Source organism: Nyctereutes procyonoides, unplaced genomic scaffold (assembly GCF_905146905.1).
Source record: "Nyctereutes procyonoides isolate TBG_1078 unplaced genomic scaffold, NYPRO_anot_genome, whole genome shotgun sequence".
In the NCBI taxonomy this organism is placed as follows: Eukaryota; Metazoa; Chordata; class Mammalia; order Carnivora; family Canidae; genus Nyctereutes; species Nyctereutes procyonoides.
In genome coordinates, this window is record NW_026575126.1 from 71,410,354 (window position 1) to 71,464,942 (window position 54,589).

General features: G+C 46.4%; 1 protein-coding gene across 1 annotated transcript; it reads left to right on the forward strand.

Annotated features, from left to right (window-relative positions):
* Positions 1 to 4,351: 4,351 nt before the first annotated feature.
* On the forward strand, positions 4,352 to 37,316 carry FKBP6 (FKBP prolyl isomerase family member 6 (inactive)). The gene is made up of 9 exons (XM_055340916.1): positions 4,352 to 4,408; positions 4,501 to 4,618; positions 5,052 to 5,141; positions 5,879 to 6,081; positions 7,493 to 7,612; positions 17,198 to 17,392; positions 17,517 to 17,626; positions 19,548 to 19,640; positions 37,049 to 37,316. Exons 1-8 carry the CDS (start codon positions 4,352 to 4,354, stop codon positions 19,636 to 19,638), a joined length of 984 nt encoding a protein of 327 aa, XP_055196891.1. The 3' UTR covers positions 19,639 to 19,640; positions 37,049 to 37,316.
* Positions 37,317 to 54,589: the final 17,273 nt, after the last annotated feature.

Consider the following 54,589-nt stretch of genomic DNA (forward strand, 5'->3'; position numbering starts at 1 on the left):
CATGTGGAAAGCTAACTGATTTGTTAATTTAACAAATATTTGTTGAGCACCTGCACATATGGAGCACCTGCTATGTATCAAGCAGTAAGCTGAGCATTAGGGAGACATCAAAGAACAAAACCTATGAGGTTTCCATCCCTTCAGAATTTGTAATATAATAGGAGTAGGTGTGGGGTAGGATCTAAACAAGACAACATCATGATATTAAATGCTTGGTAGGGGCAGCCCGGGTGGCTCAGCGTTTTAGCGCCGCCTTCAGCCCAGGGCCTGATCCTGGAGACCCGGGATCGAGTCCCATGTCGGGCTCCCTGCATGGAGCCTGCTTCTCCCTCTGCCTGTGTCTCTGATTCTCTCTGTGTCTCTCATCAATCAATAAATAAAATCTTAAAAAAAATAAAATCCTTGCCAGGAAGTAATGATATGAAGAACAAAAAGGGCAAGAGGTAATGAGTTGTTTGAGGAACATGTCACAAAGGGGCAGGGCAGAGTCTCTGAGGATGAATGGTTGAGCTGAGGTTTGAAGGACACAAAGACGCCAGCCACCTAAAATACTATAGGAGGGCAGACCAGGCAATGCGCAGCAAAGACTCCAAGGCTAGAAAGAGCTCAGTATTTATGAGATACACTAGAGGAGACCTGAGTAGCTGGAGCATAGTGAGAAGAAACACCAGGAGGAGGTCAGAGGAGTTAGCAGAGAGGGCCTTGCAGAGGAGGGCAAAGGTTTAGATTTAATTTCAAAGGCAGGGGCGCCTGGATGGTTCTGTCAGTTAAGCATCTGACTCTTGATCTCAGGTCTTGATCTTAGGGTCTTCAGTTAGAGCCTACGTTGGGGCCCAGCATGCAGCCTACTTAAAATAACAATTTCTAGGGCAATAGGAGCTATTGGAGGGTTTTAAGGCAAGGGAACAGAGTCTGACTTGTATTTTGAAAAGACCACTCTGGCCACTGTGTAGATAATGGATCATAGTAGCTTCAGCATCTCAGTGGATAGTGAAGCCTGATATAGAAAATATCAAGGTGAAAAAAAAAATTTCAAGGTGAAATGGTAGGTGGGGGAATCTAGAGGCAGACAGCCTGAGGACACCCAGGTGGAGCAATTGAGTAGCAGTGGTCTGCAAGCTTCAGCAAACAGAATCACCTGAGGTGCTTGTGAAAACACAAATTTCTGGGTTCTGGCCTGAGTTTCTGGTTCAGGAGCTCAGGGTCGGGCTCAAGAAATTCTAGACAACACTGCTGCTGGTCTGGTAACTACACTTTGAGAGCCACTGAAAAAGGCAATTGGGTACAGCAAGCTGGAGCTGTGGCGCTCAGGGGAGGCTCTAGGCTCATCAGGAATATACCACGTGTTTAAGTACATCATATATTTAAATTGTGGGAATAGCTGGAATCTCTCTGGGATGAACAGAGAAGGGCAAGAGTCCAAGGACAGAGTCCTGAGATTGCTACTGTGTAGAGATCAGGAAGAGGAAAATGACTGAAAAGAGACAGCAAGTAAGGTAGGAGGAAAATCAGGAGAGCACGGTGACCAGGAAGCAGATCGATACGACCCCTTACCAGTAGAGAACTTTTCCAGGCACCTGGGTGGCTTAGTCGGTTAAGCATCCAACTCCTGATTTCAGCTCAGGTCATGATCTCAGGGCATTGAGATCAACCCCTGCATTGGGCTCCACACTCAGTGGAGAGCCTGCTTGAGGATTCTCTCCCTCTGTGCACACACTCATTCTCCAAGGATAAATATCTTAGATATCTTTTTAAATATTTTTAGATATTGTATAAAAATATTTTTAAATAAAGTTAAAAAGAAACAATAAAGAACTTTTCCAGACAAGAATCAGGAAGACATGCAGAAAAAGAGGCAAGAGGATTCAAAGCCTGAGAAGATTCAGCACGCTGTTGCTAATACTGATGTACGGGGAGCTCATGAGCAAGGGCCGGAGAGAGGCCACTAAGAGCTAAGTGAGGCCCCTGGATGATAGGTGGCAAGGACATGGGGACCTCCAGTATATTGCTGCAAGGATATGGACTTACCAACATGAATGGGCTTCAGGTTCTTCCCCAGAGCCTCTATTAAGGCTAAGGCCTTGACTTTAATCCAGCGAAACTAGCGTCAGATTTCTAACCTCCAAGACTGATGACAAATAGCTGAGATCATATATACCTGTTGCTCTTAACAGCTAATTTTCTGGTAATTGATTATGACAACAGTAGGAAACAAATACAAAAGAGAAAAATGTTAAGGAGAGGTCAGCTTCATCAGACGCTGACAAGACTGCAGTAATCTGAGGACAGAGGTGTCTTGCGGATTGCGGCATTCAGAGCACTGTTGGTGACACTGAGCAGGAACAAGTGGTGTTGAAGAGAAAATGGAGGGGATCCCTGGGTGGCGCAGCGGTTTGGCGCCTGCCTTTGGCCCAGGGCGCGATCCTGGAGACCCGGGATCGAATCCCACGTCGGGCTCCCGGTGCATGGAGCCTGCTTCTCCCTCTGTGTCTCTGCCTCTCTCTCTCTCTGTGTGTGACTATCATAAATAAATAAAAATTAAAAAAAAAAGAAAATGGAGTTGGGTACAAAATAATTGAGAAAGCCTGCGAAACAACTCTTGTGAAAAGTTTTCCAGGGATCCCTGGGTGGCTCAGCGGTTTGGCGCCTGCCTTTGGCCCAGGGCGCGATCCTGGAGACCCGGGATCAAATCCCACATCGGGCTCCCGGTGCATGGAGCCTGCTTCTCCCTCTGCCTGTGTCTCTGCCTCTCTCTCTCTCTATGTCTATCGTGAATACATGAAAAAAAATAAAAATAAAAAAATCTTATTTAAAAAAAAAAAAAAGAAAAGTTTTCCTGTGAAGAGTAGGAAAGGGAGCCACCTGTGAGACGGGGGACAAGGGGGGCTGGGGACTTGTTTACGGCGAGGCCTTCTAGGACACATCTAAACTGCAGAGGGATCCCTGGGTGGCTCAGCGGTTTGGCGCCTGCCTTTGGCCCGGGGCGCGATCCTGGAGACCCGGGATCGAATCCCACGTCGGGTTCCCGGTGCATGGAGCCTGCTTCTCCCTCTGCCTGTGTCTCTGCCTCTCTCTCTCTGCGACTATCATAAATAAATAAATAAATAAATTTAAAAAATAAATAAATAAATAAGTAAATAAACTGCAGAAAGGACCCAGTAGTCAACGCAAGGTCTACTTGCAGAAGAGGGGAGACCTCTCAGTCCTGGAGCAGGCAGGCAACGAAGGATCCGGGGAACCAGCCGCAGGGCCGCGGTCGGGGTCATCCGTGCTTTGCACGTCCTCAGGGGTAACGTACAGATTCCGTAGATTTAGTGGCGGGAAATGTGAGCGACGTGGTCTTATTTTCTCATGAACTGGGCATTTTGGCTTTAAAGGCCTGTCTGTGCCTAAACGTCTCCGGCGCAAAAAGGAAGATGAGGAAAAATGGAAAAGGGAGATACCCCACTTGTGCGAAGCCTGACGCTTTTGGCAGCAGCAGACCGTTTCTGGAAGTGCGTCCTCCCCAGCGTGCTCCCGCCACAGCCTCTGCCCCAGTCCCCAGGCCAGCCCACGCGTCCTGGCCAGGTGCCCGCGATCACCCAGCACCCCATCCAGCGCCCCCTCCACATCCCAGCCACATGCCCCTTCTCATTCCCCGCATTCCGCTCACGAGCCCCATCTTGCCACATGCGAACCCTTCACGTTCCCCATCGCGCCTCACGAGCCCCCCCCCCCCCCCCGCCCCCGACCCCACCTCCTTAGGATCCATGCATCCGCCGCCAGGCGCTCCAGCTCGCCCGGCAGCCTCCGCGAGTCACCGCCCAATCTCCCACTATGCTCCGCGCCCCATCTCGCTCAGTGTGTCACGTGCCCCATCAGGATCTGTGCTTCCCCTCCACATGCCGGTCACACACACACTCGCCGCCGCGCGTGTCCCCTTCATGTGCCTCATCACGCTCAGCATGTCCCCACAGCGTGCTCCATCTCGCACGGTGGGTCCCCAAGCCGTGCCCCATCACGCCCTGCGTGACTCTTCCACAAGCTCCCTCACGCTCCCCGCCTTCCCAGCGCGAGCCCCATCATGCCCCAGCCTCCTACTCACGTGTCCCATCATGCTCCGCGCCTCTCCATCACGTGCCCTGCCACGTGTTTGAGTCCCCGCCGCGTGCTCAGGCGCGCTGCCTTAGGCCCCCCGGGCAGGGCGGTTGGCGGCGGTTGGCCCTGAGCGCTGAGCGCGGGGCTCCTGAGCTGAGCCGCCTTCGGGAGCGGGAGCGGGAGCGGGAGCGCGCCGGCTATAAAGGGGTGGCTGGGCCACTGCTGGGAAGGCGAGGGGGTTGAGGGCTCGCGCTGCGGCCCCGGCCGCGTGGGGATGGGGGGGAGCACGCGGAGCCCAAGGGTCCTGCAAGGGGACAACGCTTCCGGCCAGGTGAGAGGCTGCGCGCCGTGGAGTCTTGGGCGCGGGGCTCGGGAGTCGGGGTGCAAGCCGGCGCTCTGAGGTCTTGTGTCTCTCCCTGCCAGTCACCGTATGAGAGGTTAAGTCGGAGGATGCTGGACATTTCGGGGGACCGGGGCGTGCTGAAGGACGTCATCCGAGAGGGTGCTGGAGAGCTGGTGACCCCGGATGCTTCCGTGCTAGGTACCACCTGCCTCCTAGCTGACAGTGGCAAAGTGCTGGGCCTTAATGGTTTTCTGTGCCTTACCTTGGGAGGTGGGGAGGGGAAAGCTGTGTTTAAAAAATAATAATAATAATAAAAACAAAAAGGGTGGAACTCGCTCATTTTGTTACAATTCGGGCTTTTAAGGGAAAGCGAAGGAACCCATCTGTCCTTTGCATGAGGCCACCGTGAACAAGGGACGTTGAGGCCCACCAGCCAAGCTCTTGAATCAGCCAAAGGGCAGGCGTCCAAACGTTGAGCAAAGATTTTTTTCTATCAGGGTGGCAGGCAAAGCACATTGAATTTCATCCTTTTTGTTGTTGTTGTTATTGTTCTTGTTGTTCTTGGTAACAGTTGATATGGAGGTGTGCACATTCCTGGTTTATTTTCCTTGTACTGTTTCTTCTGTCCTAGTGAAATATTCTGGATATCTGGAGCACATGGATAAGCCTTTTGATTCTAATTGCTATAGGAAAACCCCCCGGCTGATGAAACTCGGAGAGGGTAAGTTGAGCTGAGCAGCTGGAAAATAAGGAAATATTTGAGGGAATTCTTCAAGGCATGAAAGACTTTGAGTTGGTATTTCTGAGGCGGGTTTTTGCTAAACCATGCCCTTCTTGTCCATGCCCTTGTCTTGTTTCCCCTTGAGGCCTAGACACTCGGGTGATGGTTTACCTGGCAACGTTACCTTTGCATCCTGAGAACTATGGTGCACGTTCATTTGTTAACTGAACATTTATTGAGGGTTTAGCATCTCTCATGCAGGGTGAAAAGAGAAGATGTACTTCTCAGATGATTAGAACTAGTGGGCTAGTGTGGTGGAGGAGATTGAGCACATTCACAGAATCCAGTGAGGTCCTGGGGGCATAAGTAGTGTTTTGGGAGTGCTTAATGAAGGCCTAGTTGATTTCAGCTGGGAAGATCAGGACAGGCTTCAGGAACGGGGCATTTGAAACGAGCCTTGAAGTTTGAGTAAGATTTCAATCAGGATAAAAGCTAGGCCGGAGGAACTTCCTCGCAGGAGGAAGGAGCTTCATGAACAGTGGTAGGCCAGATTGTTGCAGAGCCCACAGAAGTTGAAGTTTGGGAGTGGTAGTGGGAAACCAACTGAAAAGTGAGTTGGGACCATAGTGCAGAAGGCTTGGCGTATGTGGAAGGATTTGAATTTCCAGGGGGGAAGAAATTGATGACGTTGGATCAGGATGCTCAGCAAACTTCAAGTTCTTTGTCCCTTCTTCCAGATATTACCCTCTGGGGCATGGAGTTGGGCCTTCTAAGCATGCGGAGAGGAGAGCTGGCCAGGTTTCTGTTCAAACCAACCTATGCCTATGGAACACTGGGCTGCCCTCCCTTGATCCCCCCAAACACCACTGTCCTATTCGAGATTGAGCTGCTTGACTTCCTGGACTCTGCTGAGTCAGACAAGTTTTGTGCCCTTTCAGCTGTAAGTTCTGGAGTACCGACATCGTATTTTATAGAGAGAATGGGTTTGCAGTTTTGGTAATTACCCTACCCTGAAGGTGATCCTCTGCCCCACATTCCACCCTGAGGCTCCTGTGTGGTGGTGGAGTTCTCCTGCTTCTTGGTACGTGTTCATCTTAGCTGTGCTTCTTGTGTGGGCAGATGTTCTAAGCCAAGCCCTGACCTTGGGTTCTAGACCAACAGAGGTGAGCTTTTAGTCACTCTCTGCCTAGTTCTTCGTATAAGACGTGACCATTTGCTTCTCAACATTGTTTGGTTTCCAGCAAGTCAAACATTGGTGGGGGTTGACTAAGGTGAACATAGATTTTATTGTCCAATCTAAAATACTTGAGAACAGAAAAGATTCTTTTTTTGTTGTTGTTGTTATGATAGTCACACACAGAGAGAGAGAGAGAGGCAGAGACACAGGCAGAGGAAGAAGCAGGCTCCATGCACCGGGAGCCCGACATGGGATTCGATCCCGGGTCTCCAGGATCACGCCCTAGGCCAAAGGCAGGCGCCAAACCGCTGCGCCACCCAGGGATCCCCAGAAAAGATTCTTAACTGGATACCAGGACACCAGGTGTAGACTAGGAAAGTCCCAGGCAAATGGGGACACATGGCCTCTGCCCTCATAACTTAAATGTTACCTTTTCATTGTAGCCTTTCACCTAACCCATCACGTGAACTAGGGCTTGTAATCTCTTCGGCAGCCTTACATGTTCACAGTCATGCTGTCCCACACGGTCTGGTCTGTATGTGTGCCCTTGGAGGTCCACCTAGATTTGTATCTGGCTATGACGTCTCCCCAGCTAAATTGTCACCTCCTCAAGTGAGGGCCCTTACCTTTTTCTCACTTTTCCACAAAACAGATTCTTACAAATACCTGGGGCCCACCTATGGTGTACTGATTGAGAATCTCTGGGCAGGGACAAGGCTAGGACATCTGTGTTTCAAAAGAGGGTCTGTGGGTGATTGACGTGTACCCAGCATTGTGGCCATGAAGACCAGTAGGATGCCCAGGCAGACTAAAGACCCATTAAATGCTTGTTGGATAAGTGGTGGTTGTGAGACCTATTTTCCATGCTTGGCAAGTTCCAGCAGTTTCTGGAATTCTACGTGACCATGTTTCTTGAGGGAGCATCTCTGGGAGGACTAAAGGAGTAGACCACCTTTTTGCTCTTGTGCATAAAACGAGAGCATGTAATACCAGTCTCCCTTAGCTTCTGCCGGGAGCCACAGGGATGACCTCTGCAGGAGCACGAAGCCCAGTACATGGCACACAGCAGTAAACAAAAATCTGAAAGAGAAAAACTCACATTTGTAATAACGTTTGCATCATGGTAGTGTGGCTTTCAGCTTCCTTGCTGGGTGTCCTTGTCTTTGGTCCTCAGGAGCAACAAGATCAATTTCCACTTCAGAAGGTCCTAAAAGTGGCAGCTACTGAACGGGAGTTTGGCAACTACCTTTTCCGCCAAAATCGTTTCTATGATGCCAAAGTGAGATACAAACGGGTAAGGATGCTTTAGGAGTATAAACTTCAACCCTAACAACATTTTTTGAAGTTCTTGTTTTTCCCTATTATTTACATGCAGTCATTAAGAAAAAACTCATTAAAAAATCTTCATGCCAGGGGAGAACGACCGGGAGAGGGGACATGGGATTTGGGAAGCCCAGTAACGTTCTGTGTTTGTGTCTGGATGTGGTTACATGGGTATGTTCAGGTTGTGAAAGTTTGTTGAACTGTTGACTTGTTTTTGTAATTATGTGTATTTCAGTAAAAAGTCTTTAAAAGCTTTCATTCCAGAGTTAGGTCTTCTGTCAACTGACTTTCCATCCCATTTGCCATCTTCATTTTCTGTCTCTCTGATAGCAGAGATTTCTCTAGCTCTGAGGTGTCTCCATTCCCATCAGACTTTGGATTGTGGTTTGGCTTCTAGCGTAGGTTGTACTGACGGGAATTCACTGTTTGCTTTGTAACTCATTCAACAAATATGAATATTTTCTGTATCCCAAACTCTGCCCTAGGTTCTAGAGGCAAACAGGACCAAGTTTAGAGCCTAAGGAGCATTCTGATTTTGTCTCATTTGTGAAGAGAACTAAATCATTCAGGATCTGCATTCAGCTGCAAGCAACAGAATCTTGAAAAAGTGTACTTTAACGAGATTTAGGGGCATGGGGTGGCTCAGTCGATTAAGCATCCCACTCCTGATTTTTGGCTCAGGTCATGAGATCGTGCCCTGCATCAGGCTGTGTGCAGCCTGCTTAGGATTCACTCCCTCTCTCTCAGCTCCTCCCCTCCTCACAAGCTCGTGTGCTCACTCTAAAGTAGTAATTAATTAATGAAAAATAAACCATAATATAAATTTTCTTCAAATGAGAGGGAAAGCAATCCAAGGTGGTAAGTCAGTTCCATGAAGCCATCAGGGATCCACATTCCGTCTTTCTGCTCCACTACCCTTAAATGCATCCTTGTCTTTTTGATCCCCAGATGGTCCTCCAACCTGTAGCATCACATGATCACCCAGGCAGGAAGAAGGGAGGGGAAGAGAATCTGGTGTACTTACGTTAAGAGCTTTCTGGAAGTACCGCCTGACCCAGTGACTTCCTTTTCTATGTCATTAGCCAAACCCATATTCAGTGGACCCCAGTAATTGTGTAGGACGGTGGGAAATGCAATTTAATTTGTATACTGCTGCTTTGAATGAAATAGAGGCTATGCTAGAGGAGGAGAGAGATGGATTTTGGGTAGGTGGCTAATGGTATCTGCCACAAATTTGGTTTCTCTGTGTGTGCTTAAGACAGACAGACAGAGTACATGAGTGTGTTGTCCTTTGGAATGCTGACAGAATCAAGGTACAGGCTTGGGCTCACAGTTGGCCCGAATCACAGATGTTGTAAAGTTTCTTGATACAGAACCTGCTCACATGGGGGCAAAATCTTCCCAGTGAAGAAAGATCAGTTCAGTCCTTTCATCATTAGTTCTCTTGCCCAGGTCTGGTCCCCAGAGTTGGTCCCTCTAAGTCTGTGTGCAGCTTTTTCTGGCATTTGAGTTGATACTGGACATGCTTTAGTCGCTGTTTTTAACATCTTTTTTCTTTCAGAAGGTGAATCTCTAGTTCTCACTAGCGTTTTCGCTCTATGCTCCAGTGCTCTGGTTCAGAGTACTTGTCCTGGGCTTTCCTGTGATTCTGTTTATGGACTGTTTTGCTTTTTTCTGCTTACCCCTTGTGTTAAGTATTATCCTTGCATTTCCAAAAACATTCTTGTACTTACCTCACACTTGGGAGTTGGCATAACTGAGTATAGAATTCTAGGAATTTTAGCATCCAGTTACCATTCCTCAGGTTTAGAAGATTATTGTTTGATTCCAGCTTTTATAATTGCTGTCAAGAAGTCTGATATCAGGCAGCCCAGTGGCTCAGCGGTTTAGCGCTGCCTTCAGCCCAGGGCGTAATCCTGGAGACCCGGGATCGAGTCCCACGTCGGGCTCCCTGTGTGAAGCCTATTCCTCCCTCTGCCTGTGTCTCTGCCTCTCTCTCTCTCTCCCCATGTCTTTCATGAATAAATAAAATCTTTTTTAAAAAGTCTGATATCAAAAAATAAAATAAAAAATAAAAAGTCTGATATCATTTAGGTTCCTGTTTCTTTCTGTGTGACCTTTTCTCTCTGTAAAGATTAAGGATCTTTTTTCCTTTGGTGTTATTAAATTTTACAGTCATGGGTGTATGTTCTAAATTTTGTTTTGAGCTCTGGGTATATCCTTTCATTCAGGAAACTTGTCCTCTATTTTGGAAATTTTTCTTGAGCTATTTCTTTGATAATTTGCCCTTGTTTGTGTTTTCTTTTTGTGTGTGGGGGGGGCTCTGTTAATTGTTGGACTTCCTGGATTGAGCTTCTACTCCCCCCCCCTTTTTTTTTCAGTGTTATCTTGTTGTTTCATTGTCTGGGAGCTATCTTTGATTTTCTTTGCCATCTATCCCTTTTTTTTTTTTAGGATTTGTTTTAAAGATTTTATTTAAAGAGAGAGAGGGAGAGAGAGGCAGAAACATAGGCAGAGGGCGAAGCAGGCTCCCCACTGGAAACCCAATGCAAGATTTGATCCCAGGATCATACCCTGAGCTGAAGATAGATGCTCAACCACTAAGCAACCCAGGTGTCCCTATTTATTTTATTTTTTAAAAATACTAAAGAGTATGAGCCTGTGGACATGCACAAGTGGAGGGAGGGGGACAGAGGGAGAGGGAGTAGCAGACTCCCCATTGAGCAGGGAGCCCAATGTGGGGCTCGATCCCAGCACTCTGGAATCATGACCTGAGCCAAAGGCAGATGCTTAACCAACTGAGCCACCCAGGTGACACAAGATTTGTTTATTCATTTTGGAGGGAGAGAGGAAGAGTCTCAAGCAGACTCCATGCTGAGCACAGACCTAACGAAGGGCTCAATCTCATGAACCTGGGATCACAACCTGAGCTGAAATCAAGAGTCAGGTGTTTTTGTTGTTGTTGTTTTAAAGATTTTATTTATTCACGAGAGACAGAGAAAGGTAGAAGCAGGCTCCCCACAGGGAGCCAGATGCAGGACTCCATCCCAGGATCCCGGGACCACAACCTGAACCAAAGGCAGATGCTCAATCACTGAGCCACCCAGGCATCCCCAAGAGTGGGGTGTTGAACTGACTGTATCCTATTTGCATCCCTATTTGCCATGTTTCCTAATTTGTGGTTCATTTCTTTAACTTTCCCCAGCAAGAACTTTTTGTTCTTGTTTCATGCATATGTCACCTTCTCTTACGTTTTCAGACTGTTGGTTATAATTAAGTTTCTCTCTGCTTTTCAGGTTTAAAAAATATCTCAATTCTTGGGTGTTTTTTTTTTTCTTGTCTGTAGGAAACTGTCCACTTACATCAGGTTTGGTGGTAGGTCTTTTTTTTTTTTTTTTTTTTTTTTTTTGGTGGTAGGTCTTAGACTCATTAGCTATCACTAGGGCACTGTTACTGTTTCTTACTCATGTGAAAGGCTTGAGGTGACAAACAGGAGCTGGTTGGTAGCTGTGAATCCACAATGTTTTCAGATACCTAGCACTCTCCCACTTCCCTGTATTCCCATTTGTAGGGGAGAGTTCTGGGCCTTGTGATTTAGGATGGTAGCCTCTAAATTACAACCAGCTGGAGGGAAGAGGGCTAAGGGTATGCGCCTGTGAACCTTGTACTGTGGTATGTTTTCCATTCCCTGTTCTTCTGGCTATAACCAGTTGCAAGGAAGGCTAGCAAATACTTCTGTTCTGATTGTATACGTGCCTAGCAAAAAAATCCTGTTACTGTAGAAGATGGGAGGACAGCCAGTCTGAGATGGGAGGCTGTCTTTCCCCACAGAAGCTTTCCCCCAATGTCTTGCGATCTTTGGCTGCCCATTAGGACTTGGGAGAGACATCAAAAGCTGATGAGAAACTCCCAAGCGCTTGGTAGGCCACACTGCAGTGTGATCTTTTGGGCTCTCACATCTCTCTGTCCTGTGGTTTTCTCAGGAGCCACTCCACTCCATCGTCTGCCTGTGTAAATACCTATCTACCAGCGTCCTGGGAGCCGAGCAAGGCGACAGGACAGAGGGTTTCTCTAGCTGTTGTTGGAACTGTCCTTTAATGCCCATTGCCGGTTTACCTCCTTCCTATCACCTGCTGTCCCAGAATCCAGAGCTCCTTTGATTCAATTTCTCCAGAAAATAGACTGATTCCAGAGGTGGTGGGGAGGCGTGGCCACCTCGATGCATAGGGCCAGGGAGTGAGAGGGAACTGGAGTTCCTCCTCTTTTTTTTTTTTTTTTAATTTTTATTTATTTATGATAGACGAGAGAGAGAGAGGCAGAGACACAGGCAGAGGGAGAAGCAGGCTCCATGCACCGGGAGCCCGACGTGGGATTCGATCCGGGATCTCCATGATCGCACCCTGGGACAAAGTCAGGCGCTAAACCGCTGCACCACCCAGGGATCCCTGAAGTTCCTCCTCTCATATTCAACGCCACTTGTGTGCCAGCCTGATTGCTGTTCTGTCAGTTCCCAGGACCCTGAGCCGCAGGCCAGCCCCTCATATATTAGCACTTTTTCTGCCACGTCCGACCCGACTCTGCCATCCATTCTGACATACAGGGTTTGCTACCAAGCCTCTTATTCTTCGCTCTTGTTGGAGTCTGCTTTTCTAATCCTAAGGGCAGGAGAGCCTAAAGGAAGTGTGTGAAGTCTGTCTTGCTCAGCCAGAAGTTTTGCTACATGTTCATGTTAGAAATGTCCTCATTCTTTAAAGCAGCAGATTGGCATTGATTTGCGTGCCACTGTTTCCAGCCTTTTGCTCAGCCTTGTGTGGACATGCAGAAAGACTTCTGCACAAGGCAGAAGGCAAGGTCCTTGCTCTTGAAAAATTTTAATGTAGTTAGAAAGATAAAATGTATTCCCAGCAACTAAGAAATACCTGTAGTATCTAGTACTGTAGGTTTTCAGAGGAGGAAGATTTTTGTGGGCTAGAATATCTGGCAGTGGCTTCTTAGAGGAAGTGGCCTTCAGCTGAGTCTAGAGGGATGAAATGGCAGAGAAAGAGGCAGAACATAATTCTGGGCAGGAGAAAAGAATAAGCAAAGGTAGAGAACAGAGCCTGTTCAGGGGGCAGTTGGCAGATACTTAGTCTAAAACACAGGTTATATTTGGAGGATACCAGGAATATAGAGGTGAGGTAATTAGACTCAAGATGACTTTAAAATGTGTTTGGATGGATCTGGACTTTATGAAGAGGATGGAAGGGAACCAGTGGTGGAAAGGAGAGTGAGGTGATAAAATTATTATTTGGGGAAGAGCCAACAGTTAGTAGCATGCAGGTAGTGGTGTGCAGGAGCTCCTGAGAGCCAAGTGGAAAATTCTCAGGAAGTTTTACAAGCTGGTTAATGTTATTTTGGTAGCTTGAAATCAGCCAGGGTTAAAATACACCACAGGAATAGGCTCCCTTTCCCCCAGGAGCTGGTGGTTAAACCTTTACCAGTACACCACCATATACGGGACATGTTAAAGGGACAGACTTTCGTTAATGCACATTTATTCCTTGTTAGGCACTGCACTAGGCATGTTGTAGCTAAACCCGTCACGGAGATCCAGCAATGTTTCAGAATGTAGGACTCATGAAGATAAACAAAAGTTCTGGAGTTGGTGGTGATTTTGGGGGGATGGGAGGAGGGTGGGGGATAGAGGAAGAGTGAAAATCTTCAGGAGGCTCCATGCTCCGCACAGAGTCCAGTTCAGGGTGTCATCTGACAACCCTGACATCGTGATCTAAGACAAAATCGAGAGCTGCACACTCAACCAGCTGAGCCATCCAGGTGGAATTATTTTCAGAACTGAATGACTAGACTCGATGAAGGTTTTTTTTTTTTTTTTTTTAAGATTTTATTTGAGATAGAGTGCGAACATGAGCGGGGCGTTGGGAGAGCAGAGGGAGAAGGAGAAGCAGGCTCCCCACTGAGTAGGGAGCCTGACTTGGGGCTTGATCTAACCTGAAGGCAGACACTTAACCACCTGAGCCACCCAGGAGCCCCTGATGAAGTTTTTTATAAGTGACAACGAAAACCAAAGAATAGCGTTACTTGAAGATTTCTCATCTGAGGATTTTTTAAACAAGAATAACTGGGAAAGAGGCTAGTCAGCTTCAGTTTTGCTTACTGATGAGAGTAGCCAGATAAAGGTGGCTGTAGAAGACAGTTTCCAGGTGGCAGAATGTCCCATGATTCTGTTTAAGAATGGGACCAGAGCTTAGGGGATAGATTCAAGTTGGGGATATGAGACCTGAAGCAGTTCAGAAGGTGTGAAGGCAATGGACAGAAACTATGTGACAAATCCCCAGGGCTTAGAGATGAAAGAGAAAGTGAAGGGAGGCTGGTGGCTTTCTACCTATGGCACCATCTTGCCTGCTGTGTTTTCCAGTTCTTTCAAAAGGAATCCTCCCTGTGAGTCACGTTGCCGCTGCTCACACTTTGTCTTCATCACGTCTTCTTCCTTTGCTATTGTTGAGAGAATTCACATACCATAAAATTCATTTTTAAAATGTACAAGTGAGTGGGTTTTTGTGTATTCATAATGTTATGCATCTATCAACACTAATTCCAGATCATTTCATCACCTCAAAAAGAAACCCTATACCTGTTGGCAGTTACACTCCATTCCCCCAGCATGCCCTGGTAGCCCCTATGTTACTTTGTGTCTATGGATTTGCCTATTCCTGGACATTTTTAATTTTATTTATTTATGATAGTCACAGAGAGAGAGAGAGGCAGAGACACAGGCAGAGGGAGAAGCAGGCTCCATGCACCGGGAGCCCGACGTGGGATTCGATCCCGGGTCTCCAGGATCGCGCCCTGGGCCAAAGGCAGGCGCTAAACCACTGCGCCACCCGGGGATCCCTGGACATTTTATGTAAAATAGAATCATCAAATGTATCGTGCTTCATGCCTGGCTTCTTTCAGTTAGCAAAATATTCTCAAGGTTCATTCATGTTGTAATGTGTATTAATACTCCATTCTGTCTTAAAATTTTTTATCTTTTGGTAAAAACACATCACCTAAAATTTATCATTTTAATTATTTTCAGATATACAGGCCAGTGGCATTAAGTGCATTCAGTGTTGTACAGGCATCACCACTACCCTTTTTAGAACTTTATCCTCATCCCAAACATTGTTTAGCCATTAAACAAAACTCCCCATTCTCCCCCTTCCTCCAGTCCCAGTAATCTTTTTTTTTTTTAAGATTTTTTAAAATTTATTCATGAGATGGTGGGAGTGGGGCGCAGAGACACACGCAGAGGGAGAAGTGGGCTCCATGCAGGGAGCCTGATGTGGGACTCGATCCCAGGTCTCCAGGATCACACCCTGGGCTGAAGGCAGCGCTAAACTGCTGAGCCACCTGGGCTGCCCAGCCCCGGTAATCTTTATTCTACTTCATGCCTCTAGGAATTTGTCTGTGTACAGGGTATTCATATAAGTGGAGTCCTACAGTATTTGTTTTTGTCTGGCTTCTTTCACTTAGCATAATATTTTCAAGTTTCATCCATGTTGTAGCATATACCAAACTTCATTCATTTTAAGATTGAGCAGTATGTCGTGTGGATCCTTCCATGTTTTGTTCATTCATCAGTTAGTGGACATTTGGATTTTTTCCTCTTTTTGGCTATTATGAATGTTGCTTTTCACATTGGTGTACAAGTTCTTGTGTAGACCTAGGTTTTCATTTTCCTTGGGTTTGTACATAGGAGCACAAGTGCTAGGTCCTGTAGTAACTGTCATGTTTAATTTTTTGAAATACTGCCAAACCGTTTTCCACAGTTGCTGCAGCATTTCACATTGCCACCAATGGTAGGATGGTTCCAATTACTCCACAACCTCACCAGCAGTTATTTTCCATCTTTCAAATTCTAGCCATCCTCGTGGGTGTGAAGCGATATCTCATAAGTTTGATTTTTTCCTGATAACTAATGTGTTGATTAGCTATTTGCGTGTCTTCTTTGGAAAAATGTCAATTCATATCCTTTGCCCATTTTTAATTGGGTTTTCTGTATTCTTATATTTATTTTTTTTTTAATTTTTTATTTATTTATGATAGTCACAGAGAGAGAGAGAGAGAGGCAGAGACACAGGCAGAGGGAGAAGCAGGCTCCATGCACTGGGAGCCCGATGTGGGATTCGATCCTGGGTCTCCAGGATCGCGCCCTGGGCCAAAGGCAGGCGCCAAACCGCTGCGCCACCCAGGGATCCCGGTTTTCTGTATTCTTATAAAAGTTTTTATATTGTCTGTATACTAGGTTTTTTTTTAAAATATGATTTACAAATATCTTCTCCCATTTTGTGAGTTGTGTTTTCATGTTTTTTTTTCTTTTCAGGAATGTAGAATATCTTTTTATTAAAAAATACAAATTATCTGTAGGTTTGGACAATGACAGTAGTAAACCATTATGTTATCAGCTTAAACCAGTAAATGATGGTTATAGTGACTTTTCTTCAGTCATTTTTTTCATGATAACATCCTTCATTTTTTTAATAATAAGTTTATTTTTTATTTGTGTTCAGATAACATCCTTCAAAACACAGAAGTTTTTACTTTTGTAGTCCAGTTTAATCTCCTTTTGGAGATTTGTGCTTTTCATGTAATTTCTAAGAAACCATTATCAAATCCACAGTCATAAAGATTTAAACCTAATGTTTTAAGAGTGGTACAGTTTAGCTCCTACATTTAGGTCTATGATCCATTTTGTTAACTTTTTATGTAGCTTGAAGTGGGAATCCAACCTCACTCTTCCACAGGTTGACATCCAGTTGTCCCAGCACCTTTCATTGAAAATACTACTCTTTCCTGTTGAATGGGCCTGGTCCCCTTCTTGAAAATCCATTGACTACAGAAGTATGGGTTTGTTTCTGGATTTTCAATCTGCATTGTCAATTCTGTTCTATTGACCTATGTGTTTCCTTATGCTGTTACCACACTGGCTTTGCTACTATAGGTTTGTAAATAAGCTTTAAAATTTGAAAGTGTGAGTCTTCCACTTTCTCTTCTTAAATATTTTGGCTATTTGGCATCCCTTGAATTTGCATGCAAATTTTCAGGTCAGCTTGACCATTTCTGCAAAAAAGGCTGTTGAAATTTTGGTAGTGGTTGCTTTGAATCTGTAGATCAGTTAGGGACTATTGCCTTCTTAACTATATTAAGTCTTTTGATCTATGAACATGGGATGTATTTCCATTTATTTAGATCACCTTTAATTTCTTCAGTATTTTGTAGTTTTTAACATACAATTCTTGCAATTTAAATTTACTGTGGCTTCCTTTCATGCTATTGTAAATGGAATTGTATTCTTCGTTTTTGGATTGTTTACTGCTAGATTAGAGACATGCAACTAACTCTCATATATTGGAATTGTGTCCTGCAGCTTGTTGAGCTCAGTTTTGGTTTTGTTTTTTTTTTTTTGTTTTTGTTTTTGTTTTTTTTTTACCTCTAGTATTTTTTTTTCTGGATTCTTAGGGCTTTCGATAATATTATGTACTTCATCTTGAGTGTTTGTCTTCCTTCTTCATAGGCCTTGTTGCTTCTTCACCGACGATCAGCTCCTCCTGAAGAGCAGCACCTGGTGGAAGCAGCTAAGCTTCTTGTTCTCCTTAACCTATCCTTTACATACCTGAGGCTGGAGCGACCCACCACGGCTCTGCGCTACGGAGAACAGGCTCTGCTCATTGACCAGAAGAATGCTAAGGCCCTCTTCCGGTGTGGACAGGTGTGTTGGAGGCCAGGGACTTGAGAACAAGTGCCCAAGAAAAGAAAGCAGTGATGTTCAACTTGGGCACTAGAAAAATGCTCTTTCCTAACCAAGTATGTTTTTAAAACTCTGTCCTTTGCAGGCCTGTCTTTTCATGACTGAGTATGAGAAGGCCCGAGATTTTCTAGTGCGAGCCCAGAAGGAACAACCCTTCAATCATGATATCAATAATGAACTGAAGAAACTGGCTAGGTGAGACCTGTTTGCAGAAGTGCAAACCAAAAAAAGAGGCCAGTGACCATCTGGGAAAGGGATGGTTTGGGAATGTTGCCTAGCATGTGTTGGGAGGCAGCGCCCCCTAGAGCTGGCTTTATGAAGCGCTAAACCAACAGCTCCCAGTGAGAAGGTGGGGCCGACCTCCAGACTAAGTCCGGATCATTTCTCATCTCCCTGTTCCCCACTGCCTATCCCCAAAGTAAGCATCCTAAAATAGGTGGGCCCATGTAATTTGTAAAAAGGGTCTTGTTCTTAAGCTACTCCTCCCTACTTGTCACCAGTTGAAAACCACTGTTCTTGGGATGCCTGGGTGCCTCAGCGGTTGGATGCCTGCCTTTGGCTGAGGTTGTTATCACAGGATCCAGGATCGAGTCCCACATCAGGATCCCTGCGAGGAGCCTGCTTCTCCCTCTGCCTAGGTCTCTGCTTCTCTCTCTGTGTCTGTGTCTCTCATGAATAAATAAATAAATCTAAAAAAACAAAACACTGAAGAGAGGGATCTTTCCAGTCTGACCCATGCCAATAGGGTAACATTCTTGTTACCCACGTAACATACATACCAGTGTTTCAGTAATACAACATTTTGTGATTATGGACATTATTTTCAAAGTTTTCTACAATGAATATATTAACATATAAATAGTGTGTAATTACAATACCTCAAAATCCACTTTTTAGATTTTTTTTTTTTTGGTCCTTCTGTATTGCTCTCGTTGACATTAAGCATTTACACTAGATTGCTAGTTAAAGCTTTTGATGTTAAAAAAAAGTCCGAGGTATGTGCAACTCTTATATTCAGATCCATTTGTCACATTTTAGGCCTTTTAGAACCGTCCAGCAATTTCTTCTGTGGTTTTCTTTTTTAACTGAAACAATTTTTTAAAATTTTTAAAAATATTTTTAAGTAATTTTTACACCCAGTATGGAGCTCAAACTTACAACCCCAAGATCAGAGTTGCATGTTCTATCAACTGAGCCAGCCAGATGCCCCTGTTTTTCTGATTTTTAAAAGTATCTTGTCGGATACCTGGGTGGCTCAGTCGGTGAAGCATCTGATTACAGGGTCCTGGGATCTAGCTCCCATGTCTGGTTCCCTGCTCAGCAGGGATCTCTCTGCTGCTCCCTCTCCCTCTGCCCCTCCTCTTGCTTGTGCGCACACGTGTGTGCTGTCTCTTGCTCTCTCTCTCTCAAATAAGTAAATAAAATCTCTCTCTCTTGTTTGTTTTTTTTTTTAAGTTCCTTTCCAGGCAGCCCAGGTGGCTCAGCGGTTTAGTGCTGTCTTCAGCCCAGGGCCTGATCCTGGAGACCCAGGATCGAGTCCCACATCGAGCTTCCTGCATGGAGCCTGCGTCTCGCTCTGCCTGTGTCTCTGCACCTCTCTCTCTCTCTCTCCCTCCCTCTCTCCTCTTCCCTCCCTCCCTGTCTCTCATGAATAAATAAATATAATCTTAAAAAAATAAAAATTTAAAAAGTACCTTTCCAGTCCCACCTAGGGTACCAAGAATAATAATAATAATAAAAGTATCCTACCCAGGGTACTCATAAATTAGACGTAGAAATTTTGGAATCTCACCATTTTTTAGCACAGAAATCTCAGGGTAGAGGCCATGGAGTATGATGAGGCCACTTGACAAGATTCAGCCTGGCAGCTCTCACAGTGGCTCCCAGACTTTTAAGGCTGCGCTCTTCACATTATGGGCTTTTTGTCAAAGGGCTTCTTGAGTGGCCTCTGGGAGCCTCACGTGGCTCTCCTACCTCTCCAGCATGGTTTCCATCCCCTCTGGATTCAGTTCAAGAGCTGGATTTTCAGTATTTCTGGACCTGAATGTGGTATTCCAGCCACCAGATGTCACCTCCTACAAAGATAGACTTATCTAAAGAGTGTTTCTCTCTGCAGTTACTACAGGGACTACACAGATAAAGAAAAAGAAATGTGTCACCGAATGTTCACTCCTAATGATAACGGCTCTACAGTAGGAGAAAATTGAAGGTAATCAAAAGGCTGAAGCAAAAAGGCTTCAGAATTTTGTCCAATATATGGAAGGGTGGTTCTCAGTCCACCAGTGAATACTGGCTGTCTACAATTGAGCATAGATAGAAGGAATAGAAAGTTCTTGTGGGAGATAATGACACAGTGACTGTGTGGAGTACACATACCGTGGGCATTCTCGTGGAGATTGGGAAGTCCAGCTGGAGCTGGAGATTAAATTTATAGGTTTAGGAGGTATTAAGCTTAAAAATTAAAAAACTTTTTCTATGTTTTATGTTAACCTTGCCCTCATAGGAGCTTGGAACATGGAACTGTGAGTATAGTCATTAATATGATAGTTTATCTGGACTTTGAAATAAAGAGGAATGCCTTTTCTTTTCTCTTTAAAGATTTTTATCTATCTACTTGACATAGAGAACACAAGTATGGGGAGCGGCAGGCAGAGGGAGAAGCAGGCTTCCTGCTCAGGGCTTATTAATCCCAGGACCCTGCATGATCTGAGCCAAGGGCACACATTTAACTGACTGAGCCAGCCAGGCACCCAGGAATTGCCTTTCTTTTCTTTTTTCTTTTTCTTTTTTTTTTTTTTAAGATTTCATTTATTTATTCATGAGAGACAGAGAAGGTGGGGAAGGCAGAGACACAGGCAGAGGTAGAGGCAGGCTCCATGCAAGAAGCCTGACGTGGGACTCAATCCTGGGACTCCAGAATCACGCCCTAGGCGGAAGGCAGGCGCTAAACCACTGAGCTACCCAGGGATCCCCGGAATTGCTTTTCTTAATCTGGTTTTTCCCTAAAGCTTCAGTAGCACTTTACATCTAACACGTTAAGGAAGACAAAATCCAGATGTCGAGAGGCAGGGATGGTCAGGGACTCTTAAGTTCTGCTTACTGTTAGTATGAGGGGCTAGAAGGAGTTAGAACTACCCGGGATCAGAACCTAACCTTCCTACTGCAGCAGACGCCCTGTGGTCTAGCAGGCACAGGGTTAAGGTTTCCGTGGGAGTTCATGAGCGGAGTCTTTAGTCTGGTTTACTATTACTTAAGAAAATTAATGGAAACAAAATCACCTGCCTTAAACACCTGCTTAGCTGGGTAGCTAACTCTGCTCTCTTGAGAGAAGTTAAACAAGGAGCAACAAGAAAACAGCTGCCGAATGGGCTCATGGTAATAAATCTCCCCTTTGTTGCTACCTACCTCTCTCTACAAAAGAGATTTGAGAGAGAAGGCAGTGAAAAGACCTATTCATCCCATTTTCACAAGTGATCTAAAAACTGCTGTTCTCTGCCCTGTCAAAAACAACCAGACGGTATCTGAAGTCAGTGTTGCCTTTATCATGGATTCCGACCCTGTGACCTCAGCCTTCAGGTCTTTTGGGGACATTGGAGTATTTGTAGGTCTTCTGAACTGAGACATGAGCCAAAGGGCTTCTCCTCTTTGGCTGCTGTTCATGTCCAACAGGAAGGGAGCTTTGCCGGATTTTTGCCAGACATTTTTGACAGTCATCTGGCATGTCCTGCCATTTAGCGAAGACCCAGTTCTTCCAGGGTCCATCCTGGAAAGAGGCCTTGGAAAATCCATCAGGGCAGCTACTTCTTGTTGTCTCTACCCCACCCCCCTCACCCCCAGCTTTCTCTGTCTCTGAGGCATTTTAGATCTGATGAGTTTGGGGTTTTTTTAAGATTTTATTTGGGAGTTTTTTTTAAAGATTTTGTTTAATTGAGAGAGAGAGAAAGAACGTGTGTGAGTTGAGGGGGAGGGGCAGAGGGAGAAGGAGAAGCAGACTTCCCACTGAGCGGGGAGCCTGACGTGGGACTCGATTCCAAGACCTGGAATCATGACCTGAGCCCAAGGCAGACACTTAGCAGACTGAGCCACCCAGGTGCCCCTGGACCTGATGAGTTTTTAGGTAGTTTCCCAGATATTCCAAAGTCCCAGGTGTTTAGGTCTAAAATGGCCATTCTTGTCCCTTTCCCACCACTGTTGAGATTATAACATATTTTGGCCTCTGGGTCTTTAGTGTTCTGTCATGCTCTCCTTTTGTTGTACTTGTGACTTAGTCACTTAAAATGTCCCAACTTTTCAGATTCTTTTGACAACCTAGTCTTGACAAAATCTGTTCTTCTTTTCCAAGATGTTAAATCCTAGTGGTCTATCTTCAACTTGTCTTGCAAGATATTGATACTTCTGGTGGGATAAGTGTTTTCTCAGTTGTATTCCTGAAGCTCCTTAGAGCAGACTACATTTTTTGAGATCAGAGACCATATCTTTTTTTGGTCTTTGTATTTTATAGCTTCTGGAACTATGCCCGGCACATGATTGGCAGGCACTCAGTAAATGTTGGTTGGATCAAGTGTAAAACAGCTGAAGTGCTAGACCAGCCTCTTTGAAACCATAGCCTCCAGGCTGGCTCTCATATTGGCTGTGAGGATGCCTATTCTCGCCAGTGACTGAAACCTGTCCTCAGCTAGTAGCAGCTAAAAAAGATTCACTAGAAGGATTTGAGGAGCTCACAGAATTGGACTGGTCGAACAGCCAGTACTTGGGCAGGTGGAGACCTAATGTTCTGAAGGCCTCAAGGACCTTGTCTCCCCTCTGCCACATGTTCTCCCACCATAAAGAATGCCCAGGGGTCCCTTCCACAGCCTTTCTATTTGAGAGCCAACTCTTCCTTACCCCACACCTAGCTCTTCTTCCTGCATGAGCCAGGGCTCCAGTTTGAAAAATCCCAAAGCAGGACTCTGGTCTGTTTGGAGTATGTAGAGGCCCATGAGGGGCACCCCTTCCCAGCGCCACAGAGTGGGGGGAGGGGGGGGCAATGACTGTGAAGTAAGAAGCTGTTTGTCCCAGAGATCAAGGGGATGAAGAGAATGGGCAGATAGAAGGGAAGGTGCCCAGCAAGGGTATTTAGCTATTGCAACACTCACTGTTCTCCTGAGTGGGACCTTTCATCTCACTCTAGTGGAGCCAGTAGATCAAATGAGGAATCTCTTGCAGTTTCTACTCTGCCAGCAACTCAGCAGTGCAAAGGAGCAAACACATTATGACTTCCATAGCACCATCTTTTTCCTTAGTTTGGATTTTCAGAGGGCATATCAAACACACATACTCCTGGATGGGCATATTCTTGGGATGAGCTAAGAAGTCAGGCTGGAAATCAGTCTTTTGACTCATGCACATTGGAAGACCTAAAAGGTTCACAGCAAACCCCAAGCTAGTGTTTGATAAACTGTTTTGAAGCTGTCTTCCCTGTGGTTCACAGTGCAGTGAAAGCAGTAATTTGGTGTTTGTATTTGCTATCTTCAAACTTTATTGAATGTTTCCTAACTACCTACTTGGTTAAGACCTCCCATAGCTCTATCCACAGTCCTAGTGGTTTCATCAAGGGCACCAGAGAGCTTTTATAACCACTGACAACGTGACTGGAGACACTTGGTGTTCTAACATTTTTCTTCATTCTGTCTCTGGGTCTTCAGTTAGAGTTTGAGTGTGCCCTTCCTGTCCTAATATGCTAGCATCTGCGACCCTTGCATACTTTATTGTGTCTGGAAAAGAGATGTAAAGTGAGCACTATAGCTATTTTCAGCTATTTAAATGGTTGACATAAAATAAGTGACTTTATCCTGTCATTTCCAAAGGGCAGGACCAGTATAGCAGACCTCTAACAGGAAAAGAAAATTTGGCTTCACATGAAAGATGTACTGATTGTCTTACCTTACATGTCATTAAGTTCCTCCAATATGGGGAGCACACATAGAAAAGGTACTACTGGGCACCCCAGGTGGCTCAGCGGTTTAGCGCCACCTTCAGCCCAGGGCCTGATCCTGGAGACCTGGAATCAAGTCCCACATCAGGCTCCTGGCATGAAGCCTGCTTCTCCCTCTGCCTGTCTCTGTCTCTCTCTCTCTCTCTTTTTCTCTCGCTCTCTCTCATAAATTTAAAAAATCTTAAAAAAAAAAAGGTACTACTTTTGACTGATTTTTTTTAAAGTATTTTTTTTATGATTTTTATTTACTTAGGATAGTCACAGAGAGAGAGAGAGAGAGAGAGAGAGGCAGAGACACAGGCAGAGGGAGAAGCAGGCTCCATGCACCAGGAGCCCGATGTGGGATTCGATCCCGGGTCTCCAGGATCGCGCCCTGGGCCAAAGGCAGGCGCCAAACCGCTGCGCCACCCAGGGATCCCTGATTTTTTTTTTTTTTTTAAAGAATGCTTTGTAGTGAGCATCTGCTCCTGGGCCAGGCTTTTCCACTCTTCTGAGGAAATATGAGTGGTCTTAGGAGCTGGGGTGTTTCCGTTAGGGTCTATCTAGTCAGAGCCACTAGAGGCCCTTTTTGAGGTGGGTGACTGTGATGAGGTGACCTTCTTGGTCCTTCCAACTGCTTACATTCTACTTTGGTAATTGCCATCATTTTCTTGTGGTTTATTCCCTAAAGTACTTTAGTGGGAATGACCTATGAAGTCTTGTGCTTAGCTTTAGAAAAAGCACAGAGGGAAATGAAATGGGAGAGGCCTGGCTGCAGAGCAATGGTGTTGGTTCAAATTGGACCAAATGAGAGGCATAGCTGCCAAAGAAGAGGCCACCGGCGGCCCTTTTTCATTCCTCACTCCTGCTCCAAGGACCCGAACATGGACTGTTCTCAAGCACTATGGTGGGTGCTGGTGGCACGTGAGAAGTCCAGTCCCGCTCTTGCTGCTCTGGTCTGCAGAGCATGCTCTCCTGGAGAGGCCGGGGTGGTCTGTGGACTCCTAGAGCACACAAGAGGAGTGGTATGTGGGGGAGCCTCCTGATCAGAGAGAAGCTCTGGCAGGCAGGCAGGCGAGGGAAGCAGCAGCATTGGACCCAGATGTGAGGGGTGGGGAAAAGACAAGGAATTCAGAGCTGAGGTGAGCTGTGGATCAGGTATTGCCCCAGAATTTCAGTCTTCTTTGGAGTGTTGGCTGTGCTCTGTAGGTATCAGAGGAGGGGCAAGATGTGATCCAGCCAGCTCATGCTAAGCAGGCTCTAAAGGAGGGCAGGGGGAGGGAGCATTTGAAGGGCAAAGTCTGGCAGGTGGCAGGAATTGGAGAGGCAAAGACAGTCTGGAGGTAAACGCAGAAGCAGGGATGGAAAGGAGGCAGGAGCATGAGGCCTCCCATCTGGAATCGCTGGGAGGGTGCTTTCTGTCAAGAGAATTCTAGTGGTAGGTGGGAATTTAGCCGGAGGAGGAGGACCATAATGCCATATGCTCTACGGGGTGACCTGTGGGCAATGGTAGAAGGGACTAAAACTGTTCTAGAGAAGAGAAGCTTGGGGGGGAGCGCATAACTGGGAGTTCCAAGATGATCCTGGTACATACCAGGAGTGATGGGGAAGGCTTCCTAAAGGAGGTAGAACCTAGTTTACAAGGTTAACTGGTAGGTTGGATAGACTGAGGGGACTCCCCTTCATGGCCATCTTATCTAGGCATAGTCTTAATGTTGTTGGCTTCTGATGTGTCTTCTTTTTCTTCCAGATTGTTTTTGGTAATGTTGCTTCCATTTATTCATTTTTTTCTTAGTTTAATTTTGATCAAAATATTAAACGTATTTTACATGCCAGGCATCCTCTTACATGTTTTATGTGGATTAATTCAGCATCTCTATAACATAGGTGTCCTTGGGGATCCCTGGGTGGCGCCTGCCTTTGGCCCAGGGTGCGATCCTGGAGACCCGGGATCGAATCCCACATCGGGCTCCCGGTGCATGGAGCCTGCTTCTCCCTCTGCCTGTGTCTCTGCCTCTCTCTCTCTCTCTCTCTCTCTCTCTCTCTCTCTCTCTGTGACTATCATAAATAAATAAATAAATAAATAAATAAATAAATAAATAAATAAATAAATAAATAAATAAATAAAATAAATAATTTAAAAAAGAACATAGGTGTCCTCTCCATTCATAAATGAGGCTAACTTGCCAAGGTAGTGTAGCTAGTAAGTGAAAGAGGCAGAGTCGGACCTTTGTCCCAAACCACCAAGTTAAAAAACAAACAAAAGCATTTACCAGAGGAAACTGATTTTAACTTCTGTTTCTCTTGGGGATTCTTCTGCATAACTAAATATTCTGCATCCCAAAGAGCTACATGTTCTGTTTACATTGCAATTTCTTGATTTTTGTCAGTTTTGGACTTGTATTGGTCGACTTCTGTTGTGACGTGATACAGTATCATTTTTTTGCTCCTTTATAGTTCTGTCACTGTTCTTACCCTTGGTTAGAATATTGTAATGAAAATAATACAGTGGTGTTTCTGGTTTCATAACCTAAGACAGTATTTCCTATACTCCACTTGTATGCTGAGAATATTACTAATTGAAAAGCCAATGCTGTGCTTTCTTAAGAGCTTTTGTTTTTTCTACCATTTCAAACTGCATTTGTTTTTGTTTATTGAACTATTAGCCTTTATCATTACCTCTTCAGAAATTGTGTTCTACCATTTAGTCTGTGACTCTCCTTTCTTCTCAGGAACCTCCCCTTTAGAAATCTCCCGTTTTATGTAACAGTCTGTACAGAGTATCCCATAGGCTTGCTGCCTAACTGCCCTTCTGGGATTTCTTTTTCTCCTGGGTTGAATCCATTATTTATTGGATCTCTTTTCTTGGTTTACTTCCTTGTTCTGATATTCTCAAGTAACATCCAATAATTGGATATATAAGAGATAAAATTTTCACTTCCTTATAAATGTCCAACTCACACTTGATTACATATAGTTGCATATATATTTTAGAATGAAAACAACCCCCTCCCCACTTAGAGCTACCCCTAGTCAAAAGCTCCCTTCCTCATTAGAAATTATCCCCTCCAGGGCACCTGGGTGGCTCAGGTGGTGATCTTGGGGTCCTGGGATCGAATCTCACATCAGGCTCCCTGCAGGGAGCCTGCTTTTCCCTCTGCCTGTGTCTCTTCCTCTCTCTGTGTGTCTCTCATTAATAAATAAATAAAAAGCCTTAAAAAAAGAAAGAAACTATCCCCCTATTAGGATTTGCCCCCTAATTAGGTTGTCCGCCTGATCCCACTTGAAAGATCTCTGCTCTCAGATTGTGCCTCCTTCCACACCTAGCCCTCACAGCTCCCCACCCCCACCGGTGCCCTGTCCCGAACAGCTGTTCTAACAGTACCCCTCTCCCCTCTCAGAGCTCCTCACCATCAACTCCAGATGTTGGCAAAAGTATATTTCTTTGTTTTTACCTTCTCTAAAATTTCACAGCATGTCCAGGTGCCCCCAGATGCTTAGTCTTTACATAGGCACCTTAATTCTAGAGGTTCAGTTTCTTGAGAGCTGAGCAATCCCAGATTTCTTTAATTACATTTTCCTCCCTTTTTTGCCCTCTCCTCTTGATCTGGGACTCCTGTTCATTGGGTGTTGGACCTTCTGCAGGGATTCTCTATGTCCTTTATGTCTCTTTAACATTTTCTCTCCACCTCTCTCACCCTCCAGAAAAACATACCTCATTTTCCAACTCTCCCTTGTTGGCTTTATTCATTTCAGCAATCAAATATTTGAAACCAGAAGATCTTTCCAAATTTCCTTTTTTCATAGTATCCCACGCCCCCCCATCACTTTGTATTATGAAAAGTCTCAAACTTAGACAAGTAGAGTGAATTGGATTTTCCCATGTATTCAGCAGTTAGTTTTAACAGTTATACCATAAAGCCAGCGTTTCCATCTCTGACCCACACATTTCCTCCCAACCCCTAGCACTGTTGGGTTAATTTTAAACGGATCCCAGTAATGCTATCATTTCATCCACAGGATTTCCCATTTCCCTATGTATCTCTAAGAGATAAGGACCATTCTTGTACATTTTCTCTTGTTCTCTGAAATGTTTATTTTTCTGCCTATTTGCTTTGACTTTTCACTTTTCCATGTTGCAGACTTTCCACAAATAGTTGGTGTTTTCTTGGTTACTTATTCACATTTAAGAAGGTAGCAGTTGAAAAACTGGGCAGTCCTTACACCTGGGCAGGGTACCCACTCCTTCTTCTCCTTAAGGCTGAGTGGGTGGAAGCCAACAAATGCTTTAGGATCCTTAAATACTGGAAGGGGCTTTGCAGCTTCTCCAATTTTTCCTCAGGTGGATTTTCCCCCCTGAAATAGTGGATACAAGTGCTATGTCATCTTAATCTGCATATCCCAAATTTCTAGTGAAGTTGAGCAGCTTTTTGTGTTTTTATTGGCCATCGATATTCTTTATGCAGAACTGCCTGTTGATCTCCTTTGCCTGTTTTTCTCTTGGGTCTTTTTTATTGATTTGTAAGAATCCCTTTGTATGTGAAGGATGTTAATTAAATGTTCTATAAGTTCAAATATGTTCTTCCAGCTGTTTTAAGTATATATATAGTTATGTGCATCACTGCTTCTGTATGGTTTTTGGAATTTATATTATGCTTATGTTTGACCTGAGAGAGTAAGCCAAGGTCTGTAACTGAGTGAGCAGAAGTGCTCAGGGTAAAGACTTTTCAACAGTTCTTCTAGGGTCTGAGCATTATTCTATGTCTGTAGTGCTTCATAATACTCACAAACCAATTAATCTTCCCAGTGTTTCTGAGGGAGAAATTATCGTTTCCACTTCGCAGATTTGGGAAGGAATGAAGCTCAGAGAATAAGACCCTTTCCCTGTGGAGGTCTTTGTACTTATGTATAAACAACTGTGACCATTTTCATTGGATCCGAAATCTAAATCTAAACCCCGGGATGATATCTGAAGCTTTAAGTATATTCATCGGCTTTTTTCATTTGGAGTCTTACCACTGGGTGCCCCTGGATTTTTCTCCCTCTCTTAGATGTTTAGGAATTTCTTCTTTTTCTCCGCTTTCCAAAATTAAGCTGAAGCCTTTGAGCTGTAGAATTAAGATGAGCCATTTTGTATGGGCAGCCTCAGGGAAAGAGTTAACAGGCTTTTTTCTTTTTTTTTAAATGTTTTCTTGGGGCACCTAGGTGGCTTAGTTAAGTGTCCAACTCTTGATTTCAGCTCAGGTCATGATCTCTAGGAGTCAGGAGATGGAGCCCCAAGTCAGACTCCACACATAGCGTGAAGTTTACTTGTCCCTCTCCCTCTGCTCCTGCCCCTACTTGTACATGCGCGTGCTCTCTCTCTCTCTCTCTGTCTTGAAAGAAAGAAACGAAAGAAAACAGTTTAAATGTTTTCCAGGAAGCCAGAGCAGCTCCTGGGAGGCTTCAGTGGGAATAAAGTCCATGCTACAGAGAGTATGTTCTTTATTAGATGAAGTTCTGAGATTTAGTCCTGGTTCAGAGAATTGGCCTGATTCTAGTGCTCACTGATTTTAGTGCTCACTAAAGCAGCAGGCCCCACAGAGCTTGGTGCCAGCACTGAAGCTGAAGGTGTCCTCTGGGGTCAAGGGTTCTCTTCTTCCAAAATAGTCTTCCTGTGTCCAGGCCAGGTTGGTGAGTTGCCAGGGAAACCCTAGGAGCAAATCATCCTTTCCCCACAGTATGTGACTGGATCTAGATGACGAATCTATTTGATCCCCCTCTTCCCAAAGAGATTAAGAAGAAATTCTCAAGTCTACTCTTGAGTAGATAGGTATTTCATGCCTCCAGTAAGACACTTCTGAGTCCTGAACAAACAATAACTTGTTTAAAGGTATTTTGGGGGACTCCTGGGTGGCTCAGCAGTTTGGCATCTGCCTTTGGCCCAGGATGTGATCCCAGAGTCCCAGGATCGAGTCCCACATCAGGCTCTCTGCATGGAGCCTGCTTCTCTCTCTGCCTCTCTCTTTGCCTCTCTCTGTGTGTGTGTCTCTGTGTCTCTCAGGAATAAATAAAATCTTTTTTAAAAAAAGTATTTTGGTAATTTTACATATTATTAGTTCTTCAGATTTTCTTTCTCTGAATCTCTACTTTTTTTCCCCCTCAAAATGTAGTTGTATTTTCTCAAGGGTAACTGGGCCAGCCAGGCATTCTCTTGTCAGATGAGGGCCATGTCATTTTCCAGGCAAACTGTTAGACACAGTCCCTTGATCTTTTGAATATCTGTGAAATGCCTTTTCTCCCAGCTCAGGAGGTATCATTGAAGTCATCCCTTTGTTGTGTAACTATAAATAACTCCACTTAGGCTAGCACCTTTTCATTATCCCCTTCCTGAGAAAGCACTTCCCCTGGCAGAGTCTTCTTGGCCCTTCACTTCTCTTCACATCCTCTCTTGGCAGGTGTAATGGGCTCCAAACCTGCCTCTTCCCAAGGTTCACTTCAGTGGATTCTGTGTTTTTTTGTGGATAAGGTATCTGTGAGTGCTACTTAATTAAATTTCAGGAGACAACTAGGTTCCTTTTACTAATTTTCAAAATCCGTGATTATGGAAGTGCCCTTTACCATTCATAACAGGGTTAAGAAATGGAAAATGTGGCTTCTCCATCTTCCTGCTTTGCTGTGACCCTAGCCAAGTCCATTAACCCCTCTGGGCTTCCATTGCATCTTTAAATACAAATCTTGTCTTGAAATGAAGCTGGCAGTTGGGTGGCACTTTTTATCTCTTTGACCATATGCCCTGCTGCCTTCAACTGACAGTCACAAGCTCTGACAGTTGTCATTGGAGAAGTACTGCAGGGCTGTGCTCTGGGTCCTAGCCACCCCCACAGAGGGGAAGGCTCTGGGGTGCTCTCTGGTTCTGTTTAAGCTTAGAAAAGCTAGGCTTGGGGGACCACTCAGAGAGCTTGACAGAGTTCCCAGCAGGTAGGGAACACCACTGAATGGCCCCTGTCTCATGCCAGCAGTAAGAAGTACAGGGATGTAGCCAAGGGAAGGGGTAGGTCGCTGAGCCAGAGGACCACTGGAGGAGGCCAACCTTGGACAGTGATAGGGTCAATGTGGAGCCAGAGAACCAGGGCCGAGTTGGGGAGGGGCAGATAAAAGAGGGCCCAGCATTGAGTGTCTGCTTTGAACCACTGCCTAGCAGGGTGACAGGAGCAGGAGGGATGGATCAAACAGGCCAGAACATCACATAGCAGAGTATGAATGGGCTAGGGCTCCTTCTAAAATTCTTCTCCTTCAGCTGGAATTACTTGAGATAGCCAGACTAGTTTCTTCCGATTGGCTGAATAATGTGGGTTTGTTTTTTTTTTTAAGATTTTATTTATTTATTCATGAGAGAGACCGACACAGGCAGAGGGAGAAGCAGGCTCCATGCAGGGAGCCCGGTGTGGGACTTGATCCCAGGATCTGGGATCACGCCTTGAGCCAAAGGCAGACACTCAACCGCTGAGCCACCCAGGCATCCTGAATAATGTGTTTTAAGAAAGAGAACCAGTTAAGAAAATGGCTGTAGAGAGGGTCTATGAATCTTCTCCTTTATTTACAATGTTTGTGCATTTTCTGGGATTTTGAAGAGGGATCCACAGCTTTCATCCATTTTTCCAAAGACCCACTGTTGCAAACGTTTCTCACAGATGCCACTTGAGGCTGACTGTTCACTCTGGTTCCCTGTCGTGGCCCTAGAGGGATGTGCCATGGACAAGGTTGGGAGACAGCGCGGGGCTGGCATCTGACTCCGTGGGAACGCGGTTCACCCTGCCCGGCCCCAGGGCTTTGTACTCCGCTCTCCAGCATCAACATCCTGGGCTCTGCAGCCTCCGGCTCAGGCTTCCAGGATTACATCACTTCTTGGGCTTCTCTGTTACACTTTCACACTCTTCTTTGATTACTACTCGCTATTATGTGCAATTATTGTGGACACCAATCATATCCTTGCTGGAGTTTGTATTTCACATTGGCTGCCTTTTCCCCAGGTCTGGGTATGCTCTCCTCGGAAGCCACTTGTTCAGTATTCATATATTCAGCAGGAGACTGCCTATTGGAACTTGGTCTGTGTTCTCTGCCTAAGTCTGGCTGCTTTTGTCTTTGTAGGTCTCAGCTTATCTTTCCTTGAGCCGTGGAGACCTGGTGACCTTTTACTCTGTCTACACCTCAGTATCCTATGGGAATTGGATTTGCAAAATGTGAACTTTTCCACTTTGATACCTGTTAATTTATACTAAAGTATTACTTTTTATTGGTTGCAATTTGAAAATTCAACTAACTGAACCTCCTAAAATCCCAATGTCTGATCTTGGCAATTGTCTCTACCATCAGTGCTCCTGGGAATGTCTACTCGCTGAGGGAACATTGATCATAGGATTTATGTCTAAAGTCATTTCACAGAACATGGACTAGATTGAAACATGTTTTTGTTTTTTCACTTGATTATTATTAAGCTTTTTCTTATAGAGGTTTTCAAACCTGAAAGTAGGAAAAGATGGCGTGCTGATCTGCCCACGTATGCATTATCCACCTGACAGTTATCAGCATTCTAGGTTCAGTTTCCTCTACCCACCCTACCCCACAACTTTTTGTCAGTATTTAAATTATAAAAATGCTACATGCTTACAGTTTAAAAAAAAAAAGTGGAGGAGAGTTGGAGTAAAAGCTCCCAGTCCCCAAGCTCACCCCCCCACTGACAGATAACCACTGTTGATGTTTTTATATGTATCCTTCCTAAAAGGTTTTTTGTGAATATTTGAGAATATTTTTGTAAATATTTGTGGGTGTATACGCAAATAGAATCCCTACAAATAGAATCCTATATTTTGTACTATAATGTGTGTAAGTACATTTTGGGGGACTGCCTGGCTAGCTCAGTTGGAACAGCATGTGACTCTTGATCTTGGTGTCATGAGTTCAAGCCCCACATTGGGCATAGAGATGAGTTAAATAAAACTTAAATACATTGGGTGATCACCAAGTTAGCACTCAACTACCATCTCATTTTTTAAAAAATGGTGAGTTGCATTCCATCCTAGGTGAGTATTGTAAAATTCTTAATAGTAACAGGAGGTAGGGATCCCTGGGTGGCGCAGCGGTTTGGCGCCTGCCTTTGGCCCAGGGCGCGATCCTGGAAACCCGGGATCGAGTCCCACATCAGGCTCCCAGTGCATGGAGCCTGCTTCTCTCTCTGCCTGTGTCTCTGCCTCTCTCTTTCTCTCCCTGTGTGACTATCATAAATAAGTAAAAATTAAAAAAAAAAAGAATTTAAAAAAAAATAGTAACAGGAGGTGTACTGTACTTATGGCCCCCCACACCTGAGTTTCTGTGACACTTAGTAAATGTGTTCTTGAGTTGTGATCTGTATTTCTTCAGCTGAACTGGGTATTGCTGAATTGATCTCCTAAGTGGCTGTACCAATTTACAGACCCTCTGGTAGCATTTGAGAGCTTATGTCCCATAGCTTTTCTATCATTTATACTGTTTAATCTTTGCCAGTTTGGTACATCTGAGAGGAAATCTTGTTATTAGTATTAGCCTGTCCCTAAACATCTTTTCACATTTAGAGTCAAGTGTCCTTTCTATAAATATTGCCTATTTCTGTGTAACCAAACACCTTTGTGAGTTTTTTAGTTTTTTTTGATAATTCTGTCAGTAAGTTACCTTAGTTGGTCAGTTGCTTCCCTGGATATTCTAGGTATATGATCATTGTATCCAAATATTTCTACCAGGTACATTTCTTATTTTACCCAGAGCCCATCTAAGCATGTAGGCTAGTGCTGGGTGACAGTGCTGCACATCCACGTCTCTCATGGCTGTGATGGCCACTCTTAGCTCTTAAGTGTGATGCAGACTTTTGGTTGAGATAGTCTTTTTACCATGTTAAGGAAATGTTTTTATTAAAAGCTTTTATCAGGAGGAACTGGTATCAAACGCCTTCCTGTCACAAAGATAAGCTTTTTTTTTTAACCCTTTGACCTGCTGTTATGGTTTCTATAATATTGAATCTTTGATGTGGCAGGGATAGAAATATTGTGCATTTTTAATTGGCTGCTTTGGGAGAGCAGTAGAGGTTCTTGTACACAAAGAATGGTTCCTTCCCAGAGAAAGCTCATCTCCGGGACATTATGTAATGAAAGACCTTGAAACTGAGGAGAGTTTGAAGTAAAAGGGAACTAAATTTACTCCTCCTCCCAGGTTAATAGGCAGCTTGATGCCTGAGAGGGAAGAGCGCAGGGGACTTTTGGACTTGAGAAGAAAGCAAATGGAGAGCCCGAGACCCCCGTGAAGAGGGGTACAATGAGCCTGAGCACAACCTTGTGGACTTGTGGATAGGAAGGGCTCCCCAGCCAGGTGGGCTAAGGTGGCCAGCTTTACCCAGGCTCCAGGCACCGGTCCACAGGTGCTCCTGTTCCTGTGGACTAGAGCTCAGGAAGTGCAGTTACCTGTGGGAGGGGCCTCATCCAACCTTTCTGGTGTTTGAATTTTGTGTTTCCTTGATTACTTTCCTTGATTACTTGATACTTTTGTATCTCCTCATTTGCTTATTATTTACATTTCCCACAACTTACAAGAAACATCTGTGTCCTTCTGGTAGTTTTAGAGTTCTTTTTATGTTTAGAGTTTTAAAACTATTGGTAGTTTATTTCCATCCTTAACTTGAAGTAGGGATCCAGATCTTTATTTTGTATTCAAATATCTAAATAGTTGTACTAAAGTGCCTGACTGGCTTGGTCAGTAGTGTGCCACTCTTGGTTGCAGGGTTGTGGGTTCGAGCTCTACTTGGATGTAGATTTTTTTTTCTAAGATTTTATTTTAAATAAAGTAAATAAGATTTTGTACCAAAATTTCTGTTTATGGACTTAAAATGCCACCTCTGATACCTGGAACAAAGGGCTCACATCTATACCGGGTAAATTAACTCCTTCACTTTAACGATAGAATGATTCTTGTTTGTATAACTAACAGCATTAGTAGTGGAATGACTAGATATGCTCCATGGGTGCTCCGATGAGTCTCCTTCTCCCCTGACTGACTCTGGGGCTTGAGCTCTGTCTTGATTCACCAGTAGGTTCTGGGCCTGAACATTGCAAGTCCTGCTGGGCCCTGAGCTGGGTGGAAGTTGCAAGTGATCAGAGGGATTATCAAATTGGCTTTGGCCCCAGGGATGGACATTTCTCAGTGTGATTGCATCAGAGATTCTTAAGATATTATTGCCAGCATGCTGTTTCTCCAGGACTTTGCTTGGGTTTGGACAGGAAAGTGCTTTTGATGTTTCTGTCCTCATGCGTCCTGTGTGGTCATCCCCCCATCCTCTCCTTGTCTAGATGCCTAGGAGAGTACAGCAAATGCTTCCTACATCGGTGGCCATGGGCAGGGGGCCTCATTCTAGTCAGGCATAGGAGTAGACTGTTGACTGGAGCCCACATGTGGCCTGTCCAGTGCAATGGCCTTAGAATGGTTGCACTTGCATGGCAGCTTGGGTTCATGGAGGAATAAATGGGATGTGAGATGCTGCCCAACAGAGAGTGAAGCTGCCAGTCTCCAAAGGCCCATACCAGGAACCTGGCACTGCCTCGCAGCTGCCACCTTGGTGTGTTGGACAGAGCAGGCTGAGAGCCCAGGTGAGAAGGGACTGCTCTCTCCCCAGGGCTGTTCTTATGCCCCTACCATCTCTTCCCCACAAAACAGCTAGAATAACCTTTCTTTTCTTAAAAAGTTGTTTTCTCTGCTCAGAACCTCTGATGGCTTCCCAATGTGCTCAAAGTAAAACCTAAAAGTCCTGCCTGATGCTTCTGTGGCCCCAGTGACTTGGCACCTTGCTGCCACTCCAGTGTCGTAGTCTACCTTTCCTCCCCTTGTGCACTCCACCCAAGCCACACTGGCTTTCTGAGGTTTCTCATTTGCTCTAATCATGTTTCTGACTCCTGGCCTTTGTGTCAGTATTCCTATAGCCTGGAAAGCCCTTCTCCTGCCTGTTCATGGAGTTCCATCTCCTTAAATGGCCCCTCAGAGAGATCTTTGCGTTACTTCATGTTAAAAACCTGTATCATTCTGTACCCCCATGGCCTGCTTATTTTTTTATAGTACTTCTATTTTTGTGTTTTATTTATTCCACTAAAAATGAGTTCCATCAGAGTGGTGACTTTAAGATTTATAAGTTGAATTTTACTGGCACCATATTTTTCTGTACTTTGTAATAATAAAGGCCAGCCAACAAAGGGCTTAACCACTGGAGTGCCATAGTATTTATAGCGACAAAAAGCATTCTGTAGATTTAAATGAGAAGCAATGTACACAGCTTGAGGAGGAAGCCTTATTAACCTTCCTCCTCCTGCCCTGGACTGTACCCACCTCCTGCTGCTGCTGGGGGTGCCGGGGGGTGGAGCCTGGGCATTGAGAGGAATGGCACAGGCAAGTTTCTCCTCCTCTCAGAAACTGCTGTTTTGCCTGAAGGGAATGAAGTGTTTATACTCGCACATCATCTGCATTCCCCAGTGCTGGGAATGCCCACCAGCCTCCCAGCCCTTCATGTACCAGCATTTTGCGGCCCTAGGACCAGTGTTTGGCTCCAGGGAATCAGGGAGGAGGGGTGCTTGGCAGGCAGAGACTGCAGAACCATCAGTAGGTTGTTACTGTAGCATCCATCAGGTGCCCTCCTTCAGATGACCTTCACATTCACCTTGCACCAGTTTTGGGAGGTATTGTTGTGCACATTGTAAAGATGAGGAAACGAAGGAGCACAGAGTGGAGGTGTGGTGGTACTCAAGAATTGAACTGTAGTCCCCTGGTGCTGGATAAACTACCACACCATTTCTCCACATCAGTGTGTGTGTTGTCTGTCTGGCAGTGTGATGCCAGGTGTACCATGGAGCTGCCCGTGAAAGGTTTGTCCCGGCTCCTGATTTGGTTGCATTCCGAGTGGGTTGTGCCACCCCAGCGTGTACGACAGGTGTTTGTGGTCGCTGGTTAAAAAGCAGCTGCTGGGATCCCTGGGTGGCGCAGCGGTTTGGCGCCTGCCTTTGGCCCAGGGCGCGATCCTGGAGACCCGGGATCGAATCCCACGTCGGGCTCCCGGTGCATGGAGCCTGCTTCTCCCTCTGCCTATGTCTCTGCCTCTCTTTCTCCTCTCTCTCTCTCTCTCTCTCTCTCCTCTCTCTCTGACTATCATAAATAAAAAAATTTAAAAAAAAATTAAAAAAAAAAAGCAGCTGCTTCTCTATCGGCTTTTTTCCCCATCTGTAAATGGCTAAGGAAGTGTCACTCCTTGGGGAACAGTTGAGAAATCCAATGAGTAAAGCTCTCCCTGCATTCAAAAATTAGTCTTTTGAGGCTTCCTCTGAAAAATGAAGTTGAGCTGGATGATCTTAGGATCCTTTCTGTTCTGATCTTCTGAGACTGTCCTGTATTCTTGATTTGAAGTTTCAGGGCCACCATGTTAACCCAGAACCCACCCAGTAGGGGCTGCACAACCATGGGATCTGTCCCCTGAACCCTCCTAGGGTCATCATTGCAGACCCAGGGCTGGCTCTGGTGCTCTAACCTGTGGCTGCAGCCACATATGGAACATCCAGATTATGATTGCTCTACATTGGGCAGCTGTGTCCTGGTATGTTTCTAACTGCTGTGTTTGATCCTAGATTCTTCAGCTAAACTACAGACAAGAGCGGCCAGGCTGCTGGAGTTCTCCGTCAGTGGGGCTAGGGGGCTTTCTGGAAAGAACTTCCCAGTGCATGCTATTGTGGGGACACGCCTGGAAGTTGGAGCTGGAATTTCACAGCCCTGGGCCATTGCCTCATCTCTGACTGACGCTGCTGAAATGTGTTTTCACAGGTGCTGTTTTCTGTTTCACGTTTTCATACACAGAGTAGGGGAAAGTGTAGCTACTGACAAGTAGAAAAATGCTATTTTTTTAAAGGCAGTTTTTTTTTTCTTTTTTTAAATGGAATTAGTCCTTGGCTTTTCTCCCAGTCCCAGCCCCCTTTCCGGCTGTTAATGTCCCTGGGTAAATACAAATAGAGATTGCTTTGTTTATTTTATAGGGTTTTCTGTTTTAGAGAGAGAATTATGTTACACATGTTTCTGTTGTAAATAAATAAAACCTTTTCCTGTCCTTGCAAGATCCAGTATAAATTAATTGTGTGAATTCAACTAAACTTGTAAAGTCAGTAGGTGGGGTAGAGGGACAGCCATTCATTAAGACCAGTTGGATCAGCAGAAGCCAGAACTGGGTTTCTTTTTTAGAGCCAGAGCAGTTCTTTCCAATGTACCCAATAAGGAAATGCCTGAGCATTGGGGTTGGGGCTCCCTTGTATCCTCCCTTCTGTGGGGAGCTGCTGCTATGGGATGAATCCAGGACAAATCTTGGAGCTACCAATCCTCTAGCACTTGGCTCCCCCAGGGCTGGATCCTGACTCCCAGCAGACAGGCCAGTGCCTCCCCCGCAGGCTGAGGCCCAAAGTGCCCTCTCCTAGGTTCTGCTTCCGACCCCTGACCCTTACCGTCTTTACTCCACAGCTTTTTCAGGCCTTCCTGCAGCATCCACATGGGCATAGGATCCTTTTATGGACCCTGTGTCCTCCCTCTTCACCCTCCCTGACCCTTGCCTGCGTTCCTGGCCACCCTTCTTCAAGGGTATTGTCGACACTGGCTCTCTCCACTGTGGCCCCCAGTTTTTCCCCAGCCTGCTGCCTTCCTTGCCATCTTGCCATCTCGCCCCAACCTCCTGGCAGTTGAATCCAGTGGTCATTGCCCTCTTTATCTCTTCCCTGAATTTCCTAGCTGGAAGCTCTTGATTTCCTCCCAAGGACTTTCCTTAGGCAGTCCTTTGGTTTCACCCTTCTCATTACCACCGTCCTCCCCCTCCAAAAACACCCAAAGCGGAGATCCCTGGGTGGCTCAGCAGTTGGGTGCCTGCCTTCGGTTCAGGGCGTGATCCTGGAGTCCCAGAATTGAGCCCCATATCAGGCTCCCTGCATGGAGCCTGCTTCTCCCTCTGCCTGTGTCTCTGCCTCTATTTCTCTCTCTGTGTTTCTCATGAATAAATAAATATATAAATCTTTAACAACAAAAAAAAAAAAACCACCCAGAGCATTTCAGATTAGTTCCTGTGATCAACACCCACTCAGAAGTGACCCCACCAGACCACAAGGCTAGAGGACTGGGCATGTTCCCTGACCCAAGAGGCACCTGGCCTGTGCTGCACCTTCTGGTGCCTCACTTCCTGACAGGATCAGCTCAGAGAGCAGAAACCAAATCCTCATGGGGCAGGCTGGGTGCTGCCTCTGTGCCTGTGGAGGAAGGGCAGGGTGGTGCTACAGGGTCCCATGTGCTGAGCAGTCCCCCTGGGTGACTCCTGACCACCCCCCCCCACCCCACCGCCATGTTTCCTTTAATCCAGAGTTCCGGAGTGGTAGCCTTAGAAGCATGTTTTTCTCTAGAGGCCATGAACACCTTGCTGATGGTTCCCAGGTCTGCTCCAAGCCTCAGGATCTGGACCTGGGATCACCTGGGATCTGACATTCCTTAGTTCCTCCAGGTCCAGGAGGGCCTAGACCAAAACCACTGCCCTACCCAATGTGCGCACCCCACCCAGCCCCTCTGCCATGCCCTGTCTCCGCAGCCAGCAAGGGCATCCACCCAGCTGCCCTTTCATCCTCGCCTCAGGTGTGGCCACACAGCCCTGCCTTCATAAGTGCCTCTGGGTTGTCTCCACTCCTCAGCCTTCACTGACCTCCTCTGCCTTTCCTCTTACTGCTTCTCTCCTGTCCCCAGTCTGGCTGCACCCCAACAACGCCCGCATACCCATGTGTGAGGTGCCCCATCACTCCCCACTCCTGGCTTGCCATCTTTCCCCAGCTTTCCCTTGGAGGAGACTTGTTGAAAGCTTTAGCAGGGGGGTGGCCTGAGGTGGGTGTGTGAGGATAGTCACTCTGCCTTGAAGACTTTTGGGAAGACCGTTTGAAAGTATTAAAAGTTTAACCCAGCAGTCCCCCTTGTAGGACTCTGTCCTTCAAAACCACTTGTACTTGTGGGCTAAAAGCACGTCTGCCACTGTTGAGGATGTGGCAAAATTGGAAGCAACTGTGAGTCCTTCAAAGGGGAGTGTAAGAGAGATCACAGTGCCGCTCCCACGGGGACACTTGGTGACTTTGAGGACCAAGATAGAACCTGGAGGATAACACATGGAGTCTGAATACATTCATGTGTGTAAATAAAGAACGGGAAGAGTGTGCTTCACACGTAGCAGCGGCCCTTCTGGCCAGCACACCCTGGGAGATTGAGGCTTCTGTACAGTTTACAACATATCCACGTGTTATTAGTGTCCTCAAGCCCTGAGGGAACTGGCTGCATTTCATCTGCATGGGGCTGGGACTGTGAGACAGAGGCAGCCTGTGGCACTGGGTGGGACTTTGAAGGAAGACCAGCTGGCTGCTCCGAACCTACCTTGTGTGTCTGAGTGGGACAGCAGCATCCTCTCTTTCTGCCAAGGGGACATATGGCCCCTGATGAACAAGGAAACCAGCTTGCATATTGCCAATCTCCAAAACAACTTCTGAAAGGGCTCCTCAGTGGGCAGCACATGGCAGCTAAGGTGACTTCCAGGTGGCACTGGCCCCCTCTAGCCACATCACGTGGTTTGCTCTCAGCCACCCTTCAACTGATGTGGGTTTGGAGGCATGCAGGTGCGGGAGAACAGAGCTAGTCATGGCACGTCACCACCAATCTGTGCATGACCCCCCCCCATGTTTTGTTCCTCTCTCTCGTCCCCGTGTCCTCTCGCATAGACAGCTGTGTTGACCTTCATGTATGTCTTTGTCTTGCATTCTCACAAGATGTGTACATCAGGAGGTGTGATGGAGTCAGCCTCCCCACGGCTTCCTGGACAGTGTGGGGTCCCAGTAATGACACTGCTGTCTCCGGGGCTGGCCAGGACCCTCATTCTTGGGTGACACTGAGGTGAACTTACCAAGGGAGGAAGAAAATGGCTCAGGGAGGTCAAGAAACTAACCAAGAGGGGCGTTTGGGTGGTTCAGTCAGCTGAGTGTCTGACTCTTGATTTCACCTCAAGTCATGGTCCTGGGGTTGTGGGATGGAGCCCCATTGGGCTTCATGCTGGGCAGGGAGCCTGCCTGAGATTCTCTCTTCCCTCCCCCCACCCCCCCACCCCCGCAAAAAAGAAACTAACCGAGAGCTGCCGACACTTCCCCATCAGAGCCTGGGTGTAACCGCTGCCTTTCCTGCCTCAGTGCTGCTGTGGAACTGGTTGGAACAAGGCCTCTGGCCTCCATACAGCCTCCTACTCAGCCCCAGCTCTGGGAGCCCTGCTTTCCTTACTTCAGCCCTCCCTGTGCTGACCTGCCAGCACCAATGCCTTTTAGATTCTCATTGGAGAGAAGGTGGCTGAGGCCCGGGGGAGGAAGGACTTGCCCCAGGATGTGTGGCTAGAGCTAAGCTAGGACTGGGTGAACTTCCACTAGGTGGTCTAGAACCTCTCACCTCAGTGTCTACCCACCCAAGTCCAGGTGCTGTCCTCAAAAAGAGGATTTGAGTTCTTTCCCCTCTACCAAGCCAGAAGGCCCTGGCTGGCTTTTGCTGAGCAAACCCACCCAGCAATAGGTGGCGACATAACCCACTGTATGCTTCCCAGAGCAAGCCAGGGAGGCCCAGAGAAACTGTGGCCCACCTAGGCGACAGCAAGGGACCTGTGCTTGGGTATCCGGCAGCTTCCGTGTACAGTAGTCTGGCTCTGGCCTTAAGGAGGAAAGGGCAGCCCACACAGTCAATGCTAAGCACCAAGGTGGGAGGGGCTGCAGCAGCGGGCAGCCACTTGATGTCCAGGAGCTGCTCTAGGCAGGTTTGAGGAGCATGTGGGCAGATCAGACCCGGGAAGGCTGTGTGTGTGTCCAGCTGAGAGACCCAGACCCTCCCATCGCCATGGAGCCCTGAGGCTCTCCTTCCGGGGTGGGGGCATCTAGCCACACTCACTCACACCCACCGGCAGGGCCAGGCTGGCTGCAGGGAGAGACTGTTCTCTCTTCCTTCTTCACCTGGTTAAGAAGCTGACCTTGACCTCTAATCTTTTTGGTCAATTCAGTCATAATGATGTAACGACAGGAGCAGTCTGACTTAACCCAAAGCATCGCTTAAGCAAAAAAAAATGCCTGTGTGTGTGTGTGTGTGTGTGTGTATGTGTGCATAGGTGTGCATAGGTGTGCACATGCACATGCATATTTGTACACATGCATTCATGATTTTGGCCTTGGAGGCAAACATTCTAGAAAAAGAAATGTCAGCAGATAATACAATATGATACCAATATTGTAATAAACCAAAACTGTTTTATCTTTTTTTAAAAAAAATTTTTTTTAATTTATTTATTTATGATAGTCACACACACAGAGAGAGAGAGGCAGAGACACAGGCAGAGGGAGAAGCAGGCTCCATGCACCGGGAGCCCGATATGGGATTCGATCCCGGGTCTCCAGGATCGTGCCCTGAGCCAAAGGCAGGCGCCAAACCGCTGCAGGGATCCCTGTTTTATCGTTCTTATAAACATGATATTCTTGATTCCCTTCGAACCAAAAGCACAGCTGGAAGTGGGGAGGGACTCCAGCCAGATCTCCACCTCCTCGTCCTGCTCCCTTACTAGCTCCCTCCCACTGACCTTCCCATCACTACTCACATCAAGGTGGAATCGCCCTGAAGCGTTCACACCCAGAAGATCCACATCCAAGAAGAGATTGGGTTTGGGGTTGAGTGTGGCTTTGGGCTGCTTTTGGAGAAATCCCAGGAAACAAGAACAGCCCGGGAGACTGCAGACAAATGGCTGGTTTGAAAGGGATCGGAAAAGGGGCCACATGACCTCAGAAGGAACCCCAAACTTAACCCCAAGTCACCGAATATCTCTGTAGCGCCCTATGGGGCCTGTGCCAGGAGGGGTGTTCACTCAGCAATGGGTGCTCCTCATGTGCTACCTGAATCTGAATCCTAATTCTGGATGGGAAACCTCTTGTTGGTTTCTAAGAACCTTTTGGAGTAAACTGTGAGGTAGGTAGTAGGTAGGATACTCTGGCATCATTGCCTGAACTTGAGGACTAGGCTTTGCTAACGCATTCAGACTTGTCCAGTGTGGTCTGTATTAGATGGACCCCACTCCAGCTCAGGAGACCCCCCACAGAGAGAGAATGTGCCTCAACACCCTGGCAGAGGTGAGATGGTCATTTCCCTCAATTGTTGCTGCTCCTGTCCCCTGCCCAGTCCCCTGAGCCAGACCCACGGGTCCTGTTCTTCTTCCTCCCACTCAGCCTCATCCCGTGACTCCAGGGCTGATGTCCTTGGCATCGTCCCTAACTCTTCATCTCTACCACGCTTGAATCTGATGCCAACCTCTTTCACCTTCCAGCCAGCCTCCCCGGTCCCCGGTCCAGTCTGGGTTCCACCGTCCCTCCTCCACCTGCTAGTTCTGTCCCGCCCTGGCTTAAATGTTCCTGTAGCTCCGGTAACCTTTGAGATAAAGTTCAAACTCCCTGATTTAGCATAAAAGGCCTGGCCCCCTCCAGCCACACACCTCTGCGCTTGCTCTAACCAGACTGCACTCCCACTCCTTTTTCAAAGCTTAGGACTTTCAAGTGGAAGCCCCCGAAGTCTCCCAAGCCTCCAGTGGCAGAACTGGGAGTGAAGACACATTTGTCCCCAGCTACCATCGACGGTCCCAGCAAGCCTGGAAAAGGAGCTGCTCAGCATAAGAGTGAATTTCTCTAGCCCCCAAACCATCAAATAAAATCACAGAAACTTCACTCTTCATTATCCAAATATTTCTCATGTTTTTAGAAATTGTTTTCTTTATACAAAATCACACATATAAGCTAGTTTAAAATACATGCAGAAACCCTAAAAGGGGAGAGAAAAAACTCTCACCTCCTCCTTTCCTGACATGCAGAAACCCTAAAAGGGGAGAGAAAAAACTCTCACCTCCTCCTTTCCTGACCTCCCTGACAGCGCTACCTCTACAATGCTCAGGCCTGGGTCCCCACCTCACTGCAGTAATCCTATGGTCTGGCCCAACTGCCCCAGGAGTGAGAGCTGCTTAAGGGCAGTGACAATATTTCCCCCGACTTGGGTTCCCCGTTCCTCAGCACCGTCTGACAGACACGAGTCCCAGTTTGTTGAAGAATACATAGATCTCATTATGAAACCTTTATGGACAAGTCAGAAAATGTGGTCTGAGGAAATGAGGTCTGCACTGGTCTACCATGTCAAGGAAATCTGGTCCAAGGACCCTTCATGAAAAAAAACCCTTTTTTGTCTGTGACTAAGACTGTGAGCTCATGGGGTGGGAGGGTGGGTGCAAGGACTGCTAAAAGGGGCTGGGCAGGTGCTGTTGAGGGCAGGCTTGGAGACAGCACCCAAAAAGCAAGTGGGGGCCATGGTTTGTGCTGGCACAGACCCCAGGCAGGTCTGCGGGCTCCAGATTTGAGGACAGTCACCGGCTGAGAGAAGGGCTGTGGGCACATGGATGAAGTCATGCCCAGTGCCCTGCTTCTCCACCATGAGTGACTACCTCCCTCTATGCTGTTTGTGAAAGCCACAGGGGATGGCATCCTTGGGTGTCTGGAGAGCCCTAGGGGCCACAGTGGACAACAACCAGTTGCTGGGAAATTGGATGGGATTGGATAGGAAGGTTGAAGACCACAGCAGTGTTAGCTACCTCTTCTCATGGCCCTAACCATTCAGTCCCCACCCCAGAGATAAAGCGACTCCCCAGCCCAAGGGTCACTTGCCTGGGTACCATCAACCATGTTCCTTTGCAAGGGCTGTGCACCCCTACCCCCACCACCTGCCCTCTTGGTGACAGGTGGAGGGGGGTGTGGTAAAGCAGACACCCAGGCAGGCCAACCCCTACATGGCCACAGCCGATAGCTACCAGCCATCAATAGTACAGTGTCCCCAGCACACAAAGAGCCTCACTCAGGCTCCATGGAACGGATGTGAAAATCACCAAGGTGCATTTCCAACCTCAGAATTACTCAGCAGCCTTTCATGCGTCACTGGTTCCTTTATCGATTCCATGAGGAGGCCCTTCCTAACCTCGCCGTGATGTTCAGAACCCCCCTTCTCTTCCAAGCACCCCTACTCCACTCTCCGGGCCCAGAGACCTGGCCTCCAACCCCTACAGAGACAGTAAAGGCCATGAGGCATGAAATAGGACCCCCTTTCTCCTCACCTCTACCTCTTCTGGATCTTTGTCCATCCCGCCCCCTCCCCTGGGTCCTCGGGATTGGAAGGCTATGCCCCTTGGCCGGCTGTGGTCTGTGCGATTGGCGCTGGCCTCATGCTGGTCATCAGCCATCCTCTGTGTACTCCACTTAGGCTTCTCTCCTTCCTCTGCACGCGGCCCAGCCTCTGCTTCCTACCAGAACACTCCTTCAGTCCCAAACCTCTCTTCAGCCACAGCCAGACTGCTTTTATTTTATTTCACTCACTCACTTCTTGAAAATGTCAACCATTCAATCAATCCTCACCCCTCACCGCAATCCCAGTCCCTTCTCCCCCTCGGCCAAGGGAGTTCACAATTTTTACAAAAGGATCTCTCCATATATTTCTCCTTTGTTGAAAAAATGAGACATGATTCACATACCATGAATTTCACTCTTTTAAAATATGCAGTTCAGGGATGCCTGGGTGGCTAAGTGGTTGAGCATCTGCCTTTGGCTCAGATCATGATCCCAGGGTCCTGGGATCAAGTCCCGCATCGGGACCTATGTCTCTGCCTCACTGTCTCTCATGAATAAATAAATAAAATCTTTAAAAAAAATAAAGTATGCAGTTCATGGTTTGGGTTTTTTTTAGCATCATCACAAAAGTCGTCCAACCATTATCCTCTCTAATTTAACAATATTCTGGTCACCCCAAAAAGAGCCATTTGCAAACATTCCCATTTCCCCCTCCCCTTAGGCTCTGACAACCACCAGTCTACTTTCTATTTTTATGGACTTGTGTATTCTGGAGATTTCGTGTAAAGGCAATCAAACAACATTTGTCTTTTCATGTCTGGCTTCTTCTGCTAAACATAATGTTCATCCATCCACGTCATAGCATGTATCAGGACTTTGTCCCTTTTTCTGGTTGAATAGTATCCCATTGTATGGATACACCACTTTTGGTTCATCCATTCATTAGCTGGTCAACATTTGGTTTGTTTCTACTTCTTGACTATTATAAATAATACTACTACAAGAATTCATGTATATTTTTATTTGAACACCTGTTTTCACTTCTTTGGGGTATATACCTATGAATGAAACTGCTGTGTCATATGATAACTCTATGTATAAATTTTGGAGGAACCATCCTACTGTTTTCCACAGAGACTGCACCATCCGCCACGTCTGTGTGTGCTGATTTCTCCACATCCTCGCTAACACTTATTCTTTTTTTTTTCATCTTTTTTAATACAGGCATCTTAGTGAGTGTGAAATAACATCTCATTGTGGTTTTGATTTGCATTTCCCTGACAACTGAAGTCAAGCATCTTTTCATGTGCTTATTAGCCATTTGTATATCTTCTTTGAAGAAATGTCTACTTAGATCCTTTGACCATATTTTAATTGGGTCACTTGTCTTTTTATTGCTGAGTTGTAAGAGTTCTTTATATGTTCCAAAACGAGTGCCATATCAGATTCATGATTTACAAAAATGTTCTCCCATTCTGTAGATTGCCTTTCCACTTTCTTGGTGGTGTTCTTTGAAACATAAGAGTTTTGATGCAGTCCAAACATACCTATCTTCTGTTGTTGTTTCTTATGCTATTAATGTCATATACAAGAAACCATTGCCAAATCCAAGGTCACGAAATCTACCTTTGTTTTCTTTTTTTTTTTTTTTTGATTTTTATTTAGTTATGATAGTCACAGGGGGAGAGAGAGAGAGAGGCAGAGACACAGGCAGAGGGAGAAGCAGGCTCCATGCACCGGGAGTCCGATGTGGGATTCGATCCCGGGTCTCCAGGATCGCGCCCTGGGCCAAAGGCAGGCACCAAACCGCTGCGCCACCCAGGGATCCCTACCTTTGTTTTCTTTTAAGAACTTTATAACTTTAGCTCTTAGATTTAGGTTGATCCATTTTGAGTTAATTTTTGTATATTGTATGAAGTAAGAGTCCAACTTCATTCTTTTGCACATGGATATCCAGTTTCCAAGCACCATTTGTAGAATAAATGATTCAAGACCCATTGAATGGTCTTGGCACCCTTGTCAAAAATCAATTGACCATGGAGCACCTGGGTGTCTCATTCCGTTAAGCATCCATCTTTAGCTTAGGTCATGATCTCAGGGTCTTGGTATGGAGCCCCACATCGGGCTCCCTGCTCAGTGGGGAATCTGCCTCTCCCTCTCCCTCTGCCCCTCCCCACTTATGTTCTCTCTCTCTCTCTCTCTCTCTCTCTCTCAAGTAAATAAAATCTTTTTTAAAAAATCAACTGACCATACATATAAATGGGTTTCTTTCTCAACTCTTGATTCTATTTTACTAGTCTATGTATCTACAAGTCTATATTCTCATGGTTACAGTCTTTTTTTTTAAAGCTTTTATTTATTCACTCATGAGAGACACAGAGAGAGAGAGAGGGAGAGAGAGAGAGAGAGAGAGAGAAAGGCAGAGACACAGGCAGAGGGAGAAGCAGGCTCCATGCAGGGAGCCCGACGTGGGACTCGATCCTGGGTCTCCAGGATCACACCCTGGGCTGAAGACGGCGCTAAACTGCTGAGCCACCTGGGCTGCCCTCATGATTACAGTCTTGATTACTGTAGCCCTCTGGTAAGTTTTGTAATCAGGAACTGTGAGTTCTCTAGCATTGTTCCCCGCCCCTCAATTTTTGTTTTAAGTATTCCAGGTTCTTTGGACTTTTCTATACAAGTTTTAGTATCAGCTTGTCCATTTCTGCTCAAAAGCAGCTTTGGGGGGAACTTTAGTAGGGATGGATTTGAATCTAGATCAAGTTGGGGAATGTTGCCATTTTAACGGTATTAAATCTTCCAATCCATGAACATGGATGTCTTTCCATTTAGGACTCCTTTGTTTTCTTTTGGTTCTACCCTATAGTTTCCAGTGTGCCTTCCTCCTGTCTGTTAAGCTCAAACTAGCCAGGCTTCAGCTCCACTGTCTGCTCTTGCTCCTGCCCCTTGGCCCATTATTGTCACCACGCTAAGGGCACCACTCTGATCTGGGTCTTCAGCAACCCCTGAATTGACTGGTGAGCATGTAACTTCTGGAAAGGTTCCCACAGACCTCGGAGATCTTCCACCAGTTTCAAACACTCCTTTCTTTCTTAAAATCCCTTCTCGGGCAGCCTGGTGGCTCAGCGGTTTAGCGCCGCCTTCAGCCCAGGGCCTGATCCTGGAGACCCGGGATCGACCTCATGTCAGGTTCCCTGCATGGAGCCTGCTTCTCCTTCTGCCTGTGTCTCTGCCTCTCTCTGTGTGTCTCTCATGAATAAATAAATAAAATCTTTAAAAAAAAAATCCCTTCTCATGCCAGTTTTACAAACCACTCTCTTGTTCTCTCTGCCTCCTTCACTGATCTTCCTCTTTCCCTTCCTCCCTTCCTGCATCTTCTCCCAGTCCCCTACCAGTCCCTTAAATGTTGGGATTCTGTCCTGGGTCATCTTCTCCTGCATATGCATAGTTCATCTTGAGCAAGCTCATTGATTCTCAAGACCTCACCTCCATCTTTACCTCATAACCTCCCAGACCTCCTTCTCCAGCACCACCTTCTTGGGACCTTCAGCAGGGTACCCACTGTACCTGCAGGGACCCTGAGACCACCCCTCCCTGCTCTCTCCTCTCTCTCATGCTCCTGAGGCTAGCTAGTAGTGACATGCCAGACAGGAGCAAATCTAGTTGCCCCCATGCTTGTGTCCTCTCTCTTGCCTTCATTCCCAAATCTCATCCACTGTCTCAACCTTTGGCTTTTGCCCCCTAAATATTCAAAAGGCAAATCTGAGGCAGCATAGGGCAGGCTGTGCACAGAGGGAGCAGCTGGGGGAGGGGGGTGCAGGATCCCAGCCCACAGCATCAGAAGCACAGGTGCCAAAGGACCCACGGTAGGCTGCAGGCTCAGAGGAGGGGTGGGCAGGTGGGCACACACCCGGGTCAGCAAAGAGGAAGACGGAGGACCAGAGCCACACAGCCTTGGAGACCCCAAGTGTGGGTTCAGGAGCAGTCAGTCCTAGGTGAGGTGAGTAGGAGGGGGCAGGAGCACAGCGGGAACGTGCCTGGGTGCCCCGGTCTGAGACAACTTGGCTGCAGTTCATTGACATCCTTTATGTCTATGTGACTTCGGCTTTGGCACTTAATACTGAAGCCTGTTTCCTTATCCCACACCGGTCCTGTGGTGGGGATTACCTCTGATCTCATGCGCTCACGTCTGCAAGTCCTCTGTAAATGGCAAGCACTTGTCAAACATAAGGCTACTCAAGGCCAGAGAGGAAAGCAGGTTGCACATTGTGAAGGCCACAAATAAATATCAAGTGAAAGTGCTCTGCTTTACTTTTCAGATATGGTAAGATATTAGGTGAGACTTTTTCAATTCCAAATAACAGAATGTATTGGGTGAGGCTACATGGCTTTCCCAACATTAATGGGAGTTAGTTCCCAGTTGGCAAACCATTAGACTGCCCATCCAGCCTCCGGCAGGATTTCCACTGGGAGCCAGCACTGTGCGACAGGGGCCTGTGACAGGCGTGGGTTCTTTCTTTTTTCTTTTTTTTTTAAGATTTTATTTATTTATTCAGAGAGAGAGAGAGAGAGAGAGAGAGAGAGAGAGAGAGGGGCAGAGACACAAGCAGAGGGAGAAGCAGGCTCCGTGCATGGAGCCCAACGTGGGACTCGATCCGGGGTCTCCAGGATCACGCCCTGGGCTGAACTGAAGGTGGCGCTAAACCGCTGAGCCATCGAGGCTGCCCCCTTCGGCTCTTTCTTCATCCCACCAACATGTTTGGGGGCTGGGGGAGGCTCGCCCTGGGTAAAGGGCTGCAGGAGGGACACAGACCCTGACGGGGGCTCAGACCTAACGGACTAACGGGACCTCGAGGAAGCCCTGCGGGAGTCCAGCGCAGGGATGCCCCAGGCAGGCTTCAGGGACGAGGCGGCCTCGAGCCCCCTGCGCGCTCCCGCTCCCCATGCGGGTGGGTGGGGGGTGGCCCGCGATGAGGACGAGCAGCCCCGGAGCCGAGGGGGGCGGGTTCCCAGCGAGGCAGGCAGGCCGGCAGCAGCAGCGTGGCCCGAGGTCCACGCTCGGGCAGCCTCGGGGCGGCTCCGGGGGCCCCGCGCAGGTGGAGCTCGGGGGACGCCGCCCGCAGCCCCGCCCGCAGCCCCGCCCGCAGCCCCGCCCGGCCCCGGGGTCCCCGCCGCCCGCGATTCGCGCGCGTCAGCAGAGCGGAAACGGGCGCGGCGCCAGCCTGCATCGGCGGGGCGGCGGCCTGGCAGCGCGGCCGGCGGCTCCGCAGGTTCTGTTCCGCCCGCGTTTGTGTTGGCAGCTGCCCGCGGCGCGCGGCCGGGCGCGATGAAAGGGCCTTCTGTGTGCGCCCAGCGGCCCCGCTCGCCTTTCATTCTTAATATAATCTTCACTTCATTTCTAACCGAGCAGAGGTTCTCTTGGAATTTTTCCCCTTCTTCCAAAAATACATGCGCGCGCGGGTGTGTTTGCAAAAGTTCCTCCGCGGTGAAGGTCGGGATTGTCCCGGGGAGGGGCAGTGCGAAACCCGAGGCGGGTTCAGAGCGAGACAGAAATGCCTTTCTTCCTGCGCGGGGCCTCCCGGGGTGTCCGCCCTCGCGGCGGGGGGCTGGGGGAGGAGGACGGGGATGGGGATGGGGATGGGGATGGGGATGGGGATTCTCCTCCAGCCACCGCCCACACCCCAAGCCCAGGGTGAAAGGGCTGTTTGGGAAGGTCGGTGAGGAGGGAGCGGGGCCTTCTCACGCGGTCCCCGCCGGGACTGGGCAGAGAGGGGGGGTCAGTGGGGGTTCTCCTCCCAGCAATGAACAGAGAAGGAGGCGGGACCTCTGTGTCCTGGGTTCTGCTCCAGAGACTATATCCTCTAGATGCCAGCTGGGTGGGCTCACAACAGTGCCTGGGAACTTGTCACCAGCCAGCCACCGTTCACCTGAGAAATTTTTCAAGATTATACCAAGACATTTTGAGAGATTCCCACCTCAAGCAAAAACAGGGCCAGGACTTTCCAAATGTCATACCAGGCCCTGAGACTTAGGCATGATTATCCTAACTTTCCTTTAGTTTTCGAAAAGGGTGGCTCAGAGAAGCTAAGTAACTTACGCCGCATCTCAGAGCACGAGGGTGCTAGGACTGGAAATGCAGAAGCAGGTGGCAGGAAGCCTGAGTTCTTCCTTCTACAGCAGTGGTTTCCAAGCTGTGTCCTGCCAAGCTTCTACCTGCTTTGAGGGCTCTGAAAATTTATGATTCTGATTCTAGGAAGAAGAAAGAGAAAGAAGAAGAAAAAAGAAGAAGAAGAAAGAAGAAGAAAGAAGAAGAAGAAGAAGAAGAAGAAGAAGAAGAAGAAGAAGACAGAAGAAAGAAGAATTTGTATTTAGATTTGGACTTCTGTTTTGAGCAACAGAGAGGATTATATAACCTGAAAACCATCCTGCTGTAAGCACCTAGGAAAGTTAGAGTCAAACAAAAACAAACACAAAACCCCACCAACAGCATCTTTTTAAATCCAACAAGTTAAGAAACAAACCACATCCTTTTAAGTCCAAGAAATTAAGAAACAAAAGGAAATCTAAAACTAGAAATGCAATTGGCTACAGCTGCCCACCCTGAGGAACCGGAAGAGTGGTGAGGGCACAAGCAGAAATGGGGGACTAATTGTCATCCAGCAAAGGTGAGGCCTTGGACCTAACCCAAGGGAGAGCATTGAAGCAGGGTCCCCCAAGCTGAAGCTGAAGCTGTCTGAGGCTATACCCTCAGTGGAATAATGTGCTGGGGTCAGGGGTGGGGGGGAAAGACCTTTAGGCACAGAAGGACAGGAAGGAAATTTGCCTTTCTCCATCTGGCTGGTAGAACTTTTTTTAAGGTTTCATTTATTATTTATTTGACAGAGAGAGAGCCACAAGCAGGGGGAGTGGCAAAAGGAGACAGAGAAGCAGGCTCCCCACTGAGCAGGGAGCCCATTGTGGGGCTCTGATCTCAGGACCCTGAGATCATGACCTGAGCCGAAGGCAGAGGGTCAACCAACCAAGCCACTCAGGCACCCTGGCTGGTAGAATTTTTAAAAATCTCTCCTGGAAAAAAAAAATCTCCTGAGAGTTTATTATAATGAGACAGTGCTCATAGAAGTTCGAGATTCAAATGGGCTCTACCCTGTAAAACCTAAAACTGAGAGATTAACATACCTGTTGATCCCAGACTTAGTACTATCTGTTGGCTACTCAGAGACAAACTCAGTACTTGCTCCAAAGGCACCAGACCTCCACTGAGGCCTTTACCCTGAATTCCCCCAGGAAAAGCCCTGCTGAAGTAAAATGATAGTGCACAGAAGAAGAGTCAACTAGGAACAAAAGTCTGGAGATGCACAAACAACAAGATTACCCAAAAAACAATCTGATAGAGACTATAAAATAAGTATGTTTAAAATGATAAAGGGGGACACCTGGGTGGCTCAGCGGTTGAGCATCTGCCTTTGGCTCAGGTCGTGATCCTGGGGTCCTGGGATCGAGTCCAGCATCCGGCTCTCCATGGGGAGTCTGCTTCTCCCTCTGCCTATGTCTCTGCCTCTCTGTCTGTGTCTCTCATTAATAAATAGATAAAATCTTTTTAAAAAATAAAATAGAATAAAATGATAAAGGAAGGAGGGGCACCTGTCTGGCTCTATTTGAAGAGTATGTGATTCTTTCTCAAAGTTGTGAGTTTGAGCTCCACGTAGGGTGTAGAGATTACTTAAGTAAACACAAAATTAAATAAATAAAAAATAAAATGATAAAAGAAGTAGTCAGCTATACTTCAATAAAAAAATATATTTAGGGGCACCTGGGTGACTCAGTCCATTAAGTGTCCAACTCTTGACTTTGACTTAGGTCGTGATCTCAGGGTCATAAGATCAAGCCCTGCATCAGGCTCCATGATGAGCTGAGCTGAGTGTGGAGCCTGCTTGAGATTCTCCCTCTCCCTGCATTCTGCCCCACCCCACCTCTCTCACTCCCTCTCTCAAATAAATAAATAAATTTACATTTTCTAAATGAAAATTTTTATGATTTTTCAAAATTATAAAGGGAGTAGTCACCTACAGTAAAAAAATATTTTCCCTTCTTTTACAGAAGGAATGAAAAACATGAGAGAAAAAAAATGACACTATGAAAAAAGAATAGGCAACATGAGAAAAATCAAACAGAACTTCTAAACATGAATAATATAGTCATTCAAGTTAAAATTTCAGTAGATGATTAAACCACAAATTAGCCTTAGTTGAAGAGAGATTTAGTGAACTAGATAATTTCTCCACAGAAAAGTACAGAGTTTACCAAAAAACAAAAAACAAAAAAATGGGGCATCCCAGTTGTTCAGTCGGCTAAGAGTCAGACTCTTGATTTCAGCTTGGGTCATGATCTAGGGGATGTGAGGTAGAGCCCTGTGTTGAGCTCCACCCTAAATATGGAGTTTGCTTGATATTTTCTCTCTACCTCTCCCTCTGGCCCTCCCTGTGCTACGTATTTACTCTCTCTCTCTCTCTCTCTCTCTCTCAAAAAAAAAAAAAAAAAGTAACCATGACAGGGACTTTAAGGTTCAGTTTCCAGAATTTTAATGGAGATGAAATACATACTCCACCCCATATCTCCCACAAAATAAAGCTACAAAATGTGTACAGACCATGTTTGAAGAAATAATGGCTGGAAACTTTCCACATTTGGGAAAAGATAGAAACCCACACATTCAATAAGCTCAGTGAACCATGAGCAGGATCAACCTAAAGAAATTCACACCTAGACACATTCTCATTAAACTGTTGAAAATGAATGATAAAAAAAATCATGAAAGAAGTTGGGGGATATACATACAATAGAGGAGAACAATTCAGGTGACTGTGAATTTCTCATGGGAAACCATAGGAGCCAGAAGGAAGTGGAACAGCATTTTTAAGGGATGCGAAGAAAAGAACTGTCAGTCCCTAATTCTGTGTCTGGTGAGAATATCCTTTAGGAATTAAGGTGGAATGAATATAGGCTCAGAAAAAGAAAGACTAAACAAATTTATTCCCAGCATATCTCACAAGGAATTACTAATGTAAATTTTTCAGGTAGAAGGGAAATAATACCAGAAGGAAACCTGGAACTTCAGGCTTGACAGAAGAGCAACAGAAATGATAGGCATCTGGGGGTGCTTGGGTGGTTCAGTCGGTTCAGCATCCTTCAGCTCAGGTCATGATCCCAGGGTCCTGGGTTTGAGCCCCACATAGGGCTCTCTGCTCAGTGGGGAGTCTGATTCTCCTTCTGCCTCTGACTGCTGTTCCAACTGCTTATGCTCTCTCTCTGTCAAATAATAAATAAATAAAATATTTTTAAAAAAAAGAAATGGCGGGATCCCTGGGTGGCACAGCGGTTTGGCGCCTGCCTTTGGCCCAGGGCGCGATCCTGGAGACCCGGGATCAAATCCCACATCAGGCTCCCGGTGCATGGAGCCTGCTTCTCCCTCTGCCTGTGTCTCTGCCCCCACCCCCCTCTCTCTCTCTCTCTCTGTGACTATCATAAATAAATTAAAAAAAAAAAAAACACCTTTAAAAAAAAAAAAAAAAAAAGAAATGGTAGGGATCCCTGGGTGGTGCAGCGGTTTAGCGCCTGCCTTTGGCCCAGGGAGTGATCCTGGAGACCCAGGATCGAATCCCACGTCGGGCTCCCAGTGCATGGAGCCTGCTTCTCCCTCTGCCTGTGTCTCTGCCTCTCTCTCTCTCTCTCTCTCTGTGTGTGTGTGACTATCATAAATTAAATAAATAAATAAATAAATAAATAAATAAATAAATAAATAAATAAATAAATAAGAAATGGTAGACGTCTGGGGAAATACAACAGACTATTCTTTTTCTAAGTTTTAAAAATTATTTCTGACAGTTGAAAGCAAAAAGTTGTAACATTGTTCGGTGGAATGTTCAGTATATATCAATGAAGTATATA

What these genes read in the sequence shown, in the direction of transcription:
- FKBP6 (XM_055340916.1), top strand. Translation starts at nt 4,352, where the DNA reads ATGGGGGGGAGCACGCGGAGCCCAAGGGTCCTGCAAGGGGACAACGCT. An exon ending in GGGACAACGCTTCCGGCCAG is followed by an intron (nt 4,409 to 4,500) that starts GTGAGAGGCTGC and finishes TCTCCCTGCCAG; the next exon opens with TCACCGTATGAGAGGTTAAG. An exon ending in GCTGATGAAACTCGGAGAGG is followed by an intron (nt 5,142 to 5,878) that starts GTAAGTTGAGCT and finishes CCCTTCTTCCAG; the next exon opens with ATATTACCCTCTGGGGCATG.